Raw genomic sequence first — 72,089 nt, 5'->3', positions numbered from 1 at the left:
AGGAACGTGCGTATTTTGGAGATGTTGCGGGGGTGGAGTCTGCATAAGTGTGCATGAAGTTGCACAGACGTCTTCCGAGTCGCACCTGAAGTCCCACTGACATGCGACTTTGAAATCGTGCAACTTAAAGTGAAGTTGCACGATTTTAAAGTCAGATCCAGTGTGACCCAGGGCTAAAGCTGCGGTCGGTATTCACAAGTGTTCCGATCAGCCATGGCTGTACTTTTCTTCAGCGCACCGCAGCAGGAGGCATTGCATCGCATCACGTGGTGGCCAATTGATCTTTATGAAATGTCTGTGTGACATTTCAATAAAGTTTGTTTTAAAAAAGAAAAAAAAAGGATAAGTGCGGACCACCGGACCACATTGCACACCAGCTGTGTTACAACATGACTGCCGGTGTGAATAGCCACTTTCTTTCTAGAATTAGACAGATTTGGGAAGGGTTAAACCTCCACCAGGTTATTTTTTTGCTATGTCCTACTGGCAGGATTTCTCTTTACTTCATGTCTAGAAAACTCAGCAGGAAGTGACAGGGAATCATCTTTCTATAGAGAGGGGGATTCCCACTTAGATAGTTGTCACCAGGTCATTTGTCCCTGTCGGAAGATCACCACATTTATTGCTCTCACAAGCAGGAAAATGTAGAATTTCTACTTACTTTATTTCTAGAATTTCTGTTACGTTTTCTGATGGCTGACAGTGGCCAGAACAAAAAAGGAACAAATCCCCCCAGCGGGGACACAATATCAATATGAACCTCCCAGAGGCTCTAACCCTTCCCCAATTTATTCCAAACGAAAAAACACGGTTGTACATTTATGCATAGTTTAAAAAGATTGCTATTATTTAAAATGCACATTTTAATGCAGATTTATATTGAGGAATTCTTTTTTGGCCTTCTGAAAAATAATATGATTGTTCCTTGGACATGTGGATTGACGTGTTATAAAGGTCCAAATCACATGGCCAAGATAAGTGATATTGGTCACATGGTCTTAGCTGAATGAGAAGCACTATTTAGACAGAGCTGTAAATTAGCAAACACCATGTGATCAGTGTTCTGTTATAGGGAGTTCCCCTTTTGGGTTTTTAGAGCAATCTTTTTATAAAGTAAAACTAAATGTTCCTGTGTGACAGTCTAAAAAGGAACTAAATCCAGTTACTATCTGATGCACAAGCCTCATAAAGTGAAAAAACCCTCAATAACCAGAAAAATGTACGGTTTTCAGCCTTCAGTTGAATTCCTGATTTGCTTTGTAACAATAATTCCACCTACGTAAACTATACACAAGCCAAATGATAAAAATACCAGGGTTGCTGCAGGTGCTTATTTTATCAGGTTTTATGTACCAACCAAAACAACAAAAAAGTTACTGTTTTCAGACTTCATTTGAATTCCTGATTTGCTTATAATTAACAATAATTCCACCTACATAAAATATACATGAGCCAAATTATAAAAATACCAGAGCTGCAAAAGCTTCATATTTTATGGGTTTTATGTACCAAAGTATTTTTTAATATTTTTTTGTTTAATAAAATGTCTTTTAAAGAGACATGCCTTGTGTATAGTTTATTGTTTATAGGGGAGGAATCATTGTTACCTGTATGCAAATTAAGAATTCTTTTGAAGTCTGATAACAGTATTCTTTTTTTGGTTGTTAAGTTGGATTATATTGCTGCAGTCTCGGGAAGGAACAGGGATGGTATGTAATCAGGGTTTAGTGTAAATCTCTGCCCATTTTCTAGGCCAAATAATGTAAGAGAGAATAAAAAACCTGTACAAATCAATGATTGGCTGAGGCTGTACATGTCACCACACATTTGAGCATTTGCATGCGTAAAAGGATAGATGAGCGGCCTTGCATGCAGAATTCCCCCCTCCCTCATAGCTATAATAGCCTCCACTCTTCTGGGAAGGCTTTTTACAAGATTTTTTGGAGTATGTCTGTGGGAACTTGTTCCTGTTCATTTAAAAGAGCATTTATGCAGTCAGGTATCAATGTTGGACAAAAAAGACCTAGCTCGCAATCAACGTTCTCACTCATCCCAATAGTGTACAGTAATATTGAGGTCAAGACTTGAGTTTCTAAATTAAACATGTCCAATCATGTCTTAATTATTATTATTATTATTATTATTATACAGTATTTATAAAGCGCCAATAGTTCGCTCAGCGCTGTACATTACAAAGGGGGACAGAACAATACCAATACAATGCAAAACATGAGGGAATTGAGGGCCCTGCTCTTTCGAGCTTACAATCTAGGAGGGAGGGGATGGTGGCACAGGAGGAGAAAGCTTTGGGGGATGGAGTGGTAGGAAGAGTGGAGGAGGTCGGCAAGTTAGCAGGGGGTGGGGTAGGCTTCCCTGAAGAGGTGAGTTTTCAGGGTGCGCCTAAAGGAGAGGAGAGTAGGTAATAATCTGATGGGTTGGGGCAGGGAGTTCCAGAGGATGGGTGACACCCTGGAGAAGTCCTGTAGGCGGGCGTGGGAGGAGGAGACCAAGGAACTAGAGAGAAGGAGGTCTTGTGAGGAGCGGAGTGTGCGTGCTGGGTGGTACTTGGATATTAGGTCAGTGATGTAGTTCAGGGCAGTATGGTGGACAGCTTTGTACGTCAGAGTTAGGATTTTGCATTTGATCCGTTGCGCAATTGGAAGCCAGTGGAGGGATTGGCAGAGGGGGGTGGCGGAAACGGAGCAGTTGGAAAGGTGAATGAGTCTGGCAGCCGTATTCAGGATCGACTGAAGCGGGGATAGCCAGCGGCGAGGCAGGCCAGTGAGGAGGGAGTTGCAGTAGTCGAGTCGTGATATGATGAGGGAGTGGATGAGCTGTTTAGTGGTTTCTGGGGTTAGGAACGTGCAGATTTTGGCGATGTTGCGGAGGTGGAGTCTGCACGAGTTAGTTAAAGATTGGACTTGGGGCTGGAAGGACAGGTTGAAGTCCAGAATGACACCAAGTACTCTGGCCTGCGGGGTTTGATGGTGGCGTTGTTGGACATGACGGAGATGTCAGTGGGGGGTGGTGTCCGGGCTGGGGGGAAGACAAGACCTGGATTTGTGCTACAATGTCATGCCAGAATAGAAAATGAGCAGGCTACTTCCCTAGATTTTTTTAAAGCCCTGGTGAACACTTCTAAACCCCATACCAATCTACCTATATCTCTTGGGATTGTCCCGCTAAATTTAACAAAGGTATAGAATATCTGGATGAAGTCACCAAATACTAATGCATCCCAATAATCCTGGGCACTTTCTTTGGGTATCCCAATGTAGCTACTTCTAGGTGATGAGGGCCTTGGCCTACAGCCTGGCCTTTTTTTACTCAACCTTGACATGTGAGAGCCTGTAAGCTCCAATTTTTTAGTCTCTGTTCCATCAAGTCCATTTAGTCCAGCTTCCATCGAGGAGGGATGGAGGGTTGGCGAATGGTACATCATATTTTGTGGTTCTTTCATTTTGTGGAACCGAGCAGAAGTTATTGGTTGTAATTAAGTAATTGTTTACTATAGTTGTCTTATTTTTTTTTTTCATGTTTTCTTACTTTCAAGCTAAGGAATTCCCAGAGGCTCTGTTTTGTATGCTCTAAATTTCTCTAAACCAAATCATTAAAAAAAAAAAAGAATAGAAAAGGGCCTTCCCCAACCTGTATCCACAAGGATGGAAGCACACAGTTTCCTGTTTGCAATGAAGCAAGCAGAAAAAGCTGTGCACTGTCTGATCTATAGGGTAATATACAGAATTTCTAACAGTTTAAAATATGTGTTCTTCATTGGAAACACCTGAACTCATCATTTTGAAGGGCTTGTCAGGAATGGCCATATAGGTAGGTGTGATGGTCGGGTGTCCCCAAAGGTTTGGCCTTAAAGTGATTGTGTGTAAGATTTCAGGGGAAGGGAGGAGAAGAATGTCACCAGCACACTGTGGTAGTGCCCGATGAAGGGTTCCTGTGAGGCTCGGAAACGTTGCTCTTGCTGTAACAATGTGATCGCTGAATAAAGCATCCTTGGTTGCAGCTGATGGTCACATACAGCCATTTCTAACCACAGGAACACGTGCATTGGGATTGTGCATTTAGGCTTCAGGGAAAGGCTACCATTTCCTGATAGGTTTGCATGCTAATTTGGCAGCAATGATGTAACTTGCAATTAAACGTAATAGATCTTGGAACTAGTGTGAAACATGAAATAATGGCAGCTTCAGCTTGAGGCTTCCCACACAGATATTCTGTTTTTTTTACAAACATAACCACCAACACACCCACGAATAGCTCACACAATCCATCCAAAGTTGTGAACACGAAAGCCTCCTCTGAATAATAAATCTAATGAAGCTTCTGTTGGTACAGGGTAAGACAAGCATTCTTGGACAAGTAATTAGTAATTGCCACCTTTGCTGTTATTGTTATTCCAGTCCATTGCTTAGTTCCTAATTGTAATGTTTAGCCAATACCATAAACTTTGCACAAGCTTTGTTGAAGATATAGAAAGTAAAATGGTCGGGCCTTTCTTAAATCATGCTCAAGATCCCTTATTTCAATAGATTCCACTAATGTATGTGCTTATAAATATTATTTAAAAAAATACAAAAAAATAATAAATACATTTCTAATTATAAATTATATATAATGTAAAGCACTAAAAGCCTCAAGTAAGGAAAATACCTCCATGGTGTTTTAGACTCAATAATGAAGTAAAGTGTTAAGGAATATTTCTGTAGGCATCAGTTTGGAGAGCACCCTATAGCAGGCATCACTAAATGGTGGACCGCGGTCCGGATCCGGACCCAGAAACATTCCTTTCCGAATCGCAGCTTCACCAAATAGTTGCCTGAATGTCCTCCCCCTCGCCTGCCCACCGCTGCCACTAGTGTCCTCAAGGAAGGGCACAACATTTGAGGCACAGCAGGACTGTCCTTTTCATAACATTGCAGCACTCCCCCCCTCCCCTCCCCACACTGCCCTACCTTATTCACACAAGACTGGAAGCACAGCAGGTCTGGACATAGGGCAGGACTTTTCATGTTAGAAAGCAATTGATTGGTTGCAGAAGATTGATTGCTAGGCAGTGGGGGCGGTCCACGCAATCATTCACCCGCCTATAACATGAAAAATCCCTCCCTATGTCCAGACCTGCTGTGCTTCCCATCTTGTGTGAATAAGGTAGGACAGTGTGGGGGGGGGGGGGCGGGAAGGGAGGAGTGCTGCAATGTTATGAAATGGACAGGAATCTGTAATATGCAGGAAGGACTGTGATAGGGTGATCTGGGATGAGGAGAGGTCTGTTATGAAGGGGGGTTGTGATTGGGGGGAGGGGTTCTGTGCTAAGGGGTCTGTGATGGAGGGAATGTATGATGAAGGGGGGTCTATGATGGAGGGAAATCTGTGATAGGACGGTCTGTGATGGAGTATTTATTTATTTCAGGTACTTATATAGCACCATCAATTTACGCAGTGCTTTACATACAGTCATGGCCGAAATTGTTGGCACCCTTGATATTTTTCCTGAAAATCAAGTATTTCACACAAAAAAGGTATTGCATTAACACATGTTTTGCTATACACATGTTTATTCCCTTTGTATGTATTGGAACAAATATAAAACAGAGGCAGAAAAGCAAATATGACATAATGTCACACAAAACCCCAAAAATGGGCTGGACAAAAGTATTGGCACCCTTAACTTAATATTTGGTTGCACACCCTTTGGAAAACATAACTGAAATCAGTCGCTTCCTATAACCATCAATAAGCTTCTGACACCTCTCACCCGGAATTTTGGACCACTCTTCCTTTGCAAACAGCTCCAGGTCTCTCTTATTGGAAGGACACCTTTTCCCAACAGCAATTTTAAGATCTCTCCACAGGTGTTCAATGGGATTTAGATCTGGGCTCATTGCTGGCCACTTCAGAACTCTCCAGCGCTTCTTTGCCATCCATTTCTGAGTGCTTTTTGACGTATGTTTGGGGTCATTGTCCTGCTGGAAGACCCAGGATCTTGGACGCAAACCCAGCTTTCTGACACTGGGCCCTACAGTGCGACCCAAAATCCTTTGGTAATCCTCAGATTTCATGATGCCTTGCACACAGTCAAGGCACCCAGTGCCAGAGGCAGCAAAACAACCCCAAAACATCATTGAACCTCCACCATATTTTACCGTAGGTACTGTGTTTTGTTCTTTGTAGGCCTCATTCCGTTTTCGGTAAACAGTAGAATGATGTGCTTTACCGAAAAGCTCTATCTTGGTCTCATCTGTCCACAAGACGTTTTCCCAGAAGGCTTTTGGCTTACTCAAGTACATTTTGGCAAACTGTAGTCTTGCTTTTTTATGTCTCTGTGTCAGCAGTGGGGTCCTCCTGGGTCTCCTGCCATAGCGTTTCATTTCATTTAAATGTCGACGGATAGTTCGCGCTGACACTGATGCTCCCTGAGCCTGCAGGACAGCTTGAATGTCTTTGGAACATGTTTGGGGCTGCTTATCCACCATCCGGACTATTCTGCGTTGCAATCTTTCATCAATTTTCCTCATCCGTCCACGACCAGGGAGATTAGCTACAGTGCCATGGGTTGCAAACTTCTTGATAATGTTGCGCACTGTGGACAAAGGCAAATCTAGTTCTCTGGAGATGGACTTGTAACCTTGAGATTGTTGATATTTTGCCACAATTTTGGTTCTCAGGTCCTCAGACAGTTCTCGTCTCCTCTTTCTGTTGTCCATGCTTAGTGTGGCACAGACAGACACACAATGCAAAGGTTAAGTGAACGTCTCTCCTTTTTATCTGCTTTCAGGTGTGATTTCTATATTGCCCACACCTGTTACTTGCCCCAGGTGAGTTTACAGGAGCATCACATGCTTGTAACATTCTTATTTATCCGCAGTTGTGAAAGGGTGCCAATACTTTTGTCCAGCCCATTTTTGGAGGTTTGTGTGACATTATGTCGAATTTGCTTTCTTTCCTCCCTTTTTTTGTTTTGTCCCAATACACACAAAGGGAATAAACATGTGTATAGCAAAACATGTGTTAATGCAATACGTTTCGTGAGAAATACATGATTTCCTGGAGAAATATCAAGGGTGCCAACAATTTCGGCCATGACTGTATATATTATACATTTACATCAGTCCCTAACCCTCAAGCGGTGTATAATCTAAAGTCCCTAACTCACATTCATACATACACCTACTATGGACAATTTAGACAGGATCCAATTCACCTACCTGCATGTTTTTGGAGTGTGGGAGGAAACCGTAGTACCCAGAGGAAACCCACGCAGGCACAGGGAGAACATGCAAACTCCAAGCAGGTGGTGCCGTGGTTGGGATTCGAACTAACGACCCTAGTACTGCCTGGCAGAAGTGCTAACCATTTAGCCACTGTGCCGCCCAATGAGTAGTCGGTGATGGGGGGGTCTGTGATGGGATGTCAGTTATGGGGGGGTCTGTGATGTGTCATTCTGTGATGGGATGGTCTGTGATGGGGTGGACTGTGATGGGGCGGACTGTGATGGGGCGATCTGTGATGTAAAAGGGGGTATGGGGGGTGAAGGGAGGAACTGTGATGTGCACTGCAGGTTGTGATGTGAAGGATCTGAGTCATAGTAACAACATGACACTCCTACCTCCGCTGGAAGAAAATTTTACTGACCAGACCCCCGTAAATTTTAATTCAGAACCCCTGCCCTAGAGCTAAATTGCTGTTCTGATATATTTGTATTAATGCACACTTTAGAATGTATAGCTGGCAGCACATACATTATATTGCCAAAAGTATTAGGACACCTGCCTCTACACGCACATGAACTTTAATGGCATCCCAGTCTTAGTCTGTAGGGTTCAATATTAAGTTGGCCCACCTATTGCAGCTATAACAACTTCAACTCTTCTGGGAAGGCTGTACACAAGGTTTAGGAGGGTGTCTATGGCAATGTTTGACCATTCTTCCAGAAGTGCATTTGTGAGGTCAGGCACTGATGTCGGACGAGAAAGCCTGACTGGCAGTCTCCGCTCTAATTCATAACAAAGCAGGGGCGGAGTGACCATTTGGAAACTCGGGCACTGCCCGAGGGCCCGGGGTCAGTAGGGGGCCCCATGAGATGCCCCTGGTACCTTTTTCATAGGCTTTTTTGAGTTTGGGCAAGGACACAGGAGCCCCATGATCCCCTATTGCCCGGGGGCCCTATGAGTTGTCAGTCCGCCCCTGTCCCAAAGGTGTTCTATCGAGTTGAGGTCAGGACTGTTCTCCTGGAAACCGCCAAACCCAGACACGTCCATCGGATTGCCAGACAGAGAAGCGTGATTCGTCACTCCTGAGAACACGTCTCCTCTGCTCTAGATTTCAGTGGCAGCGTGCTTTACACCACTGCATCTGATGCTTTGCATTGCACTTGGTGATCTAAGGCTTGGATGCAACTGCTCAGCCATGGAAACCCATTCCATGAAGCTCTCTACGCACTGTTGTGCTAATCTGAAGGCCACACAATGTTTGGCGGTCTTTAGCTATTGACTCTGCAGACAGTTGGCGACTTGTGCGTATGCGCTGACCCAGCCCAGGAGTGGACTGACAAGTCATGAGGCCCCCGGGCAATAGTGGATCACAGGGCCCCTGTGTCCTTGCCCACACTCAAACCACACCCAACAAAGCCTATGAAAGGTACCAGAGACATCTCATGGGGCCCCCTACTGAACCCGGGCCCTCGGGCAGTGCCCGAGTTCCCCAATGGTCAGTCCGCCCCTGCCCCAGCCTGTCATTTTACGTGGCCTACCACTTTGTGGCTTGGTTGCTGTTGTTTCCAGTAGCTTCCACTTTTATAATACCACTAACAATATTTAGTAGCAAGAAAATTTCACGGATGGACTTATTGCACAGATGGTAACCTATCACGGTACCACGCTTGAATTCACTGAGCTCCTGAGAGCGACTTATTCTTTCACAAATGTTTGTAGAAGCAGCCTGCATGCCTAGGTGCTTGATTTTATACACATGTGGCCATGGAGGTGAATGGAACACCTGAATACAATGATTTGGAGGGGTGTCCCAATACTTCTGGCAATATAGTGTAGTTAGTCCTAGAAGTATTTATAAGCCAAATCACTAAGATGTCACTTAAAGTGTATTTCCACTTTTGTAGCCGAATTAGGATAATACCTACTATATATTTGTAACATGTTCCTATTTATATAGCATAACTTTCAGCTTTTTTAAGATGCTCTTTTCTGGAAGCCCGAGTACTGTGCAATGCTACTTGGTTTTTTTTTTTTTTATGTGGGGGTTGGGGAGCTGCGTTTTAAATAACCAACCCTATCACTACTGTGCTGGAGGATCTTATTATCAGCTGTAAACTAGCCTGGCCGCTGCACCGCTGTCCTACAGAGCTGCCCACACACTGCTACACTGCTGTCATTGCAGCTCCTCCCTCTGTCCCCTGCTGAGATCAGGCTATGTGGCCATGCAGGGAGAGAGTAGAGGTGTACAGAGAGGTAGTTGACACAGGCTGCATGCCTGCAGGCACAGCTTCAGGAGAAAGAAGTCTAAGTTTTAACATATTAAAGCAATTTCAAAAGTAATTTTCAATATTTTTAAATCTGCAGCTTTTTTTTTAAAGAATACCTGTTTATTCTGCACTTCCTCTTTTATGGTGACAATGCTCTCTTTTTGTCTGCAAATCATACTCCTGCATTGTTACCTTGTCGCATGGGCTTCCAAAGAAGACTAAAAGTGTGAAAAATGTAGGGCCCTTATGCTCATCTCTTGTTTTAATCACCTTGATGTGCACACTACTGACTGGGAATGTCACTCACCAGCTGCCCAGAAACAGGATGACTGCTCTGTCCACCAGTTGTAGATTGGCAACATTTCTCAGCTCCTCCTTCCAGCTCAGCATGATAAATGTGCAAAAGATAGTGGGGCTTGTAGTGCCTACATCACAAAGTCAGGTGTTCCTGACCGGAAGTTCAGGGAAGCGCAGCTCAGCTAGAGAGACACAGGGATGGTCACATTTCAGGGAAGTAATGAAAACATTTAGAAGCAATTATTTGAAAACTATGAGCATATGCAGTACAAAAGTAAAGTGAAATTTTTTTATGACAATGGTTTATTATTAGGTAAAATCCAACATTTTAAGTAATCACCAAATCAGGAATGGAGGGGAAATCTTTCAGTGGTGATACCTGTTCTGTTGACAACCATATAAGTGGGATTTCTTGCTCTTGCTGTGAGATGCAGGGCTCATGAACATTGATGGTGTGACCCTTACAGCATAAAATCCCAGCATTTCTGGGTGCCCAGGAGGCACAGGTGCAGCATACAGGCCGCTGTCAGCAGTGGCAGCAAAATCTATGACAGGTTGAAGCATGCAGCCACTGTATTCAGCTGTAGACTGTTTTGAGCAATATTTCCAGGGATGTATGCCCCAAACATGTAATTTCTGCATTCAGAACATACAGTATCTCCCAGAAGTGAGTCCACCCCTCACATTTTTGTAAATATTTTATTATATCTTTTCATGTGACAACACAGAAGAAATGACACTTTGCTACAATGTAAAGTAGTGAGTGTACAATTTGTATAACAGTGTAAATTTGCTGTCCCCTCAAAATAACTCAACACACAGCCATTAATGTCTAAACTGCTGGCAACAAAAGTGAGTACACCCCTAAGTGAAAATGTCCAAATTGGGCCCAAAATGTCAATATTTTGTGTGGCCACCATTATTTTCCAGCACTGCCTTAACCCTCTTAGGCATGGTGTTCACCAGAGCTTCACAGGTTGCCACTGGAGTCCTCTTCCACTCCTCCATGACGACATCACGAAGCTGGTGGATGTTAAGAGACCTTGCGCTCCTCCACCTTTCCGTTTGAAGATGCCCTACAGATGCTCAATAGGTCTGGAGACATGCTTGGCCAGTCCATCACCTTTACCCTCAGCTTCTTTAGCAAGGCAGTGGTCATCTTGGAGGTGTGTTTGGGGTCTTTATGTTAGAATACTACCCTGTGGCCCAGTCTTCGAAGGGAGGGGATCATGCTCTGCTTCAGTATGTCACAATACATGTTGGCATTCATGGTTCCCTCAATGAACTGTAGTTCCCCAGTGCCAGTAACACTCTAGCAGCCCCAGACCATGACACTCCCACCACCATGCTTGACTGTAGGCAAGACACACTTGTCTTGGTACTCCTCACCTGGTTGCCGCCACACACACTTGACACCATCTGAACAAAATAAGTTTATCTTGGTCTCATCAGACCACAGGACATGGCTCCAGTAATCCATGTCCTTAGTCTGCTTGTCTTCAGCAAACTGTTTGCAAGCTTTCTTGTGCATCATCTTTAGAAGAGGCTTCCTTCTGGGATGACAGCCATGCAGACCAATTTGATGCAGTGTGTGATTATGAATGTAAAGTAATTAAGCGAGCGCTCTATGAGCAGATAGCAGCTAGAACACTAAAGGAAATCACAATAACCTCAGAAATAGCAATAGGTAAGTAAAGTGCAGCGCTAAAAAATTAAATATATAAATAATGAAAACTAAAACAAAACTAAAATAAAATAAAAGTTAGTTAAAAAAAAAAACATTTGTCCACTTGACTGAATCTCATAAGTGACACCAATGATAATCTCCACAACAGCAGATATCTCTGAAAGCTTGTGACAGGAAACAAATGGCAGAAATGCGCACTCACCGACTGCCCATAGGAAATGCGCATATAAATAACCGCCAGATGGAGTTAAAACAGCAGGCAGATGGTGGACTTCCCTCAGGAGAAAAGGTCATCAAGCTTGGGTGAAGTAAAATCTGCTGGGTCCAGAGGTCTCCTTTAAGGATATATTGGTATTCAGCCTGGGTACTGGGCTCCTTCCTCTGGATACTGGATGTTACTGGGAATTGTTCTGTGGGTTTAATAGCTCCTCCAATAAGGAGCCAAAGAAAAAGGGGGGTGCCAATAGTGTAGTAACTTCTGGAACTTTATTGGATAAATATGATAAAAAGTAACAGTTAAGCTTTCAGAGATATCTGCTGTTGTGGAGATTATCATTGGTGTCACTTATGAGATTCAGTGTGTGGTTTATGGTCTGAGCACTGACAGGCTGACCCCCCACCCCTTCAACCTCTGCAGCAATGCTGGCAGCACTCATACATCTATTTCCCAAAGACAACCTCTGGATATGACACTGAACACGTGCACTCAACTTCTTTGGCCTGTTCTAAGTGGAGTCTGTCCTGTTAAACCACTGTATGGTCTTGGCCACCGTGCTGCAGCTCAATTTCAGGGTCTTGGCAATCTTCTTGTAGCCTAGACCATCTTTATGTAGAGCAACAATTCTTTTTTTCAGATCCTCAGAGAGTTCTTTGCCATGAGGTGCCATGTTGAACTTCCAGTGACCAGTATAAGAGAGTGAGATGGATAACACCAAATTTAACACACCTGCTCCCCATTCACACCTGAGACCTTTTGTATGCATCACAGAAACAGCATCATAGAAATCAATGGGGTAATACACACAGCTGCTTGAAAAAATGAAAATGCATGCTGCATCTAGCAGTGAACAAAAACAAGTAAGACACAGCTGCATGGGGCCATAGATGCAGATTTTACATGTGTATGCATGTTGGTATGCACAGTTTGTACCCCCCGCTGTAGGTGGCGCTGAGCTAAAACGGCAATACAGAAGAGGAAGGAGGTTGTGGGGAACTTAGTTCCTCTATGATTTCCATTGGTCACCTGGGAGCAGCTATCAGATTGGATTCCTTAAGCACCTGACCCCCCAAATTGGCGCACATTTTGCGAGTGGGTAGTGTAGAGACAGCACTTAGTGGCAGTAAAAAGGTTTCAGAGGAGTAGGGAAAAAGCAGGAACTATGCTGTCTCCACTAAGGAAGCCTTCAATTTGGGTTGGACCAGCCAGGCCACATTTCCAATCCTCATTGCAGAAGCTGTCAGCATCTTTGAAGCTAAAGAATCGCTGCTGTGCATCCCGTAAGTGGCTCCGGGCAGCTGCCGGCACCCCTTGGGCCTGGTTGCACGTTGTTGGCATGTTTGCAATATACAGTTCATAATGCTCGTCCTCTGTGTGATCACAGTCAAAGGCACACCCTGCTGCACCCTGCTCACATGCATGTAAACATGTAGTATTTTATTGTATTTTATGCAGGATTTTCTGCTAGCTCTGCCAACAAAAACTTGCATTCCACACACATAAATACACATACGCCTGTGTGAATGAGCCCTTAGGATTTTTTTTTATCAGTACAGCATTTTTTCACAGATCTGAATGCAGTGCATTGTTTTCTATGAGTCAATACACACAGTGCATAAAGATCAAAAAAATTGCGCTGCTGGGTTCCGGCTCGGTTGGCCCGGGCTAACCCTGCCTGTAGTGATCAATGTTTTCGGGGTTGTGGTCATCGTGGTGATGTATTACATATCTGGTGGTCATGCCCGAGACTGTTTCATTTTTGGTCTCGTGTATTTGGCCTCCTTTTCACCTTGTTCCATCTCTCCATACGCCGGGATGCTCGGTATGCCTTGCTTCATTGCCCCATACCGGGCCTCTTGGCTCACCAGCAGAAGTTGGCTTCCTATCTGTTTTTATCCGCCACTAGAACAATTGCTCAGGCCTGGAAGAGTCCGTTTGTCCCTCTTCAGGGGGTGCGGGATCGTATGACCACTATGATGCTCAACGAACAGATGTTGAGTATCCGCAACGACTCCCAACGTAAATTTTTGAAAATATGGGAGCCGTGGTTGCAATATGCCCTTCCCTCACTCCCCCCGGCTAGTCTGGGGATGTAATGGCGTTCGGTATTGGCGCTCTTGAATCCCTGCTCTTTGCCCCCCCCCCTTTTTTTTCTCTTTTCTTTTTTCTCTCTCTCTCTGTTTTTGGTGTGACTGGACAGCTGCATTTAGTTGTTATAATCAGTTACATTAATGTTTTGTAACTTATGTGCCATTGATAGCCCCTGCGTGGGCGTACCTTTTGCCCTGTTGGCATTAGAGCATTGTTTTTCCCTTTTTTTTTTATTTGCATTTTGTTTATCTGTGCAATTGATAGCCCCTGCGTGGGTGTGTTTTATTGCCTCTGTTTATACTGTTAAAAAAATTTAATAAAAACCATTGAAATAGAAAAAAATTGCGCTGCATTCAGATCTGTAAATCAAAAATAGAAAAATTTGTGTTCGTGGTCAGTAATTGAATTGTAAGATGAATTATTATGGATGTTTATGCATAAGACAGTTTATGCATCTGTACATTTGTATATGCATGTACTTTACAAAACTTACTCATATTGTTTATGCAGGATCTTTCTGCAATCCTCTGCCAGCAAGTTCCTATGTAAATACATCAGTAGTTTACTATGCCTGTGTGCAAGGAATCTAAGACTCTGGACCAGTGTTTCTCAACCTTTTTTTCACTCAAGGCACCCTTCAAAATTATGAACAGTCCTGAGGCACTGTTTAAAATTATGGACAGTCCTGAGGCACCCTTTACAATTATGGACAGTCCAGAGGCACCCTTTAAAATTGTGGACAGTCTTGAGGCACCTTTTAAAATTATGGGCAGTCCCGAGGAACCCTTAAAAATTATGGACAGTCCCGAGGAACCCTTAAAAATTATGGACAGTCCCGAGGCACCCTTAAAAATGATGGACAACCTTGTGGCACTTCATTATAAATGTGAAGTTTTATATAAGGCAGCAACATCCATACACGTAGGACACCTGACATTAAGGGTGATTTATTCTTCCAAAGCAAATACACTTTTTGGAGGGTCCAACTAGGATGCTGTGCAGGCAGCTGGCGTCCTCCTTATCAACTGATGATGTCATTGGTTGTCAAGAAGCTGGCAGCTAGAAGGTCGTAATTGTGCACAACGAAAGCCTGTGGTTTTGTGTAACTAAAAGGCAGGCTTGCATACAAGTTTTGGGGAATTTTTAGACATTTTGCCAAGGCACCCCTGAAGAAACCTCAAAGCACCCCAGGGTGCCTGGGCACCCTGGTTCAGAAAGGCTGCTCTGGACCTAAACATAGTCCTCATCAAATGGAGAGCAATTGGAACATGATGAATCTGCCTTGGAGTGGCCATCTTGCCAAAATCCCAAAAATAAATCTTGTGGCAAGACTTGAAGATACAGTCAGGTCCATAAATATTGGGACATCGACACAATTCTAACATTTTTGGCTCTATACACCACCACAATGGATTTGAAATGAAACAAACAAGATGTGCTTTAACTGCAGACTGTCAGCTTTAATTTGAGGGTATTTACATCCAAATCAGGTGAACGGTGTAGGAATTACAACAGTTTTCATATGTGACTCCCACTTGTTAAGGGACCAAAAGTAATGGGACAATTGGCTTCTCAGCTGTTCCATGGCCAGGTGTGTTATCCCAATTACAATGAGCAGATAAAAGGTCCAGAGTTCATTTCAAGTGTGCTATTTGCATTTGGAATCTGTTGCTGTCAACTCTCAAGATGAGATCCAAAGAGCTGTCACTATCAGTTAAACAAGCCATCATTAGGCTGAAAAAATAAAATAAACCCATCAGAGAGATAGCAAAAACATTAGGCGTGGCCAAAACAACTGTTTGGAACATTCTTAAAAAGAAGGAACGCACGGTGAGCTCAGCAACATCAAAAGACCCGGAAGACCACGGAAAACAACTGTGGTGGATAACCGAAGAATTCTTTCCCTGGTGAAGAAAACACCCTTCACAACAGTTGGCCAGATCAAGAACACTCTCCAGGAGGTAGGTGTATGTGTGTCAAAGTCAACATCCAAGAGAAGACTTCACCAGAGTGAATACAGAGGGTTCACCACAAGATGTAAACCATTGGTGAGCCTCAAAAACAGGAAGGCCAGATTAGAGTTTGCCAAACGACATCTAAAAAAGCCTTCACAGTTCTGGAACAACATCCTATGGACAGATGAGACCGAGATCAACTTGTACCAGAGTGATGGGAAGAGAAGAGTATGGAGAAGGAAAGGAACTGCTCATGATCCTAAGCATACCACCTCATCAGTGAAGCATGGTGGTGGTAGTGTCATGGCGTGGGCATGTATGGCTGCCAATGGAACTGGTTCTCTTGTATTTTTTGATGATGTGACTGCTGACAAAAGCAGCAGGATGAATTCTGAAGTGTTTCGGGCAATATTATCTGCTCATAGTCAGCCAAATGCTTCAGAACTCATTGGACGCTTCACAGTGCAGATGGACAATGACCCAAAGCATACTGCAAAAGCAACCAAAGAGTTTTTAAGGGAAAGAAGTGGAATGTTATGCAATGGCCAAGTCAATCACCTGACCTGAATCTGATTGAGCATGCATTTCACTTGCTGAAGACAAAACTGAAGGGAAAATGCCCCAAGAACAAGCATGAACTGAAGACAGTTGCAGTAGAGGCCTGGCAGAGCATCACCAGGGATGAAACCCAGCGTCTGGGGATTTCTATGCGTTCCATACTTCAGGCTGTAATTGACTGCAAAGGATTTGCAACCGAGTATTAAAAAGTGAAAGTTTGATTTATGATTATTATTGTGTCCCATTACTTTTAGTCCCTTAACAAGTGGGAGGCACATATGCAAACTGTTGTAATTCCTACACCGTTCACCTTATTTGGATGTAAATACTCTCAAATTAAAGCTGACAGTCTGCAGTTAAAGCACATTTCATTTCAAATCTATTGTGGTGGTGTATAGAGCCAAAAATGTTAGAATTGTGTCGATGTCCCAATATTTATGGACCTGACTGTACGTCTCACTCAACAATCTGCAAAGTTTGCTGAATCAGAGAACTTATGGTGGTCAAGCTGGTGGTCAAGGATTCCGTATGGTTAGGTGAGACTTTGGTCAGCAGCTTAAAAAGAAGTCAAATTCATTCGTATGCAAACTAATTAGAGAGGACAACGATTAGGTCACTAAGGAGAACATATTTAAAAAAGCATTCTCTATAACCTGTATATCTTCTGAAAATTGTATTGAAAAGTTACACACCATGAAAAGCTGACAAGTACCTATAACAAACATCTCGGAATAAGGAAATAAAATGGCAGTCCCTTGTTTTGGAACTATCATGATGAATCAGATCTATTTGAATGAGAAATTCCTTCCTTTCGGTTGCTTGGACTGACCGCAAACACATTTTGAAGGACATAGAAAAGACAAGACATATAAAAACGTACCATAAAAGAGGATGTGAAAACAAAGGACTGAGGAGTATGGGCTCTCTTCCGGAGGAAAGTTTATTTGTATAGTAAAACAGAGATTGTTGATAGGGAAGCCCAACATGTTTATAGAGATTTATCTATCTGTATAATGGTCTGTTTGCTTTTAGTTCTACATTAAAGAGACTCTGTCAGTAGGAAAGGAAGCATCTTCCAAAACCCCACCTTAAAGTGTTACTAAACCCAGGACCCTGCATTCACTCTGTCTGGTCTCCCACAGTACATTATTTTAATAAATATTTTATTTATTTCAGGTACTTGTATAGCGCCATCAATTTACACAGCGCTTTACATATATATTGTACATTCACATCAGTCCCTAACCCTCAAAGGGCGTACAATCTAAGGTCCCTAACTTACATTCATACATACACATACTAGGGCCAATTTAGACAGGATCCAATTAACCTACCAGCATGTCTTTGGAGTGTGGGAGGAAACCGGAGTACCCGGAGGAAACCCACACAGGCACAGGGAGAACATGCAAACTCCAGGCAACACATAATCTGCTAAATACCTTTTCTCATCAGCAGTTAGAGCAGTCTTGTGACTTCTACCAGTGTCCAGCCGACCACTGGTTAAAGCTGTAGAAGGAGTTTTAATTTTGCTCTAGGAAGATGCAGAACCCCTGACCTCTGTCTGGGCAGTGCTGATTGGCTCTGTGCTGATCACATGCACTCTCCCAAGCAACATAAAAAATCCCCTCTCTATCAATACACACCAAACTGAGCATGTGCAGAGTGACTCCACACAATATGTCTTAAGAGGGGGACACTGGAAGAAGGGGAGGATCAGAGAAGTCAGGATCAAACAGCGTTTTTACACAATGCAGAGGATTAACACCTTAGGTTCCACAGTGAGTATAACAAGCATGCTTTACTGCATATACAGACTGATTTTACTGTTGTGGGTCTAGTAACACTTTAAGGCGTCATGCACACAGTTGCTCCTAAACGTGAGTTTAGGAGATTTTGTCGTTTGTTTGCCAAGCCCCTTAATTCAACTCAATAAAAGCCTGTGTGTCCATGTACACATAGGATATTACCAGAGGTTAGGAGCAGCAGAGTTTAGCTATTTATTATTGTATTTGTTATTACTGTATATCTACAACTCACTGATCGTATTAGCATGTACCATGAGCTGTAGATCAGAAAATGATTTCCAAGGGTTCCCTGAGACCTCTCAATTTTTTTTCAAGGAATAAGGGTTAAGGAAATTAAAGACAAACATTTTAGGGCCAGATGGTGTAGGTTTAAAGCAGGGAAAGCTTCAGTGTTTGTTGACATTGTTGTATGTATCAGTGATTTTCCACTCTGCAAACATAGAGAATGTTTTAGTAACTTTTACTTTTAGAAAAGTTTGAACAATATTGTGCTTTCACTCTAAGGTGTGTGTTATCCTGTGCATACTGGAGCGCTCAGGTTTCTGCAATGGATCACTTTACTGTAAAGCCATGCAGAATTGACTAAATGAATTTTATTGTTTCCTTGAAGCAGTCATCCGATGAGTTACCATGCAGTTTTGAGAGCTGGGCTCATTCCATGCACTTAAACCTCCAACTCCATGGCAAACATGTAGTCAAAAAGGTTTTTGTTTTGTAATTTAATAATTACATTATTATTGTTATCCCATTTTGTATACTATGTTAAAATAGATTTCACAGAGAATAAACATTGTTCAGTGTATGACTTTTAATTATTACGCAGGCCATAGATGGGTCGTTTATCGGCCGAATTGTCAGCCGAAAAGCGAAAAATCGGTCGTTCTATTGCCACCAATGCTTACGAAAATCGGCCGTTTTTCGTAGATTTTCCAGCATGACCGATAAAAGAAATGAGAAGGAACCGCGAAAATTGGCTTACGACATTGCCCACTAATGGTGCGAATATCGGCCGATTATTCTTTCGGACGAAAATTCGGCTGATAAACGACCCGTCTATGGCCTGCATAAAGCATGGATTTTGCTTCCTGCTTTGCGGTGCTGTAGTTTTGCTTTACTGCTTTTTCTCACACCACAAGTCAATAAGTCGGCCATCTGATACATTGAAAACAGTGAACCCCTTGCATGTCACAACAATTGTTAAAGTTTATGTCCAGCTCCAAATTTTTTTTTACTTTTTTTTTTATAGTGAAGGGAAAAAATTAGAACTCCTTTGCTTGACAACCAGAAAAGAAAATATTAAAAATCTGCAAAAGATATACAGATAGCAATAAGAAGCTGACAGGTGTTCTAGCCTGTCCATACTCTGCCAAAAAAACTTTTTTTGTCTGTGTTAGTTTTCATCTGAAAAGGCTAATCACCTGGCTATTTCTGGCTTAAATACTTTGGGAAAGATTCACTAAAAAACACAGGATCTGGTGCAGATGTGCACAGTAACCAATCAGCTTCCAGGTTTTAGGGCTCTTTCACACGGAACGGACCCGTTTAGCAGATCCGCTTGCTCAGCGGGGGATCTCTCCGCTGATCCCTGCTGAGCAAGCGGATGGCAGCTCTGTGTCTGCTCCGCTGCTGCAGAGCAGACACAGAGCAGCTTGCTCTCCTTAATCAGCAGTCGGATGAAAATGGACTGCCTGTTTATTTTCATCCGATCCAATGGATGGAAGGGTAATTGGAACCCCATCAGTCCCTTTTTGGCGGATCGGATGTCGGTGGGTGTAAACGGACACATGTCCTTTTATACCCACCTTTCCACAGAGGAGAATGGAAAAAAGAGCAGGCGGACCCAGGGACGGACTGACCATTCGAGCACTCGGGCACTGCCCGAGGGCCCAGGGTCAGTAGGGGCCCCATGAAATGCCCCTGGTACCTTTTTTATAGGCTTTTTTGAGTGTGGGCAAAGACATAGGGGCCCCATGATCCCCTATTGCCCGGGGGCCCCATGAGTTGTCAGTCCTCCCCTGGGCGGACCTGATCGGAACGTTCGTGTGGAAGAGCCCTTATTGTCAAAGCTTAATTGAACAACTGAAGTTAGAAGCTGATTGGTTACTATGCACAGCTGCACCAGATTCTGCGAGCACTAGTTTTAGTAAATCCCCTCCTTTGAGTCACTGACTTAGAACAAACATGCAGCAAATGATTGCAAAAATGTTGAAGTATTTTTAGAAGACTTAAAGCAGAGCTCCACCCAAAAGGGGAAGTACCGCTTTAAGGACTGCTCCCCCACTCCCCATTAAGGATTGGCACCTTTTGGGGGCTGGGGGGGGGGAAGCGGTTACCTGAATTTGACAGGTACCCACTCCCACTTCCAGCCTGATCCCCTAGGCGACTGGAAGCAGAAGGTGCCCTCCCTGTAGCCTTTTCGGACAAGTGACAGGTCCCAGAAGACTACAGGGCCATTCAGGAAGCGCAGCGCTACTCACGCATGCGCAGTGGGTACACGGCTGTGAAGCCACAAGCTGTCACAGCCGGGTGCCCACACTGAAGATGCCAGCCTCCTGGAAAACAGGATGGCCAGTGAAACGGTCTGCGGGGGACACACCGCGGGAACAAGGGACAGGTAAGTGGCTGTTTTTTAAAAGTCAGCAGCTACAGTTTTTGTAGCTGCTGACTTTTATTTTTTGACAGGTGAGTGAAACTCCGCTTTAAAGAAGTTAGTAATGATAGCCTACAAATTCCTGCATTTTTGGGTTTCCTTTCATTAATATAAACCTGATGATATACAGAACTGTTTAATAAATATAAACCCGATGGTATAAAATACTGTGCTGGCCTCGGGTCCATTCTGAAAGTGTTACATAATATAAAAGTCCTGTGGGGGCCTCTAAGTTGAATGTTTCCCCATTTTCACTCTGTGTTTTATGCAAGTTACAAATCTGTTGTCTGTAGCAATATTCCTGATGACTAGCCAATGCTGTAGACTTTATTAAATTGCCTCAAAAGGTCAAATAACATTGGACAACAAAGTTTTTGAAAACTTTGCTGCATGAAAAACGTTTGGTGATTATGAAAGACCCCTTCAAACAGATACCAAATATAATTTCAGAATGTATGAGGTAGGAATCTTGAGAACCATGAAACTAACTTTGTAATAGTGAATGCTATGTTTTTCGCTTTATAATAATTAGAAACGCTTGAACAAGAAATAACTTTTAATGATTATAATGTATTTTATTGCATAATGCTTAGTTTCCAACATGCTGCATGCATGACTTCAACAGGGCTAAAAGAAGTTTGCTGCTGATTTTCACTTGTACTTATGTCCGCTGTATCTTGCTTCAGTGTCCAAAAATAGTCACTCCAACGTTGGATTCCAGTTTCCCCGATATCATTTATCCATTGTGGTAATGTCCTGGTGAAACCTTTCACCATGTTCATCACTGTATGCACCTAGTTTTTCAGAAAAGAAGTGTGAATGCAGAAGGTGAATCTTCCATGACAAATTGTAATTCATGTTCTGCTATGCTATAAGACATTTGTCAATTAGCTGAATCTTTAGTTTGCTGATCTGTAGTTGCCAAGAAAATTCTCAATGACATCCTTGAATGCCAGGTGATTTTCTCTGGTCCCACTAACGCACAGGTGTAAAACTGGCTGCACTCCAGCTGTTGCCAAACTACAAGTCCCATGAGGCATTGCAAGATTGACAGTTACAAGCATGGCTCCCAAAGGCAGAGGCATGATGGGACTTGTAGTTTTGCAACAGCTGGAGGGCCACCAGTTTGACACCCCTGCACGGATCTATGAATGGCTTGTTATTGATGATGTATCTGAACTGTGGACCACCAACAAAAATCCCTTCCTTAATCTTGGCATTAGTTATTCTTGGAAACATCTGTCTCAAATAATGAAAACCTTCACCTTCTTTGTTCATTGCTATCACAAATTTCTCATTAGTGTGAGTTTTATGTGAACTGGTGACAAACAATACCTTTGTCAGGTCAACAAGTGGTTCATCTTCCATGTTTTTCTGCTTGGGAACCAAATTGGCCACCTCTTGATTCTCACTTGGCTGTCTCATTTGCATACGTAACACAGTACTTGGCAGGGGCGGACTGACCATTTGGAAACTCGGGCACTGCCCGAGGTCCCAGGGTCAGTAGGGGGCCCCATGAGATGCCCCTGGTACCTTTTTCATAGGCTTTTTTGAGTTTGGGTAAGGACACAGGGGCCCCATGAACCCCTATTGCCCGGGGGCCCCATGAGTTGTCAGTCCACCCCTGGTACTTGGTATATCTGAGCTGCATCTTAGCAGCACTGTCACTACTTTTACATCTCCACAGAGATGCCAGTTGTACTTAGTGAACTGGATGTATGTCAACAACAGTTTGATGTTTTAGTATGCTGTTTTCATGTGTGTAGCATATCCAACAGGTTTTGCAAATTGCAAACGGCAGAAACAGAATATTTCTACATAAGGCTCATGTACACAGGGCATTTGGAAAACTCTTCTGAATGATGGAAACTGACTGCTGGAAAACGCAGGTTAAAAAACATCAGTTTAGCCGCGATTGCATACCGCGTTTATGCGTGTTTGCGTTTAGAAGCATTTTTAAAAGATAACCTCAGGAGATCTTCCCAAATGCCCAGAATGCACTGAAAAATAGTAAATAATTAACTATTTCAGAGATTTTGAGAGAAATAGAGAGAGCAGAAGCAGAGAGAGCAGTATGTGTTGAGATGACCTGTCTTTTCTGGTTGTATTCACTATGGATCTCATCATGAGCATAATGCAGCACGTTCTACCATTTTTTCCTTCACGCGAAACCTGGAACTGACTGCGCTGGTGTACTAGGCTCATTTGAATACATGGAAATTGCTTTGCATGCATTTCTGATGATGAAAAAAGGCTCTGGACAGCATCTGGACATGGAACAGTTAAAAAAAAGCTTCCAAACGCAAACTTTTATAAACGCGGTTAACCACATTTACAAGCATCTACACACATTTACAAGCGTTTGGTGTTTGAAACGCCAGTAAAATCTACTCCTGAACGCAAGTTTGGTGCGTTCAAAAAAACAAGTGTAAACTCAAGCGCCTGTAAACAATTGTGTGTACATGGACACATAGGAAAACATTAGGGAGAGTTCAGGGGCTGCTGAAAAAAAATGCTGAGCAGTTCCTGAACGTCAGTTTAGCAGCTGCAGTGTACATGAACCCTGATGGTACATGCTAGGTTAGCTTACAGGTTATTTTTGTGATTAGCAGCAAAAACTCTACAAGTCAAAAGGTTTTGATCAAATATGTCCATGCTCAATGTTTCAGCAATGCAGACGAACAGGACGAAAATCTGTGAAAACCGTAAATCCAAATCTGAACACTATTGAAGTCAATGGTGACGGAACTCAGATAGGTTGTACTCATATTCATATTCGGCACTAAGGCTACGTTCACACTAGCGTTGTGTGCAGGCGTTTTTACCGCTTCCCAAACGCCTCGGACAATTCTGCACATTGCAGCACATAGTGCTGTTCTATGGGGAGCGTTAGCATCGCGGCGCAGTGCGGCAAAACGGATGCCTCTGGTCAAGTCAGGAGGTGTTGAAGCCTCCTATTCTAGTCTATGGTGACACCCCGCAAATGCCCGGCCGGCGGTTTCGGTGCGGTTGTGACGCGGTTGCGAGGCGTTTGCCGAGCAGTAACACCATTCAAACTTCATTATAGGCGTTTATGGGACATTTTTAATGCTTGGCAAAAGCCTAGCAACCACCGCTGAACCGCGAATGCAGCGTTTGCGGAGCGTTAAAAAATGCTCCGCAAATGCCGGACCAACGCTTACCGAACGCTATAGGGGCCTTTGACAAGAGTTGGTAAAACAGTCAAGTGTGAACGAGCCCTAAAGGATAGACTCCAGGCTGAAGTAATACTGTCAAGAAGCCTAGGCAATCACATCACCTGGGGTTGCCTGGCAGTAAATTTAAATTACCAAAGCTGGGAATGGGTCACTTAGTGGCAGGAGCACAGACTGGCAGGCAATAGGTCATGTTACAAAGCTGTCCACCATACTGCCCCGAACTACATCACTGACCTAATATCCAAGTACCGCCCAGCACGCACACTCCGCTCCTCACAAGACCTCCTTCTCTCTAGTTCCCTGGTCTCCTCCTCCCATGCCCGCCTCCAGGACTTTTCCAGGGTGTCACCCATCCTCTGGAACTCCCTGCCCCAACCCATCAGATTATCACCTACTCTCCTCTCTAGGCGCACCCTGAAAACCCATCTCTTCAGGGAAGCCTACCCCACCCCCTGCTAACTTGCCGACCTCCTCCACTCCTCCTACCACTCCATCCCCCACAGCTATCTCCTCCTGTACCACTATCCCCTCCCTCCTAAATTGTAAGCTCCAAAGAGCAGGGCCCTCAATCCCCTCATGTTTTGCATTGTATTGGTATTGTTCTGTCACATGTTCTGTCCCCCTCTGTAATGTACAGCGCTGAGCGAACCATTAGCGCTTTATAAATACTGTATAATAATAATAATATTGTTTCATGTGGAATATCTCACTGGGTGACTTGAATAATGTATACGTTCCCAGACACCTTGATTGATGCTGGAAAAACGTCTGTGGACATGAATAAGTTTATTTTAAAAGCTAGTAACTGTGTGTTTGTGCTTTTTTAAATGAAGAAATTTTTATTTTAGTATTGGTGTTTTTTAAACTTTAACTTTGTGGGAATAGGTAAGTGGTACTAATGTACCCCTTTGCTCAGTCCCCTGAGAGGGGGTGGATATCTGATGACTATTTTTACCACCATAGTTTCCCTCCCAATTTACAATTTGTCCCTCAACATTCAGCCAAAAGTTCTTTAAAAGGGGGGTCCGGTGCTAGTTTATAATGTAATTAGTAAATAGACCCCTGGTAACTATAAAGAGCTGTGCTCCCATTTCATTATATGTGTATAATTGCTGCTGTGTGCCTGTAATTATGTGCACTCTGCAGCTTTTAGCTCATTTTTGTACCAAATTCAATGCACTTGAACATTATTTGGTTCTATCATTTCAAGATCAAATTTTGTGATGTTCAGGATGACTTTAGCTTTTTTCCTGAACATGAACAGCAGACCTTGGAGACAGTACACATTCTTTATTTAATAAGAAAGTAGATGGAGACCTTGACAAAACCAGCATTTTTACAAACATGTACCAGGAATGCTGGCTATGTAGCCCTCTGTCTCGATAGACAGGTGAAATCTGTTTGTTAATGTTATGGCAAAAGCAGAATTTCTTGTACGAGGAGTCTTACACACTCGTCTAGTAATTTTCCACCAGGCTGAAATACACCGCAGCACACAAAAGTGAGGCTGGGGCTTGGGCGAGATTTTAATGCTTCATTTTTTAAAGTCATGATACAGCGAAATCACAATACCTATAAACTGTGTTATGTGCATATACTTTATGTCATCATAAGCGAATGTATTTTTTATGTATTTTAGTGGGAGGGATAAGTCAAACATTAAATTCATAACCAAAGGGAATAGGCATAAAATAATAAAACATATGTAAAACACAATTACTAAAATCTCATTTAAGCTTCAACACATTGATGTAATGTCAAACGTATTTTTCAGAATTTTTAAATATGCAGCTTACATTAAAATGATACATGGTGATCCTGCCATGCAGGTTCTTGTTCAGGTAAGCTGTGTTATGGCATGACAAGCTCTATCCAGGGGTGGACTGATAACTCATGGGGCCCCCAGGCAATAGGGGATCATAGGGTCCCTGTGTCCTTGCCCAAACTCAAAAAAGCCTATGAAAAAGGTACCAGGGGCATCTCATGGGGCCCCCTACTGACCCCGAGCCCTCGGGCAGTGCCCTAGTTTCCAAATGGTCAGTCCCTGGTTCTACCCCTGTACTCCTGTGTTGTCATCCTGGCACACAAGCTTTAGATGGAGGTTACAAGTGGCCATTTGTACATAAATTAAGCAGGCATTGTCCACAGTTGTTACAGTTAGGAGACCTGCCTTGGGAAATGCCATGAAGCTATTGCAGGAATGCATGTAGATAGAAGTGGCTTCATAAAGGCTGCATGAGATTCTTAGTACTGAGATTTAGCAAAAGATAACAAATAAAAAAAGACTATATTATTTTTAAAAAATGCAGTTTGTGATAAATACTACTTCTTTAACATGATATGATGGAAAAATGGAGGCTGCCATTATTGACCTCCTTCTAGTTGATTTGCTGCTATTCCTAAAACCACAACAACCTCCAAAAAAGTACTTTGCAGGCAGCTTGCAAGAATGATATACAAACTAAATTTCAAGTTCAATATTGTTATCAGCAGCCCATTGTGCTAGATTGAATGAAGAGTGAGACCTTCACCAAATGATTGCAATGTACTCACCAAATCTATTGACTGCAGACTTACCAAGAGGTTATGAAGTGCTTTTAAAGCCAGTCCTTTAGTTTTTCTAGCATGCCATCAAGGGTTAGCTGAGTCAGGTGATATCTACAGTTCCTTAACAGCATCCATATTAACAGTAAGATTAAAAAAAAAGAATGGTAAGTGCAAATAATGTATTTTTATGCAAAGCAAAAGCATGACAATCCAATAATAAAATTGCTTACACCTAGCACTAGGTATATTGTCTGACATCACAAACTCTAAGTTTCTCCCAGTTTGACTCTGCAGCGTCAGATGGTGACATCACCTACCTGGTGGTAGGTGTGAACTGAGGATCTCACTAGGATTGTCTCACCTGTTGATGATATTCCTGGGGAAGCATTGGGAAGCACTTTTTGACCCCTTGATAACACTGAGGTCAATGGATCTGCTGAATGCAATGTAATCCTTTGGTGGTATTCCTACTTCTAGTCAAATATGGTACTTCAAGTTGATGACAAGATTGGAAGAGCACTGCTGATTATAACATTCAATTTTAAACTGATACCCACTGGCTTGATCTCTACCTACATCTCATCTAAGAAATGATAAGCTATAATATAATAAATGTTTGCTTTTGGGTTTAATACCGTTTTAAATTTTGGTGAACAGGCTTTGAGAGAATGGAGACTTTATGGAAAGAGAGGCATGGTCATTTGCTGCTTAAGATTTTTTTTTCAGCATGGTGAATTATGGGTTCTTTTATATAAGATTTTGGGTGTCTTATATATAAATGCATGTGCACATCAAGTGGGGCATACAGCTGTAACCCTACCCTCTTGAAGATCGCTGTGTTTCTAGGTCCCCCTTACCTTTGCACAGCCAGGCAACACACATTTTTCCACACTTGCACCCACAGACAGTGAATAGTCCAGGAGCTTGGTTTTTGTTATTTTATCAGGGGAAATAACTTGGATAGGGTAATAGGGATTATGGGATGCCCAACTTGACTGAAGCAATGCACAGGGACAACTTCCCTCCTATGTACAAAGAAACATCCTGGACTGTTCTTCTGCTTGAATGCGGTCAGTCTTTATGGATCAGTAGCAAAAGCCCCTCATGGGCTAAGGATTCTCAGGCCCCTTTAAATGTCAGCACAGATTGTTGCAAACTACATGCAGAAGTATCTCCTTTCCCCTGTAGAACTGCTCTCAGCTCCACAGCCTGCAGGCACTACCAGCCCTCCTGGATGCTCTGAAGATCTCCCAGGACAGGGATAAAGTGTTAAGCACAGTGCCAAACTTTGAAAGCTTGCTTCATGTAGCAGTCTCTCCCTTTGTGAATCCCTGGGTGTCCTGATGTACTCGCTCTGTCCTCCTTGCTCCCAGTGCTCCCAGGCTAGGATTCTGTTCATACTGTGATGCTGAATGGATATTCCTGAGCCAGCCTGAGCCCAGCCTGGAGGCAAAAGCACCCCTAGACCTAGCACCAGCCTCCTCAGCACTCCATCTTCCACCTGACTCTCCTGCTAGCATGGCTCTCTCATATTTACTGGCTAGCCTTACCACACTACCTTACCACACTACCAGTGCCTCTTAACCTGGGATTGGTGGACTCCCACAAACATGCAGATTTAGTTCTCCACCTCTTCCGCCCACTAACTTGTGGAAGCTTCCATGGGCCTCCAGAACCAGGTGAAGGCGATAGTCACCCAACCTGACCTGCAGTAACCCAACCTAATTAGAGAATCAGACAGTTACCACGGGTCATACCATAATAAATTTACCTACACTAACCTTAGTAGCACACTAGAGGGTGCTACACAGCTTTAAGGGCTCATAGCGATACAGTTATGAAGGAAAAGGGCCACAGCACATCCACGCAAAGGACTTGTTCCTGTACAATAGAACCTCCTGGGTTTTGGGGGTCCTGGGGAGCTCCAAAAATAAACAAACCATACATGAAGATCCCTAGAGGTGCCTACAATGTAATCTCACAGCAAGCTTACAAGTACCCACAAGTTTGCTTTAAGAACTAAAATCGCACTGTTGTCTAGACATAGAAAATAGCCTTATATGTAGTTATTGTTCTTAGAATGTAATAAGGCAATGTACTTATAATCAACCAATCTATATTCCAATCTGAACAGTCATTAGAGACATGGCTTTTCTATAGCACTGTTAATTATTTGAGAATTGCAGTGACGGCTGACTTTATTCCCATCATCACGATTTACTGTATTCCCTTCTTGATAAAGCTTAATATTGCAAGCTGCACTCTTTCTGAATATCTAATTAGGGTGACCTGGGCCTGTCTATGAAAATCAATACTAAAGTCATTTACATTCCAATACAGTGAACAATAATAACGCAGTTCTTCATTCATTGACTTTATTAAAACATGCTGTAGTGTTAGATAAGGAAGGGGGAAAACTGTACTCTGATATTTCATGAAATTGATGACACCATTGATTGCATGCAGTAATGATAAACATGTAGATGATGGAAGAGGGCAATCACTATTCACCATGTCAGCTCTATTACTTTTATATGCACGGTAGGAATCTCATTTGAGATCATTTTATCTGGCACATAAATCTAATTTTCTGATTGTTAAACTTTGCAGCCTGGTTGGAACAGCAATATACTTTGAAAGTGCATGGCCTTTTATAGATGCTGTTCCCTTTAAAGTGGACCTGAACTCAAAAAGTGAAGATTTGCTATGTTATAGGAAAAATATGAAATTGTTAATTGTGCCTAGGCAGTACCCCCAAAAATAACTCTTTGTCTTGAGTTTCTTCTGGAATATAGCATTACACTTTCTGGTATGTAAACGTACCTAGGCACTTCTGTGCCTAAAGCCTCATGGCTGTAAATCTTCAGTATGAGAGCTAAGGCAGTGCTGCCCGTGACTACTATTCTCACAAGAACTGGAGTGAGATTTGGTGATGTTTCTACTGTGCTCACTGTTTTCCTTGCTGGAGCATAAGCTGCATCTGAGAACCTGCAATGCAAAGACCTCCGTGCTTCTGCTGCAATCATTCTGTGTATTCTTGTGTGTGTTCATGTGTACTTTCTCTCCCATTCCTTTTTCTGTTTGATTACAGTTGCAAGAAAATGAATTCCAGAGTTTATCAAGACATTTTGCAGGAAAACGTACGACCATCTGTCCGCCACCTGAAGCTCCGCAACAGGACAATGACCCAAAGCATACAAGTAATTCAACAAAACAATGGCTGCAACAGCACAGAATACGCCTTCTGGAGTGGCCCAGTCAAAGTCCTGACCTCAACCCGATTGAAATGCTGTGGCATAACCTTAAGAGAGCGATTCACACCAGACATCCCAAGAATATTGCTACACTGAAACAGTTTTGTGAAGAGGAGTGGTCCAAAATGGCTCCAGATCGTTGTGCAGGTCTGATCTGCAACTACAGGAAACGTTTGGTTGAGGTTATTGCTGCCAAAAGGAGGGTCAACCAGTTATTAAGTCCAAAGGTTCACATACTTTTTCCTCCCTGCACTGTGAATGTTTACATGTTAAATGCAATTAAACCATGGCAACATCTAATGTTTGTGTAGTATTATGTTCAGCAGACTGTGTTCTTCTATTGTCTTAGATGACGTTCAGAGCACATTTTATGCCCAATTCATGCAAAACTCCACGTAATCCCAAGGGGTTCACATACTTTTTCTTGCAACTGTATACCTTCTTCTGTCATTAGATCACCAGCCAACAGTGGTGCAGCACTGACAAATGGGAAGCAAAGTTGTTTTCCTGTACAAAGATGGCCGCCATCATCCAGAAACACGGTGCAGAAAAAGACACGTTAAGTCAGTAAAGATCAGCTGCAGAGAATACTGGTGACTAGTTCTTTAGTCTTCTGCTTACCTGTTTTAAACCATACCTTGCACTAAAATACGATGTCTGTTTAGTTGGATAAAAAAATACTCTTCTTACTCCTCATATTCCAACCTCTTCCTGCTTCTTGTTGTTGCCATCAGCAGGATTTTGGGAAAGCTGAGGATCGCAAATTTAATGGAAATGTGATAAAGTGCTGTGTAGGAATGCATTATTATAGGTTTTGGTGTTCTTAGCTTTCCCAGGATCCTGCAAGTAGACCCCTAGGTAAGTCTACTAGAAGCTGGGGTGTAAGGATTGCAATGCCCTGTGTTATAAACACAGCAGGCATCATGACTGATTACAGCTTCCTCCCCATAACAATTGGTGGCAAAATGTTAAGTGTATGGGCGAAGGGTGGAGGAGAAGGAACAGCCTGAATTAGGTGTCAAGGTTATTGGTAGAGAGCGTAAGAAGGAGGAGTCTGCCTAGCCACACAGCAACTCGCAATCTACTGGTCACTTCAGTCTGCACATCTTCAGGGGAGTCCCTCCCTCCCGCCCTTGTTGCTTGGCTTTGTAATCTTTACTATATTGTCAATAAAAAAAATTAAAACCATAATAAAAATAAGATGGACTTAAAAAAAAATGTAATACTAATATTTGAAAATGACATGTGTTTTATACTTTGTTACTTACAGAGCATGTTCTCATGTGTGGGGTTCCCATAATTGTGTTCTTTCTGTTATACCTTCTTGTGTCACAGCTGCTGGTTATCCTTTTTGTGGACTGAGGTGGCAGGTGGCGGATAGAGTTGGGTGAATTGGTGGCATGATGCCCAAGTAAGCCCCTGAGCCTAACATGGAGGGCTGGGGGCTGAATTGGCTTCTGAGAAGGAAGGAGAGTTTGAGACATCCGCTCAACCCATGCAAAAGGGATTCTGGAGCTGGTTATATGTTTATATGTTAGTGGTTTGATCATTCTTTATTTACATATATCAAGCTGTGGCAATACATAATAAAATATCAACCCAGTCAAAAAGGATTTATGATGTCGGAGTGGTTATTTTAAGTTGTTTTTGTTAAGAGATAAGTGAACAATGGATTTTTTACTTTTTTGTTTCAATGTTTTCTATAGGTTTAATCTAGCATTTGTGATCAGGGGCTGCCACATAAGCAGACGTATTTTAATGCAAGGTCCACTTTAGGGGACATTCGCATTATATGGTAATGTATGTTTTTCTAGAAATCATAGAATTCACACCACAATGCTGTTTTTAGTTAGTGCACCCTTTTGAGACATCATTCAGATATGTTTCAATGAAAGTCATCCTTATGTGACTTTCACAATTTTACATATTTTCTGTTCCATATCTTTTTTGATCATACAGAGATTTGTAGAATTAAAATAAAAATCCAGCTAAAATGTGTTTCTCTTTGGATAGAGTATTGAAAGGCCAAATCTTGTGCCAGGCTTAGTTTCAGTCTGTGTTGGTAAGAGTCAATAATTTCTATTCTGGTGACCAGTGTGAATGAAACAGTAATAAGAGACCTAACAGTGTACAGGTGTCCCCATAGGAGGAGGTGAGAGTATTTTTACATTGTAGATACTTTTTATGGTAACATGAATCAAAAGGGTGATTTTTTTTTCTCATCTTAGGGAGATTTTATTTCCCATCTGTCTTGTGTTCTTTGGACAGGTAATGAGAACAGATCTTCCCAACAGGCACACGGTCAGCTATAAAATTCTGAAAGAGCTTTTAAGCTTTCTCTACTTGATCCAAAACTCACATTTTTTTTAGATCAGTGCAGTCAACACTGCTGAACAACTGCTCAGGTTAAAAAATTAAAGAGACCTGGGACTTGTATGCATTAGAACACAGACTTTCCTTGTGGTAGAAAAATAGTAAAGAACAGACACTGCTGCAGTACTAAAAAAAATTGCTTTTATATGTGACATTTGAAACATGTAAGAAAGTTGTAATGTGTTTTTCCTCGTCATGTATGGAGTTTTCCTCTCAGGTCCTCCCCAAGACCCACAGCCCTAATGACAGGCAGAGGAAGTAAGGAAAAAGTCTATTCAACTTTAGGGCTGGCTTCACACCGATACATTGTGTTAAAGCATTTTAACACACATTAATGCAACCTGCAGTGCCCCGATTATCAGTGTAAGCAAAGTGCTGTCAGGATTGCCAGTTATCGGCTTTCCTTTCCTGACAAAGTGACAGCGCTGAGGAGGGGCGGACTGACAACTCATGGGGCCCCTGGGCAATAGGGGATCATGGGGCCCTTGTGTCCTTGGCCAAACTCAAAAAAGCCTATGAAAAAGGTACTAGGGGCATCTTATGGGGCCCCCTACTGACCCCGGGCCCTCGGGCAGTGCCCGAGTTTCCAAATGGTCAGTCCGCCCCTGGCGCGGAGGAAAGGAAAAGCCGATAACTGGCAATCTGTTTACTTGTGGTCAGCTGTGATTGGAGACAGCTGATCTCATAGTAAAGGGCCGCTGTGATTGGTCCTTTACCACAGTATGTGATTGTCTGTGTCCAAAGGACACAGCTGTCACAGATCACGCCTGCTGCATGCCTCAGGCACATTCTGGGGGGACGTCTATAGACGATCTCCCAAAACCATAGAACCATGCTGTAGCCATCTTCTGGCTATAACGTGGTAATGAGGTGGTTAAAGGATAAGTTCACCCTGTAGACAAAAATAATAAATGCATATTTTTTGCAGGTAAAAAAATATGCATTTATTATATTTGTCTACAGGAGCCTGGAAAGCATTGCACCAGCAATCAGTAGATCGCTGATACCATGCAGGTCTTCTGCAGACCTGTCAGAATATCTGCTTGCCGTACGGGATGTGCGACCAAGCAGATATTCTAACAGGAAGCTTCAGTGAACTACCATGGTGCTCCACAGTGCTGTGGTAGTTCATTAAAAAGTACAAGCACACAGCCGCTAAGGCTGTCAGGACTTGCAGTTCATTCAGTCATGGAAATCTGTGAATGAATGATGTGATTGTGCAGACGGAGCCCCGCACGGCCATGCTGTTTTCAAATTTGACAGATAGTACGGGGAGACTTCTTCCCATACTATCTGTCAAATGGAGGGGGGCAGCAGGCGGTGGCTATGGCTATGGAAACATGTTACATGTTCCCCCCTAAAAACAGGTTGGACATGTAACATGTTTCCAAAGGTAAACTTATCTTTTAAAGTAACATCTAAAGTCAAAACTTTTTTGGTTTGGAAAGAGCAGGGAATAATTAAAAGCCCTGTCAGATTTTCTGGCCATCACTATCCCATTTTATCCTATAAACATGAGGAAATCACTCCAAAGTGAAAGAAAGGTATAAAAGACAGTTGTCACCAAAATAAAGCTGGACATATAATAGCAGAATTTTGTTTTGAAAAATTAAAATTTTGCTCTAAGAATGTTTGCTTGATTAATTAATTATTATTAATTATTAATGGAGTTAAATCAACATTTGTTTTTGACTGCAATGAAAAAAGAAAATTTAAATTTTTCTAGAATGCATGGATTTCATTTGAGTAAGTCCATTCACTCCAAAATTGAGTGTTAAAAGCAAACATTTTTAAGTACTTTTAAAAAACATTAATTGTGCAATTGAATGTACTAACAAAAATGTTCGTATAGATGTTCATATGAACATTTGTTCATAAACTACTGGTGTATAGCCAGCTTAAGTGTCACCATTTGAAGATTTTCCCTCTATTCCTATTCGAGTGGCAACTTAAAATGATGGATTATCCTTAATTTTCAGTCCCAGTAATACATGACACAATATTCTAGGAACAATAAAGCAAGAAATAGTTCTATATAGAAGAGGTGATCCTAGCAGAGGGGGTTTCTTTGGGTGCCATAGCTTGTGAAGCTACAGGTCCATTGATAGGAATAACATATTGTGAACACTTTAGTTTTTTTGTGCTGCTAAATGATGTTCCAAGGCCCAGCCAGCAACTTGAGTGCTAAATCCTGACTACTGTTAATTTACCCTCCAAGAAAAAGTGTTCTCTTGTCAGGTTCACAACTGTATTTTATTTTTAAAGTCTAAACTACCTCATGTCCTTTCTGAAACATCAGTTGAATGCTGTCTGTGTCTGTACACTTGTATTTTATAACCCTTGCCACACCGTTAAACTCTGATTCCCCTCATATTTTGTGTTTGATGGCTATTTTGTGCTTCACTTTTGGATATTTATTTAATACAGCTGATGCAATTTTCCTAGTTTTTCCATAGCAATCTTCCTTAAACTGTAATATAAGTTCCATTTCTGCACCTGAGGGATTGATTTTTTTCTAAATTGAAAACTAAAATCTTGATGTCTTGTATCAACAAATGTAATTTACTTGAACAAACAGGCCAGCTATTTGATTTAGCCCAAAGCACTAGAGAAAATACATTAACAAATCAAAGGAAAGTCAAGATTAAATATAGACTGGGATAGATTAAGAAGGCTTTAATATGGCTGAGCTAGATAACAAACTAACAATTCAAATGTAGAGGAAAAGAAAAAAAGAAGAAGAAAGCAATATATATATATATATATCCAAACGTATTGGGCCAGCCCTCTAAGTTATTGGATTCAGGTGCTCCAATCGCCTCCATAGCCACAGGTGTATAAAATCAAGCACCTAGGCATGCAGACTGCTTCTACAAACATTTGTGAAAGAATGGGTCGCTTTCAGGAGCTCAGTGAATTCAGGTGTGGTACCGTGATAGGTTGCCACATGTGCAATAAGTCCATCTGTGAGATTTCCTTGCTACTAAGTATTCCACGGTCAACTGTTAGTGGTATTATAACAAAGTGGAAGCAACTGGGAATAACAGCGAAAATGACAGAGTGGGGTCAGCGCATGCTGAAGTGCACAGTGAGCAGAAGTCGCCAACTGTCTGCAGAGTCAATAGCTAAATACCTCCAAATGTTTTGTGGCCTTCAGATTAGCACAACAACAGTGCATAGAGAGCTTCATGGAATGGGTTTCCATGGCCGAGCAGCTGCATCCAAGCCTTACATCACCAAGTGCAATGCAAAGCGTCAGATGCAGTGGCGTAAAGCCCGCCACTACTGGACTCTAGAGCAGTGGAGACGTGTTCTCTGGAGTGACCAATCACACTTCTCTGTCTGGCAATCAGATGGATGTGTCTGGGTTTGGCGGTTGCCAGGAGAACAGTACTTGTCTGACTGCATTGTGCCAAGTGTAAAGTTTGGTGGAGGGGGGATTATGGTGTGGGGTTTGTTTTTCAGGGGTTGGGCTTGGCCCCTTAGTTCCAGTGAAGGGAACTCTTAAGGCGTCAGCATACCAAGACATTTTGGACAATTTCATGCTCCCAACTTGTGGGGACAGTTTGGGGATAGCCCCTTGGTGTTCCAACATGACTGCGCACCAGTTCACAAAGCAAGATCCATAAAGACATGGATGAGCGAGTTTGCGGTGGAGGAACTTGGCTGACCTGCACAGAGTCCTGACCTCAACTCGATAAAATACCTTTGGAATGAGTTACAGCGGAGCCAGGCCTTCTCATCTGACATCAATGACTGACCTTACAAATGCACTTCTGGAAGAATAATCAAACATTCCCATAGACACACTCCTAAACTTTGTGTACAGCTCTCCTAGAAGAGTTGAAGCTGTTATTGCTGCAAAGGTTGGGCCAACTCAATATTGAACCCTATGGACTAAGACTGGAATGCCATTAAAGTTCATGTGTGTGTGTAAAGGTAGGTGTCCGAATACTTTTGGCAATATAGTGTGTGTATATTGTAACAGCGCAGGGCCCTGTCACAGGATAAAAGCAGGTAGAAATGGTTTGGTAATAAACACAGGGTCTGCACATGTGCGAAGTACAGAACTGCAGAGTGTAGATTTTGAGTGCAGAAAACTGCTGTTGTAGGTTTCTCCAGATTTTGATATTTCTGGATGGGGCTCTGTAGTTTGGAGAGTTCAAAGTGCCTTGGGAGGGAAGAAATCTCCACTCCAGTGTCTAGAGTTGGAAGTCAACCAGCAGGGTGTGGGTCCAGGTGCTCACAGCCCATATAATGATAGTTTGCTGAGAGTTGCAGGGGAGTGGAGTGCAGTTGGAGCAGTGGCTGCCACTGAGTGTCTCTGTGTGACAGATGCTGTGATTGAGCTAGAGAGGAGGAAAGGGCTGGGAGGAGGTTTGCACTGTTCTGTCTCTCCCCTCCAGGTTCTCTCTCCTGTCACTGCCACATGGAAGCGTCGCTACTACAGGGGGGCAATTGCCCCTGCTATGTTATTCCTTGCCCACTACCCCCCCCCCCTATAAATTAGGCTCGCAGACTGTAGCAGGTGAAATTGACAGTCTGGTGTGATCAGTGTAGTGGGGGCAGTTACAAGCACCGATATCTGCAAGCTGTGGGAGGGAGAGGAGGAGAATCAGCTTCCAGCTGCTTCACTGAAAGCCATACAGGGAGACTGGTGCGTGTTACTGCCCCCACTGCACCGATCACTCCCCACTTCCATCAGATTTCCCTTTCTTTCTGGGCCCCCCAGTGTGCTCCTCAGTGCCCAGCCCCTCCCCCCATCCTCTGCACTAATAGGAGAGGAGAGAGGTTGAATCTGCTCTGCCTCCCTCTGTGCCACAATCCAGTCCATGCAGCTTCTGAGAAGGGGATGTGTGGGTGGGAAATTGAATATAGAGCAACCAGCAGCCCTGTGATGCTTCTGACTGAGCCAGTGAGACGGGAACCATCCATATGAGTCTGACCTTCCTTCCTTCCCTCTCTCCTTTCCTTCCTCCCTCCCTTCCTCCCTCCCTTCCTTCCTTCCTTCCTTCCTGTCCTTCCTTCCTTCCTTCTTTCCTCTCCTTCCTTCCTTCTTTCCTCTCCTTCCTTCCTTCTCTTCCTTCTCTTCCTTCCCTTCCTTCTTTCCTTCCTTCCTTCCTACAGCCATACACTCCGCACTCCTCTCCCTGCACTATGCGTCACACCTCTGACCTCCACACTGTGCATCATTTTGTTTCCCTATTGATGTAAAGCACTTATTTTCCTTTTATATTTACATTGCTTATTGTTGTTGTTGTTAATATTTATTTTTGTAACTTTATTCTGCATAAAACATTTAAAAGTGTAATTTCATGAGATAATTTATAACGGCGTGTTTAGGGGTTTAGATAATCCTTGAAAACTCATTAATTAAGGGAAGCCTCCCCCACCTCCACCTAAAAACTGTACTTGAGTCACCTCTATCAACTTTTACCTTTTGTACCACCTCCCCCTCCCTTTAGATTGTAACCTCCATGAGCAGGACCCTCCAATTCCTTCTGTATCAAACTGTTTTGTAATTGTACTGTCCCCCTCAAATTGTAGTACTGCATAAACTGTTGGCGCTATATAAATCTTGAATAATAATAATAATAATATTAAATGCCTAGTTGTCATGCTGATACTTTGGCTGTAGTGTTTTCTGAATCACTGATCTGGAATAAGAATAAAGGATAGGAATTTGGACATTTTGTTGACTTATTTACAACATGTTGTTTCCGGTCTGAGACTTCAAACTATTAAATGCAGATATGGCCAGGTACTGTAACTAGCATTTTCAAAGAGAGGCCAGTAATGGCACTCTTCATAACCCTCTCATGACAACCTTGTGTATGTGTATTTTTACATACATGTAAGCTTACAATAAAGCTTACCTGTAGGTAAAATGAATATCTGCTATACGTTCACCATTCAGGAGATATTCTACAGAGCAGCAGCTAGAGACAATACCAGCGCATGCACTCTGAAAGAATGGCATACCCATGCCGTTCCATCAGAACTCTTGCACACATGTGCAGGAGTCAGGGGTGTATTTACCACAAGGCAAGCAAGGCATTTGCCTACGGTGGCATTTTTCAGGGGGGCAGCTGCATTTTTTCAGGGGGGCAGCACCACCCCCCGGAAGAAGGAATGGAAGAGGGGACACACGCAGCATGGGGACCAGTTGGGATACGATAAGGGCTGCTTGATAGTGTATGAAGAGCCTGACTCTTGTTCCTAGGTATGTCTGGGGCAGTGAAAGTGAGTGTCTTCTCTCTCTCGCCGAGGGGAGGGGGGTGTCCAGTGTATGGGGTGCAGTAGTAGTGGAAGGCTCTCTTGGGTGGGGGCTGGGGTATTGGTCAATGTCAGGCTCTCTTCATGGGGGACGGGGGTATTGGTTGGTGTCAGGGTCTCTCCTTGGGGGGGGGGAGCCAATTTTTGCATTGCCTAGGGCAGCATGAAACCTAAATACACCACTGGCAGGAGTGACACTATTGGTAACTCGGCTATGGTAGGACATGGAATGGTCCTTTGTAGGATGGCCAGTGGGCTGATTCAGTGGGATGGACACTGAGCTAAAAAGATCAATGTTGTCAGAGGGAGCTTATCTGAGAGGCAGAACTTGCTCATTACTCAGTGAACCTCTTTCAACCTCTGGAGGAGCCCTAAAAACCCTGATGTACAACAACAGAAGGGATTATGAAGCCAGCCTAAATGATATAAATCTCAGAGAACAGGCCAAGAAGGAAGTAAAAACTGTGTTTTGATTTTTGTAAAAAGTTTCCAATGTATTTTCATGTGATGTTCTGTGTTTAGGAAGCAAGAGAAGACACGACAATCATACAAATGACCTAAGTAGTATTTGTGCATTTTGTGTGCTTTTCCACTGAAGTCCAGAGATCTGTTTTCACACAACAGCACACCTCCAGAGAAGTAGAATTCAGCTGGATCACATGACAGAGTGTAAATAAATGGATCATGTGACCCCTGCCTTACCTTGGGCTATGTTACAGGTAACCTGAACTCAGGATTTTCTTTTATGTGTTGGGTTTATTTATGCTGGTTATTTTGTACACATTTCTCTTTGGTTTTAGAGAATGCCTACAGCTACACTCTGCTTTGCCATAAATGCATATTGTCAGAAATTCACATGACACAAATGTGTTTCACGGGGTAAATATTATTTTCAGTCAGCCAATGTCATTCATCGTAAAGATATATTTATTTACTTACGTTAGACTAGTTTCCGGTGTGACGTTAGTAGCGTTGATAGGTCAAAATATCCCATAAAGTAGTTTCAGTGTTATCAGTGAGCAGTTATATTGCAGGGCTATAAGGAAATATTTAAAATCTGCACATAATTGTGGAAAAAATGATAGTACAGATGGAGTTACTGAAAAAGAAACCTCTTTTGTGAGTCAATATCAGCCTTAAAGGGTAACTCCACTTTTATGGGAAAAAAATGAGCAAATAAAAAAATAATATAGCGTATACAACTGCTACTCAAGTCAAATTGTAATTGAATGTTATTAAAAATTACCTTTCCTTTTCAATCTGCAGTGCTGTAATTTTCTGTAAAATGCAATGCAATATGTCTACCTGGAGGTGTTCTGTATACAGATGTTGTACAGAATGCCCCCTAAAAATGTCATTTCCTGCTTGTGTGATTGGCTTAGTGATTTTCCCAGAAATTTGCACTAAGATACAAGTTAGATTTCTGTCACCCCTAGCAACAAAAATGTCAATTTTGGTGAAATACAGCAGCAGCACCACCCCCCTGGAAGAAGGAATGGAAGAGGGGACACACGCAGCATGGGGACCAGTTGGGATACGAGAAGGGCTGCTTGATGGTGCATGAAGAGCCTGACTCTTGTTCCCGGGGATGTTCGGAGCTGTGAAAGTGAGTGTCTTCTCTCTCTTGCTGAGGAGAGTGGGGTGTCCAGGGTATGGGGTGCAGTAGTAGTGGAAGGCTCTCTTGGGTGAGGAGGGGGCTGGGGTATTGGTCAATGTCAGGCTCTCTTCATGGGGGACAGGGGTATTGGTTGGTGTCAGGGTCTCTCCTTGGGGGGGGGGGGCTGATTTTTGTATTGCCTAGGGCAGCATGAAACCTAAATACACCACTGGCAGGAGTGACTGGCAACTCGGCTATGGAAGGACATGGAATGGTCCTTTGTAGGATGGCCAGTGGGCTGATTCAGTGGGATGGCCACTGAGCTAAAAAGATCAATGTTGTCAGAGGGAGCTTATCTGATAGGTAGAACTTGCTCGTTACTCAGGGAACCTCTGTCAACCTCTGGAGGAGCCCTAAAAACCCTGATGTACAACAACAGAAGGGATTATGAAGCCAGCCTAAATTATATAAATCTCAGAGAACAGGCCAAGAAGGAAGTAAAAACTGTGGTTTGATTTTTGTAAAAAGTTTCCAATGTATTTTCATGTGATGTTCTGTGTTTAGGAAGCGAGAGCTACTGTATCAGGGGAGAGACAATGCATGTCAGGAGATTTAATGCATGTCAGGAGATTTAATGCATGTCAGGAGATTTGCCCCAGAGAAAGAGCTCACTCTTGTGATGGTGAACATTAATAGCTGGACCCCTCTTAGCAATGCCTTAGCATTGGAGTTTTCAGATCAGGATTCCTGAGGTATGTCAATGGACTACACCTATAACAAGGGCATTATTCAGTTTTGGTCAAAGCTACACAGCTGGTTTTCATCAACAGACACCCCCTATCTGCGTATACAGTTTTTTTTGTAATGGTGAACATCTATGCCTTTACACTGGCCAGATGAGGGAATTTGATTGTTCAGCAGTGAATAACGACAACAACAGATATCTGTTCTGCTGTAAACATATGCGGTTTAGTGAAAGTTGGATGATACCCTCTTTAACCACTTCCCGTCCGGCCCATGTACATAAACTGCCAGACGGGAGCAGTACAGGAGCGGGTTGTCATTTATAAACGTCCTCCCACATCCATTACCTGTGCGCGCTCCCTGGGAGTGCACGGCACCGCGATCCGGTGCCCACTGTATCCGCTAAACACTGATCGCTGTACGGGACCTCTGTGTGAGGTCCCGATCATGTGATCAATGATTGGCCAATCAGTGATCACATGAATAGTAGTAAACATGATGTCACTTCCTGACATCATTGCTCACTAATAGTGAATGATCACAGAGGTCACATGGTACAAGGCTATTCACAAAGGCCTTGTACCATGTGACAAGCTGTGACCAATCACAACTCTCTCAGTATTTCTCAATGGCTGCAAGAATGCAGCCAGAGAAAAAGAGAAATGATTGCTTTTACAGCCTTTATGGGTGTAAAAGCAATCAGTGTAAAAAAAAAAATCTTCATCACCCCCCACAAGTAGTAGTGTCACTATGGTGACACTGTACTGCTAGGGTGACAGTATGTTAAAAAAAAAAAAAACTAATAATAATATAAAAAAATATAATAAATATGTAAAAAAAGTTTTTAAAAAGCGAGCAGGAGAAATGATTGCTTTTGGGTGTAAAAGCAATCAGTGTAAAAAAAAACAAAAAACTCTTCATCACCCCCCACAAGTAGTACAGTGTCACTATGGTTACACTGTACTGCTAGGGTGACAGTATGTTAAAAAAGAAACCATAAATAATAATATAAAAAAATAAAAAAAATGTAAAAAAATTTTTTTGAAAAATTATAATTTTTGGTTATAAACTAATTTGGGTTATTTTTTTTTTACTAAAAAGATAACTGAATACATTTTGGCCAAGAATTATGAAGAAAGATTATTTATTTGAAAATTTTATAAGAAAAACACTTTTTTTTCAAAATGTTTGGACTTTTTCATTTATATAGCAAAAAAACAGGAAGGGGGTGAAAGTGTCTGGACTTGAAGTGGTTAATGAGGCTGGAATATGACACCACAGGTTATCTCGATTAGGTGAGGTTTCCGAAAAATATGTTTGGTCATATTAGAGATATTAGGTAAAATATTTTATATATGGGCAGGGGAGTGTTGCATGGCACCCTGTGTAGGGTATCAGCATGATGCCCCTTCCCCCTTGTAATAAATACAAATCTTACTCTTAAACTCTCTGACCACACAGACAGCAATGAAGCCAGCCTAGTGCATGGAATTCCTTAGTGACCTCTGTTATTCTTAGAATGTTTAAAATCTGAGTTTTTACATCACCATCTTCATAAACATATAGTCAATAGAGATATTGACAATGCAAAAAAATCATTTTTGATCAATTCACTTTTATTTCATCATATTATGTTAGAATGATTCGCTTTCAGATTTTTTTTTCATATATTTATATTTCTTTTGTATATTCGTTGTTCCAAATCGATTTATATTTTTGGACTTTATTTTGGAAGATTGGCTATATTTGTTTCAATGTGTAAATTCATTATTTCGGGGGATTACTTAGGTACTCTGATTCATCCCTGCTAGTCCATCTCACAAAGATTGGATGATATCGACTGGAGTCACATGATTCCAAAAGTATTGAATAGAACAAAATGAATTTAGGATTCATTCATTATTAGACATGTACAGAACTGAAAAATTAGTTTTGTTTCGTAGATTCGTTTCAGAATTCGTTTAGTTTTGTTTCGTAGATTCGTTTCAGAATTTGATTCTTATTGCTCGAAAATGTATCAACCAATCCGAATTCTTTGTGAAGAATAGCTGGTTGTTAAGGAGAAGGCCAACGCGTCCTTAACAACTGGTGACTCATCAGCTGTCAGTGGTTTCCCCACTGACAGCTGAATGTTAGAACATCAATTGCTGGCAATGAAAAATTAAAGTGTTACTAAACCCAGGACCCTGCATTCACTATATCTGGTCTCCGACGGTACACACAACATGGAAATGCAATTATTTTAGTAAATATAAACTGCAAATGCCTTTTCTCATCAGCAGTTAGAGCAGTCTTGTGACTTCTATCATGTCCAGCAGAGCGCTGGTTAAAGCTTGTAGGATGAGTTTTCATTTTGCTCTAGGAGGATGCAGAAACCCTGACCTCTGTCTGGACAGTGCTGATTGGCCCTGTGCTGATCACATGCCCTCTCCCAAGAAAAAAAAACCCCTCTTTAGCAATACACACCAAAATGAGCATGTGCAGAGTGTCTCCACATAATATGTCTTATCAGGAGATAAGAGGGGGGGCACTGGAAGAAGGGGAGGATCAGAGAAGTCAGGATCAAACAGGCTTTGTATGTAATGCAGAGGATTAACTCTATAGGTTCCACAGTGAGTATAACAAGCATGCTTTACTGCATATACAGACTAATTTTACTGTTTTGGGTTTAGTAACACTTTGAGAAAAAAAATGGCACCTCCCCCATCCATACCAGACCCTTCCGGTCTTATATGGATTTTAAGGGGAACCCCATGCCACCCACCCCCCCCAAAAAAAAACGGCGTAGGGCCTCCCCCAAGATCCATATCAGACCTTTTTCTGAGCATGCGGGCCAGCAAATCAGGAAAAGGGGGAACGAGTGAGTGGCCCCCCCAACCTTACCAGGCCACATGCTCTCAACATGGGGGAGTGCTTTGGGATAGGGGGCCTCCCCACAAAGCACCCTGTCCCCATGTTGATAGGGACAAGGTTCTGTTCGCCACAACCCTGGGCTGTGGTTGTGGGGGGTCTGCGAGCGGGGTGGCTTATTGTATTGGAAGCCTCCTTTAACAGGGGGGACCCCAGGTCCTAGCTCCCCCTATGTGAATGATTATGGGGTACATAGTACATCTAATCAGTCACCAAAGAAGTGGAAGAAGTAAAAAAAAAAATGCCAGTTGTTGACAAGTCCATTATTAAAAAATAAATGTCCCCTGAATTAGATCCATATCAATAATTTCCGGTCGGAACCCGGTGATAGACAGCCCGGCCGCGAATGGCAACGCGGGTAGGGCACGCATGCGAACAGCAGGGAAAAATCTTTTTAATGCCATGACCTCAAGCAATTTATACTTCCTATACATATGTTGAACATTTTAAAGAATAACAGCTTTAAAAGAATTCTAAATTTGTCTGTATAAAGTGATATATTTAAAAAAATCCAAACAGGCATTGATTTCACCTAGTGCAAACATCTCAGTAGTGACATGACTGAGCATGCCCAGACTAGAAGTCCTTGGAAGTGCCTTCACTTTGTTGTTTTTTGGAAACTGCTACAGTAAATTCCTTTGTTGGCAAGTATGAAAATGCCGTTGGACAGAGTGAACCTGTTTTTCCAAAAGTGTGGTTAATAAACAGGCTAACATTTCTATATATATTTACTAGTATACATCAATGCTTGTAACTATAGAACTGTTACTATGCACAGAAACACCAGCATTGATATTCTAAGAACTTTTCCATTTCCTTTGTAATTTTATTTAACGTTTGTTTTTGTTTTTTTTTTTTGCTTCTTATACAATATTTATCATTTCTTGTTTTTTAAATAATGCTAGTTTTCATTTTTTTTGTACTTCCAAGTGCATTGAACATGCTCAGGGACTTAGACTTTTGAGATATATTAACTAAACGGTAGGAAAACTGCACTTGGTGCTCAGCATCTAACCAAACACCAGTGCTGTAGCAAAATTAAAAGGACTGCAAATGCTGCGCTGTGTTACTAAATTTGATGTGTTGGTCATATGTATCCCAATACAAAGAATCATAATATTATCCCAAAAATGTGATATGTGTCATAAAATATACATAAATATGATAAAACAAACAAATTCAGAGGGTGACACCACTATTCCACAGTGACACACCAATAAAGAAAAAATATCAATTCATAAACCAATAAACATAGGTGGAAGTCCACCACCTATATGTAAATGTCCAAATAAAGTAGATAGTTATGTGTAGGGGAGTTCCACCATCATTGCAAATCTTGCCATATGTTTTCACTCATGAATGACAATAAGCAGCCTTGTGAATTCCACACCAACACCAATTGCAGCCTCTTACCAAGTGATAAGACCCAAAAGTATAGGCGGTCTTATAGCAGCATGTTGTCAGCAATTATCCATCACCAGCCTTGGAACCACATGGCAGATCACAACAGGTTGTTCAATGGCACCTAGGAACTCCAGGGTACATCAGCAGGGATTCACTGTTTGCACCTCTCCTCCCCCATGTACATTAAGCCATGTAAGCGATGAGCAAGTGTTCCATACATTCCATAGTGCGGCCCGCAGATTTTGTGTAATAAATATCATGCATTGTCCAAGGATAAGCTGTATGGCTTAATGTACATGGCAGAGCGGAGGTGAGAACAGTGAATCCCTGCTTTATGTTTCTTATGTGTCATTTTGGAATAGTGGTGTCACCCTCTTTGGATAATATGATTCTTTGTATTGGGATACATATAGCAAAATCACATCTGATTTAGTAGCACAGCACCACATTTGTATTCCATTTGAGATGTATTGCTTGTTACACTGAGCATGCCCAGGGACTTAGGGCCGGTTCACACCACACTGATGCACCCTACATGTTTGTGGCAGCACAGTGGCTAAGTGGTTAGCACTTCTACCTACCAGCACTAAGGTCATCGGTTTGAATCCCAACCAGGCCCTACCTGCTTTGATGTTTGCATGTTCACCCTGTGCTTGTGTGGGCTTCCTCCCACACTCCAAAGACTTGCTGGTAGTTGTTTTGGCTCCTGCCTACATTGTCCCTAGTATATGAATGTGAGTCAGGGACCATAGATTGTACGCTGCTTGAAGGCAGGGCCTGATGGGAATGTACAATACATATGTAAAGCGTTGTGTAAATGGATGGTGCTATGTAAGTACCTGTAATAATAATAATGCATGTTTTTATATGTGTTTTTTGCAATCTGGTACATTTTACAAGGTTTCACATAATGTAGACAAAAGAGCTGACATTTCAAAATAAAAAGTGTGTGTGTATGTGTGTGTGGGGGTGGGACTCACTCATCTCCCCCCCCCCCTTTCCTGGCCTGTAGTACTGTATGCTCAGACAAGGGTGTGTTAGTGATTTGGCAGGAACAGTGGCGTTCCGAGGCAGGTGCGGGGGGTGCACGCCGCAATGGTGACACCTACACACGGGGTGACACTGGACCTGCTCCACGAAAAGGTAAGTTGTAAAGCAAGCCGACGATCCCCACAGGATGGATCAGATCCATTATGCTCCCCAATCCGTAGATCGGATCCATCCTGTGGGGATCGTCGGCTTTCTTTACAGCTTATCTTTTCGTAGAGCGGGTCCACTGTCACCCTGTATAGGTTGCATGCCGACGATCCCCGCAGGATGGATCAGATCCATTATGCTCCCCAATCCGTAGATCGGATCCATCCTGTGGGGATCGTCGGCTTTCTTTACAGCTTATCTTTTCGTGGAGCGGGTCTGGTGTCACCAAGTATAGGTTACATGCCGACGATCCCCGCAGGATGGATCGGATCTGCGGATTGGGGAGCATAATGGATCGGACTTCAATCCATTATGCTCAATCCGCAGATCCAATCCATTCTGCGGGAATCATCGGAGGGGGTGTCACCAAGTGTTATCGCACCGGGTGACACCAACCCTAGGGATGCCCCTGGGCAGGACGCCACACGTTTTTTGGGTATGGGGTTCTTCTTCAAATCCATGACAATCTGAAGGGTCCATGCTTTTTTGGAACATGCTGGCTTTGTTGTTTCCATTCTGCTGTCACTGGGGAATCAGGGCTGACAGCAGGGATGAGTCACTGGTTGCTATGATGCCAGCAGGTGCTAACAAACCACAGAATTTGCAGGCAAAAATGCGTTTAGGAAGTGCCTGGCCATGTCCCAGTGTAGGTCAATCCAGAACACATTCATTCTGTTCTAATTTGGTGGGCTGCACAAGAACACACTGCATTGGGGGGGAACTAGAGCCATTGGAATAGATGGGAATACTGGACATGTGTTTGGCTACTGATGACAATGTTGATGACTGTCAGCAAACTGGGTGAAGGAGCCGTCACAAATGTGAGATTTCCTATTCTGTGCCCTGCACATGCCCAAGGACTTACAACTTGTATTATGTTTTAATCATTGAGCATGCCCAGGGACATTTCACATTTTCTGCTGTACCCTGCACTGGTACATATGCTTTGATAACTGTTGCTTTCTTTCTGTTTATGCTAATGACTTAGATCTTTGGCCTGTAGTCCCTGAATTGATGCACATAGCCAAGGGCTAACACAGTTGGAAGGAGCATGTATGCTAATGAGGTGTGCTAATCAGGTGCAATCACTTGAGGCAGGCATGATGAGCTAACAACACAACCTGTGTTATATTAACCACTTGCCCTCCAGAAGATTTACCCCTCTTAATGACCAGGCCTCTTTTTGCTATTCGGCACAAAATTTACGTCCTTTTTTTCACAGAAATAGAGCTTTCTTTTGGTGGTATTTGATCACCTGTGTGCTGTTTATTTTTCGCGCTTTAAACAAAAAAAGACTGAAACGTTTGAAGAAAAACTATATTTTTTACTTTTGGCTATAAAAAATTTATAGTACCGTATTTTTCGTCGTATAAGACGCACTTTTTCTTCCTCAAAACTGGGGGGGAAATGTCAGTGCGTCTTATAAGGCGAATATGGAGCGGCCGGTCCAGTATTTCCACCGCGGCCGTGTCAGAATACCTGGCCGGCCGCTCAGCTCTGCAGCGGGACCTTACCTGTTCCTCTATTCAGCGGCGCGCTGTCTTCCCGGCTTCTGTAGTGTGGGCACTGGGCATGACAGCCGGGTGCCAAGTGCGCATGCGCAAGAAGCGATGCTTTTTGTGAATGGTAAGGCGGTACCTGGGACACATGGCAGATCCCAGAAGCCGCCGGACCAATCACAAAGCGCAAGTGCTTCTCGCTCATGCGCACTGGGCACCTGGCTGTCATGCCGAGCGCCATTACAGAAGCCGGGAAGACAGCACACAGCTGGATCGAGGAACAGGTAAGATCAAACAAAAACTCTGTGGAAGTAAGAACGGGTACCTGTCAAATTCAGGTACCCGCTCCCCACCTCCCCAAAGGTCAGCAGTCATCTGTACTGTCCGCAGTCTCTGGTCATCCCTGTGCTGTCCGCAGTCTCTGGTCATCCCTGTGCTGTCCGCAGTCTCTGGTCATCCCTGTGCTGTCCGCAATCTCTGGTCATCCCTGTGCTGTCCGCAATCTCTGGTCATCCCTGTGCTGTCCGCAGTCTCTGGTCATCCCTGTGCTGTCCGCAGTCTCTGGTCATCCCTGTGCTGTCCGCAGTCTCTGGTCATCCCTGTGCTGTCCGCAGTCTCTGGTCATCCCTGTGCTGTCCGCAGTCTCTGGTCATCCCTGTGCTGTCCGCAGTCTCTGGTCATCCCTGTGCTGTCCGCAGTCTCTGGTCATCCCTGTGCTGTCCGCAGTCTCTGGTCATCTCCTGTACTGTGTCTGCAGTCCATTAGTTCAGAATTTTTTTTTTCCTGTTTTCTGCCTCTAAAACCTAGGTGCATCTTATGGTCCGGTGCGTCTTATACGGCGAAAAATACAGTAACTCAAAGTTAGTTATAAATTTAGGCCAAAATGTATTCTGGTACATGTTTTTGGTTAAAAAAATCTTAAGAAGTGTATATTGATTGCTTTTTGTGAAAGTTAGTGTGTCTACAAACTATGGTATGCAATTTACCCCTCTTTTTTCTTGCTATACAGCTCTGCACTAGTTTAATTGACAATTGCGCGGTCATGCAATACGTTACATAAATTAAATATATGTCCTTTTTTTCACACAAATAGAACTTTTTTTTGGTTGTATGTGATCACCTGTGCGCTTTTTATTTTTGGCGCTATAAACAAAAACAATTTTTGAAGAAAATTTTTTTAAAAAAACCAAAAAACAATATTCTCTCATTTCGGTCATAAAAAATATCCAAAAAACTAACATTTTGTCATGAATTTAGGCCAAAATGTATTTGGCTACATGTTTTTGATTAAAAAATCCCAATAAGTGTATATTGATTGCTTTGTGTGAAAGTTATAGTGTCTACAAACTATGGTATAGATAATGAAATTTACATAGCTTTTATTTTCTGACTGCCCATCACATTTCTTGAGGTGCTAAAATACCAGGATAGTACAAACATCTCCAGATGACCCCTTTTCAGAAAGTAGACACCCTAAGCTATCTGCTGAAAGGCATATTGAGATCATGGAAGATTTTTTTTTTCCCACAAGTTTCTGGAAAATGACAAAAACATATATTTTTTTTTTTACACAAAGTTGTCATTTAAATGATATATTTCTTGCACAAGCCATGGGTATATGTGGAATTACACCCCAAAATACATTCTGCTACTTCTACTGAGTATGGGGATACCACACGTGTGAGACTTTTTGGGAGCCTAGCCACATACAGGAGCCGGAAATCCAATGACCACTTTGAAAGCCTGAAGGTGCGTAACTTCCTCATTACACTTCCTCATTAACTATCACAGTTTCGGAGGCCCTGAAATGCCAGGATACCACCAACACCCCCCCCCCAAATGACCCCTTTTTGGAAAGTAGACACCCCAAGGAATTTAAAAAGAGGCATGGTGAGTATTTTGTAGATCACATTTTTTTCTCACAAGGTTTTGAAATATAAAGAAAAGAAAAAATATGTTATTGCTTTTTTTCTTCATTTTCCAAAAACTTGTGGCATTTCAGGGCCACCGCAACTGTGATAGGTAGTCAGGAAGTGTAATGGGTAAATAAAGCCCTTTAAAAGCCTGAAGGTGCTTTTTGGATTTTGGGGTCCTGTACTTGGCTAGACCGCCAAAACGTCTCTCACATGTGGTACCCCCATACTCAGGAGAAGTAGCAGAATGTATTTTGGGGAGTAATTCCACATATACCCATGGCATGTGTGAGCAGTAAATCATTTAATTGACAATTTTGTGTACAAAAAAAAAACAATTTTTGTGTCATTTTCCAAATACTTGTGGTAAATAAATAAATTCTTCTATTGATTCACCATGCCTCTCAGAAAATAGTTTGGGGTGTCTACTTTCCAAAAAGGGGTCATTTTGGGGGGTGGGGACATTGTATGCCCAGCATTAGAAGTTTATGCTACACATCATTCACTCTTCTAACCACCTGAAGACCAAGCCTTTTTTGATACTTTTTTTTCACATGAAAAAAATCTGTATTTATTACTAGGAAATTAATGTAATCCCCCAAATATTATATTTTTTTAAAGGAGATACCCTAGTGAATAAAATGGTGGGTGCTACATTTTTTATGTCACATAGTACTCACGCAGCTATTTTTCAAAAGCAAATTTAAAAAAAAAAAATTTTTTTTTACTTTTAATGCACAAAAACACAATATATTGGCCAATTATTTGTTAAAATATAAAAGATAATGGTATGCCAAGTAAATAGATACCAAACATGGCATTATTTAAAACTGTGCATGCCCCGTGCAATGGTGACAAACTGCATATGTTTTTAATATTCATAGACAACATTTCAAAAGCCTTTACAAGCTACCATTTTAGATTTACAGAGAAGGTCTAGTGTTAGAATTACTGCCCTTGATCTGACGTTCACGGCGATACCTCACATGCATGGTGCAACTGCTGTTTACATACAGGCACAGGGTCAACGCTTGCGCACACAGGTGTGCGCACATGGGGGACAATGGGCATTGTCATATATTTTTTTTTTAGAAATCTGGGGTCTATCAGATTCTAGATGTCTCCTCTGCCCTTACATTATCTAAGCAAACCAAGATCAGTGGTGGTTGTGGGACAATACTTGTGCTCGCCACAGCACCAGCTTGTACTGCACTTGTGGGACTTGCCACGTCACCAAGTGATACTACAGTGCTGGTATGTGAAAGACCAGGATGTACTAGGCCGCTGGTGCTTGCCAGTTCACCAAAAGGTAGAGCGGCTCTAGTACTGGCACTCTGGTGCATATGAGAGTCATCAAAATTTACCGGCAAGAGCTAACAGAGATCAGGCCTGATTCTGAGAACACTGCGGTTTTGTGTGGAATGTATCACGTGATAGTGACCTACTGACACTGCACTTGCTGGGGGAGAAGGGGGGGGGGTAAGAGTAGGGGCTAAACGGAGGTGCTGACAGAGGGGCTGATCCCACTAACGCTTCATTTTTGGGGACACTATACTAATGTAAACGCTGGTATAGTGTTGATCTGATCAAAGATATTGATCTGTTCAGACACTATACTAGCAAAGGAGGTTTATTGTGCATGAGCGTGTTCCTGGCAATCAAGGGGTTAAATGTGATTACTGGTGTACTGATGGCAATCTGATGCTATCTGGGAGGGGTGTGAAAACCACTGGAGTGCGAATCACTTATATATATGTGATTTTGCGCACCCATGCCGCCCTGTAGCAGTATTTCTGCTTAAGGGGGGCCAGGAAGTGGTTACAGAAGCGTTTTTTGTTACGGCTCTGCGTTACTTAAACTGACAATTGCACGGCCATGCAACGCTGCGCCGAAATTAAATTTACATCCTTTTTTTCCCACAAATTGAGCTTTCTTTTGATGGTATTTGATCACCTGTGCATTTTTATTTTTTTGCGCTATAAAAAAAAACACCAACAATTGTGAGAAAAAAACAATATTTTGGACTTTTTGCTATAAAACATGTCCAGCAAAAAAATTTAAAAATCAAAATGTATTCTGCTACATGTCTTTGCTAAAACAAAATCCAAATACATGTAAATTAATTGGTTTAAGTGAAAGTTATAGTGTCTACAAATGGCGGTATATATACTGGAATTTTTTTTTATACTAATAATGGCATCGATCAGCGACTTATGACGGTGATCAGGCACTTATGGCGGGACTGCGGCGGACATTCTGACACGGGGGGGGGGACTGACTTGGGGTCACTGACATCCCTAGTGACACCAATACAGTGATCAGTGCAAAAAAAAATCACTGACACTGTACTAATGGCACTGGGGAGGAAGGGGTTAACATTTGGAGGCAATCAAAGGGTTAACTGTGTGAAGGGAGTGTTTCACTAGGGGGCGAAGGGTGTGTACTTCACAGTAACACACTGATTCGGAAAGCTGAGCTCAGTGATACGGAACAGAGTGCTCAAACTGACAGGGAGGAGAGCTGCAGTGTAAACACTGCAGCCGTTCTCCCTGTCAGTGATTGCCGGTAATTGCCGGGCTCCGGTGATTGATACCCGCGGCCGCGAGGGGCAGCGCGAGTAGGGTGGTCACGCCACGAGCGCGCCCCCTACCCGAAATGCTAAATCACATATATATACGTGATTTTGTGCAGTGGTGCCGCCCTGCCGCACTAAATGTACTGTGGCTGGTTGGCAACTGGTTAAGGACTGCAGAAGTCAGGTTTGCTTGGCCTGAGAAGAGGCCAGATTATGTGCTCAGTCCTTGGCAGGGGGGTTTCCCTTTTTGGGGGGGTGTATTGTGCATATTGACCAACCCCACTAAAGCTGTTTTGATGTTTATGTGTCTTTGCTGTAATTGTTGTGCATTTGGTCCTCAAAAGTGGGTTTTTGTAGACATGGCTTCAATCTTGTTTGTATTATTCCAGTCTGACCATGCGTTTATGGTTTGTGAGCATCTGCTGATCCTATTTGTTAGTAACAAGTGCCAACTCTTCTACTCTTACAACTCCTAACTTTGATATAGGTTGCTTAATCATGCAGAAATGTATGTGTGTGGGAACTGGGGGGTGGTGGGTGATGGTGCTATGATGTTGGGGTTTTTTAGGTACTGTTTTGCTTTTGAGAATATTGCACCTAACAAATTGGGGGTGAGTGGGGTGGTGAGATTTGTTGTACAATTAAAATGTGTTGCCTGGTTAATATTAGCCTTATATTGTTCCCAGCTTACATTGTGACAGTTAAATTGTGATCCATTTTAGACTGTAAGCTCTTATGGGCAGGTCCTTCTACCCCTCTTGTAAAGTGCTGTGCAAAATGTAGCACCATAAATACTGCTGATTTTTACACAAGTAAATGACTGTACCTGATTTGTGGTGCTGCTGTCAAAATAAATGTTGAATATTGAACGATTTCTGTGTTGGATCATCATTTCTTAAGTGGACTGTGTTAACATCTGTACAAATAGTCTACAAAAAAAAACCCTTTTTATTCTGCACACATGCAAGGTGTTAAATAACAATAATAAAAAAAATCCCCCAAAAACGTTTAACAGCTCCCAAACTGAGTTTCAGGGACCATACTTTTTTTTTAATTCAGCAGTTGCAATCTGAGGAACACAATAAATCTGTAAATAAAGTCAAATAGTTTTTGTAATAAATTTATTGCACACAAAAGAAAATCTATTTACATATGTGGGAGCCACAATTGCGCATTAAAATTAGTTATCACACACACACACAAAAGGTCTCAGGACTGGAACTTCGTCATCACATTTATGGAAGGATGTTTGTATGCACCCAGACACATAAGAACAAAGGTCAATTCTGTGGCCAAAAGTAATCACACAGCACCAGGGGGGAGGTGACACTTGCCAAACTCAAAACTGCAGAAACACCAAACAGAAGTGTCAGTTGTGTGTATTTATTCACACCAACAGCTACTTCTGCCTCACTTCTTGCAATCATGGCTGGGATGGAGGAGGCACTGCTGTTGGGGCTCTCAGTTTTGTTCAGTAGGTTACACAATCATGGGGAGGACTGCCTTGACAGTTGTCCAGAAAAACGTCATCACCACGCTCCATAAAAGTTCATTGCTAAAGAAGCTGGCTGTTCAGAGTGCTGTATCCAAGCATATTAATGGAAAGTTGAGTGGAAGGAAAAAGTGTGGTAGAAAAAGGTGCACAAACAACAGGGATAATCGCAGCTTTGAGAAGATTGTGAAGCAAAGGCCATTCAAGAATTTGGGGGAGATTCACAAGAAGTGGACTACAGCTGTTGTAAGTGCTTCAGGAGCCCCGAAACACAGACGTATCCAGGATATGGGCTACAACTGTCGCATTCCTTGTGTCAAGCCAACTCTGAACCAGAGACAACATCAGAAGCATCTTACCTGGGCTAAGGAGAAAAAGGACTGGACTGTAGCTCAGTGATCCAAAGTCCTCTTTTCGGATGAAAGTAATATTGCATTTTGTTTGGAAATCAAGATCTCAAAGTCTGGAGGAAGAGTGGAGAGGAACAGAATCCAAGTTGCATGAGGATCAGTGTGAAGTGGCAGCACAGTGGCTATGGGCAGCACAGTTGCTAAATGGTTAGCACTTCCGCCTGGCAATACTAGGGTCATTGGTTCGAATCCCAGCCACGGCCCCTCTTGCCTGGAGTTTGCATGTTCTCCCTGTGCCTGCGTGGGTTTCCTCCGGGTACTCCGGTTTCCTCCCACACTACAAAGACATGCTGGTAGGTTAATTGGATTGTGTCTAAATTGGCCCTTGTATATGAATGTGAGTTAGGGACCTTAGATTGTACACCCCTTGAGGGTTAGGGACTGATGTGAATGTACAATATATATGTAAAGCGCTGCGTAAATTGACGGCGCTATTTAAGTACCTGAAATAAATAAAGTTTCCACAGTCAATGATGATTTAGGGAGCCATGTCATCTGCTGGTGTTTGGTGTTGACTTTATCAAGTCCAAAGTCAGCGCAGCCCTCTACCAGGAAATTCTGCCCACACTGCCAAAAATGCCAATACCTGGTTTAATGATCATGGTATCACTGTGCTTGATTGGCCAGGAAACTCACCTGTCCTAAACCCCATAGAGAATCTGTGGGGTATTGTCAAGAGGAAGATGAGAGACACCAGGCCCAACAATGCAGAAGAGCTGAAGGCCTCTATCAAAGCAACTTGGGCTTCCATAATACCTCAGCAGTGCCACAGGCTAATCCCCTCCATGCCACGCCGCATTGATACAGTAATTAATGCAAAAAGAGCCCCGACCAAGTACTGAGTGCATATTATACTGTACGTGGATATAAATTTCAGTACATTTTATACAAAAAAACGTATTCCTGCGCCAAAACTTTCAAAATAACACTCTAAAACTGCTGCTGTGCAAATCGTGAAAACACAAACAATATAAATATAAATAAACAGCGCAAAATTAGATTATTAATCACTCATATAGTAAATAAAATAAAATAGGTGCATAGATTAATAGTGCTTATTAGAGATGAGCGAATCGAACATGACGAAGTGGAATTCGTTCCGAAGATTTGGAAAAATTCTATTCGCGACGAATCCGAAGATTAGCAAACTTCGGATGCACGAATCGAATTCTCCCAAAAATGGCGGCGACATGTGTGGCGACGGAGAAAATGGACAGAGAAGATGGGGCGGGGATCTCTGGGAAGGCGCGCAGACAAGGCGCGCTGACCCATAATGCATTCATGACATGTGATCGCATTAGCCAATCAGCAGCCAGCCAGCACTGTGTAATGGTGGAGCTATAAATCGCGGCCATCTTAGAATTCTCCATTAGCCTCCGGTCATTCAAGAAAGACAGACCTGTGTGTATTAAGGGACAAAGTTAGGGCCACAGAGACTTTAGGGCCACAGAATCGTTACTCAGGGACACAGAATCGTTACTCAGGGAGACAGAATCGTTACTCAGGGACACAGAATCGTTACTTAGGGCCACAGCTATCAAAGAATCGAAAATTTAAAGTGACATACACCCTTTTTTTTTTGGTGGCTGTCGTGCACAGTTGGTGCTGCAGTTTGCCGATTGTGCAAAATAAACTGACTTTCTGCTTCACAACCACTATTGTACGTTCAAAGAGTTAAATCCATTTACACGCCGGCTGGCGGTAATATTTTTTGGGTGATTAGTGCATTCCAGTGACCTAAACGTACAGTTTCCAGCCAACGGCAAGCTGCAATTGACCGATTGTGTACAATAAACTGACTTTCTGCTTCACAACCACTATTGTACGTTCAAAGAGTTAAATCCATTTACACGCCGGCTGGCGGTAATATTTTTTGGGTGATTAGTGCATTCCAGTGACATAAACGTACAGTTTACAGCCAACGGCAAGCTGCAATTGACCGATTGTGTACAATAAACTGACTTTCTGCTTCACAACCACTATTGTACGTTCAAAGAGTTAAATCCATTTACACGCCGGCTGGCGGTAATATTTTTTGGGTGATTAGTGCATTCCAGTGACCTAAACGTACAGTTTCCAGCCAACGGCAAGCTGCAATTGACCGATTGTGTACAATAAACTGACTTTCTGCTTCACAACCACTATTGTACGTTCAAAGAGTTAAATCCATTTACACGCCGGCTGGCGGTAATATTTTTTGGGTGATTAGTGCATTCCAGTGACATAAACGTACAGTTTACAGCCAACGGCAAGCTGCAATTGACCGATTGTGTACAATAAACTGACTTTCTGCTTCACAACCACTATTGTACGTTCAAAGAGTTAAATCCATTTACACGCCGGCTGGCGGTAATATTTTTTGGGTGATTAGTGCATTCCAGTGACCTAAACGTACAGTTTCCAGCCAACGGCAAGCTGCAATTGACCGATTGTGTACAATAAACTGACTTTCTGCTTCACAACCACTATTGTACGTTCAAAGAGTTAAATCCATTTACACGCCGGCTGGCGGTAATATTTTTTGGGTGATTAGTGCATTCCAGTGACATAAACGTACAGTTTACAGCCAACGGCAAGCTGCAATTGACCGATTGTGTACAATAAACTGACTTTCTGCTTCACAACCACTATTGTACGTTCAAAGAGTTAAATCCATTTACACGCCGGCTGGCGGTAATATTTTTTGGGTGATTAGTGCATTCAGGTGACCTAAACGTACAGTTTCCAGCCAACGGCAAGCTGCAATTGACCGATTGTGTACAATAAACTGACTTTCTGCTTCACAACCACTATTGTACGTTCAAAGAGTTAAATCCATTTACACGCCGGCTGGCGGTAATATTTTTTGGGTGATTAGTACATTCCAGTGACATAAACGTACAGTTTACAGCCAACGGCAAGCTGCAATTGACCGATTGTGTACAATAAACTGACTTTCTGCTTCACAACCACTATTGTACGTTCAAAGAGTTAAATCCGGTTTTATTTTTGGGGTGCTTATTGAATTAAAGAGTATGTCAGACAACACGCAGAGGAGTGGCAGAGGAGGCAATGTTTCAGGAGCGAGCAGACGTGGCAGCAGAGGAAGGGGTCGAGGCAGCACTAGTCGCAGCCAGAGGCCAGTGCTCCCGGTGTCATCCAGCGGTTGTGTCTCCACCGACAACCCTGCCGTCATCGATTGGTTGACTCGGTCGTCTTCCTCTTCCCAGGTCACCTCTGACACCTACAGCCAACGGTCGGTGGGTACGTCAGACACAACCATTAGTTGGCATGGCGCGGGAGCAAGCCCACTGAAATCACGTGTCCTCGACCTGCCCCTGTCCTTTGGTGTTCCCTCACCAAGCGAAGTATCGCATGCTGTGGGCTCAGCCCCACTGTACAGTGAGGAAGAGCTAACAGAGGGTGGTCAGGAACGGGGGGAGACATCCGCCTCTTCAGCAGCCAGGCGAAGAAGTACTGGCGAGGAGAGTGGCTCGGTAGCCGGTCTAGAGACAGGTCTGTCTCCTGACCCACACGCAGCCGAGGGGGCTAGTAGTGACGCGGAGACCCTAATTGATGATGATGAGGCTGATCGCACTTGGCAGCCTCGTCGTCATCAGGCTATTGCTTCCGCATCATCAGGAGAAGAGGGTGCCAGCTTGCCAGCGAGCAAAACAGTCGGTGGGTTGCCCAGGAGGCAGCAGGGTCGCAGCAGTGTCAGTGGAGCCAAACGGCCACGGAGTAGAGCACCAGCTCCACTGCAGCCTACCACCACGGCCAGTAGTGGTGCCGGTGTGCACGGAGGAAGTAGCAGTCAGCCAGTGAGGAGTAGCGGGGGCAAAGTTTCCTACTCGGCGGTGTGGCAATTTTTCGTCAAGCCGCCCGAGGAAGTAAACGTAGCCGTATGTCGACTATGTGGCCAGAAAGTCAAGCGTGGCCAGGGGGCGAATGTTGGGACTACAGCGTTGCGTCAGCATATGCAGCGTCGCCATTCGGTGGCCTGGGAAAACCGTGATATAGATACGGCGGTTCTGCCTGCCCCAGCCCCCGCTCCATCACCCGCTCCGTTACTTGCTCCGTCACCCGACGTCAATCGCCCTCTATCAGCCAGTCAAGGCTCCAACACCTCTGCTGAGGGGAGTTGTCGCTCGTTGGCATCTTCCGCTCGTTCAGATGCTCCTTCTCCTGCTACTCCTCTTCACGGATTCCGTCAGCAGTCTTTCTTGGAATCCGTTTCCAAGAGACAACAGTTTGCGAGCACGCACCCGACGGTGCAGAAGCTGAACGTCCTCCTGTCCAAGTTGCTGGTGCTGCAGTCCCTCCCTTTCCAAGTGGTGGACTCAGCACCTTTCCGAGAAATGATGGCTTGTGCCGAGCCGCGGTGGAGAGTGCCAAGCCGGCATTTCTTTGCCAAAAAGGCAGTGCCAGCCCTGCATTCACATGTAGAAGAGATGGTGGGCCAGTCTCTGAGCATGTCGGTCTCTGCCAAAGTGCACGGCAGCGCCGACGTGTGGAGCTGTAACTACGGTCAGGGACAGTACATGTCATTTACGGCCCACTGGGTGAACGTGGTGCCGGCACAGCCGCACCAGCAACTTGGACAGGTCACGCCGCTTTTGCCTCCACGTTTGCACGTCCTTGGTCCAGCAAAGATGTCCGCCTCTACCACCTCTTCTTCCGCCGTGTCCTCAGCCGCCACCCCCGTGCCAAGTCCCATTACCCGACTGGCATATCACATGTGCAGGGCGCAACGGTGTCACGCTGTGCTGCACCTGGTATGCCTTGGCGAACGTAGTCACACAGGGGAGGAACTTCTGAGTGTAATGAACAGAGAAATCGACAGATGGCTGTCTCCGCGCAAACTGAAAATCGGAACCATGTTGACCGACAACGGAAAGAACATGGTGTCTGCTCTGCGTCAAGGAAGGTTGTGCCATGCGCCATGCATGGCTCACGTGTTCAATCTGGTTGTCAAGCGGTTCCTAAAATCCACCATCCCACTGCAAGACATCCTTAAAATGTCACGTAAACTTTGCATGCATTTCAGCCATTCCTACACAGCAAAGCACACCCTCCTTGAGCTGCAGCGGCAGAACGGAATTCCACAGCATCGCCTGATCTGCGACGTTGCAACAAGGTGGAATTCAACCCTACATATGTTAGACCGCCTTTATGAACAGCGAAAGGCCATCACCGATTTCCTGATGTTACAAGCGGATAAAGGTACTCCCCTGTGTAACTTAGATGTCAGCCATTGGCAGCTCATGCGTGACACCTGCCGCTTGCTCAGGCCCTTTGAGGAGGCCACGCTATTCGTGAGTCGGCAGGACTATGGGATGAACAACGTCATTCCTCTGTTGCACGTCCTGGAACAAATGCTGTTAACAATGGCTGGTCAGGGTGCGGTAGACGTGGCGCACAGATCTCAACGCCACATGACCCCTGTGGGGGCAGGACAGGAAGAAGAGGAGGAGGTAGAGGAGGACATTGGTGCTCAGGAATTATTGAGTGAAATGGGTGGTTTTTCCACTCAGCGGACAGGAGTGGAGGAGCAGGAGCATCTGGTAGAGGAGGAGGAGGAGACAGAGGACCCAGACGCACCGTGGCAGTATGCTGTGGAGATGGAGGCAGGGAGTCCCTCGCATTCCTTGGAACAAATGGCCCATAGCATGCTCGGTTGCTTGCGTAGCGACAGCCGAATAATAACCATCAGACAGAGGGATGACTTTTGGCTGTCCACCTTGTTGGACCCTCGCTACCGTTCAAAAATGGTGGCCTTTTTCACACCTGCTGAGAGGGAGGCCTTGATAGTCGTCTCCCCACACTGCTGCTGGGGGGACTTTTTAACCTAGGCCTGTGTATGGCCTTCAATTGAAGCTGCTTCCGCTCCGCCACTCTGCCATTGGACTCTTGATAGTCGTCTCCCCACGCTGCTGCTGGGGGGACTTTTTAACATAGGCCTCTGTATGGCCTTTAATTGAAGCTGCTTACGCTCCGCCACTCTGCCATGGGCCTCTTGGGTATCCCAGAAGCTGCTCAGCGGGTCAGGGCAATAAAGCTCCCGGTTCGCAGGTTGTTCCGTCTTATGGATGGAAGTACGACGGTATATGATCTTCTTCGCACCCACGGCATCACCTCATAGAATCTCTGCATTGCATCTGCAATCACAACGCTGACTTCCCGGATCGCCACTCAGCCATTGGACTCTTGATAGTCGTCTCCCCACACTGCTGCTGGGGGGACTTTTTAACCTAGGCCTCTGTATGGCCTTCAATTGAAGCTGCTTCCGCTCCGCCACTCTGCCATTGGACTCTTGATAGTCGTCTCCCCACGCTGCTGCTGGGGGGACTTTTTAACATAGGCCTCTGTATGGCCTTTAATTGAAGCTGCTTACGCTCCGCCACTCTGCCATGGGCCTCTTGGGTATCCCAGAAGCTGCTCAGCGGGTCAGGGCAATAAAGCTCCCGGTTCGCAGGTTGTTCCGTCTTATGGATGGAAGTACGACGGTATATGATCTTCTTTGCACCCACGGCATCACCTCATAGAATCTCTGCATTGCATCTGCAATCACAACGCTGACTTCCCGGACCGCCACTCAGCCATTGGACTCTTGATAGTCGTCTCCCCACACTGCTGCTGGGGGGACTTTTTAACCTAGGCCTGTGTATGGCCTTCAATTGAAGCTGCTTCCGCTCCGCCACTCTGCCATTGGACTCTTGATAGTCATCTCCCCACGCTGCTGCTGGGGGGACTTTTTAACCTAGGCCTGTGTATGGCCTTCAATTGAAGCTGCTTCTGCTCCGCCACTCTGCCATTGGACTCTTGATAGTCGTCTCCCCACACTGCTGCTGGGGGGACTTTTTAACATAGGCCTCTGTATGGCCTTCAATTTAAGCTGCTTACGCTTCGCCACTCTGCCATGGGCCCCTGTACCGCCTCCTCTTGCTGCTGCCAGGTCCAGAGTGTGTCATGGGTCCCTGTACGGCCTCCCATTGCTGCTGACTTCATCGCCAGACTCTGCCATGTGCCACTTTCAGGTCTCCTTACACTGTTGGTGGGTTCCATTTTGTGATAGGGTGCTGTATGGCCTTCCATTGCTGCTGCCTCCACCGCCACCCTGCGCCATGTGCCTCTGTCGTCTGCTCACGCTGCTGACGGCTTCCGCTTTTTAACCGAGGCCTGTGTTTGGCTTCCGAATACTGCTGCATCCACCGCCACCCTGCGCCATGTGTCTCTGTCGTCTGCTCACGCTGCTGACGGCTTCCGCTTTTTAACCTAGGCCTGTGTATGGCTTCAGAATAATGCTGCCTACACCGCCACCCTGCGCCATGTGCCTGTCGTCTGCTCACGCTGCTGCCAGGTCCATACTGATTCATGGCCCCCTGTACCGGCTCCTCATGAACATGGTTCAGCGGGTTTGCATCACTTAACGGCAAATCGTTGACAAACACTGGGACGTTCAGTGTTGTGCGCATTAAGCCAGACACCAAAGGGCAGCACATACCTGTTATTACTCGCTCAAGCATGGCTGAACAAAACCAGTCTCTACCACAAATTGGACCCAGACCTGCCCAGGGTCTCGTAAGTAGATTGCACGGAGGAGTAGAGTTCGTTATTGGAATTAACTGTGAGGGACTTTTAAACCTAGGCCTGTGTATGGCCTTCAATTGAAGCTGCTTCTGCTCCGCCACTCTGCCATTGGACTCTTGATAGTCGTCTCCCCACGCTGCTGCTGGGGGGACTTTTTAACATAGGCCTCTGTATGGCCTTCAATTTTAGCTGCTTATGCTCCGCCACTCTGCCATGGGCCCCTGTACCGCCTCCTCATGCTGCTGCCAGGCCCGTAATCTGCCATGGGCCCCCGTACCGACTCCTCATGCTGCTGCCAGGCCCGTAATCTGTCATGGGCCCCTGTACCGCCTCCTCATGCTGCTGCCAGGTCCAGAGTGTGTCATGGGTCCCTGTACGGCCTCCCATTGCTGCTGTCTCCATCGCCACACTCTGCCATGTGCCACTTTCAGGTCTCCTCACACTGCTGGTGGGTTCCATTTTGTCATAGGGTGCTGTATGGCCTCCCATTGCTGCTGCCTCCACCGCCACACTGTGGCTCCACACTCTGGTTTTGGCCCCGTGACTGCCCAAATGAGTGAAGTGTGCGGTGATTCTAAGATCGACGGCACTCATCTGCATGTCATACTGACTGACAGTATTATTTCTCTTCCCCAGCAGACTCCAAGGGCATTTAAATTAAAGGTACAGTGTTCTGCACTAATATAAAGGCTCTCTGAAGCCTAGAAACACCCTTTTTATAAGTTAAATTCGCAGCGAATATATTCGGCTCGAAGCGAATTTATTCGGCGAATTCAGCAAATCAGCCGAACCGAATTTTTTAATAATTCGCTCATCTCTAGTGCTTATCCTTACTCTTAAACAAAACACCCAAAAGTCCATGTGCTGAAAACATAATTAAATTGTTGAAATAAAAGTGCGAACTTCTTTTCTTCAATCTTTCTTTAAAAATACTTTCACCTTCCACCCGTGCACAAACCAACATCAAATACACTCACCAGAACTTGGTGAGTAAAAGACCTTTAAGGAATTTTAGGGATCCTAAACCCTCTTTGGTGCCACGCTAGGGAAAATCTTCACCCTCCGAATAGACTCCACCATTCAACCAAAAGGAAAAAAAACTCACATAGCATAATATTGTCACACAATAGTAACTTTTTTCAAACGGAGATTAAGGCCACTCACATGTTAAACACTTGCTAAAGGCATGTTTATTATATATAATAGGCTTCAGTTCCAGCAAGTATACAAACTTTTCCTTCTAGGGCTCTCACATCCACAGTAGAACAAAGACAGGACTCCTCTTAGACCAAACAGTGAACCAAGATGGCCGCTGGAACGCACCGCTCAGCGTGCGTTCCACTCACCGGAAATGACGTCAGGCGCATGGAGTGTGGACCGGAAATGCGTCAACGCGTTTCGCCCCTCCCATAGGGCGTTATCAAGACCTATTTTCCCTAGCGTGGCACCAAAGAGGGTTTAGGATCCCTAAAATTCCTTAAAGGTCTCTGTAGGGGATCGAGGAGGTTGTTGTCGTTGAGGTGAGAGCATAGGCGGGTGTAGACTAGGCGCTCGAGGAGTTTAGATGTAAATGGGAGCAGGGAGATGGGTCTGAGGTTGTTCGGGTCATTGGGGTCCAGGGAGGGCTTTTTAAGTATGGGGGTGATGTGTGCATGTTTCAGAGGGGAGGGGAAAGTGCCTGAGGAGAGGGAGAGATTGAAGATGTGGGTGAGGGAGCGTAGGATGGAGGAGGAGGAAGGTCGTAGGAGTTGTGAGGGGATAGGGTCGAGGGGGCAGGTGGTGAGCCGGGCATCAGAGAGGATCTTGGAGACTTCCTCGATGGTAGTAAGGTCAAAGGTGCGGAGTGTGGGGGGAGCTTCAGTATGAGGAATGTAGGGTGGGGTGGAAGAGGAGGTCAGAGCAGTGGTGGGGCCGTAGGAGAGGGGTGATGAGGGGGTAGCTGAGTGAGGGTGAAGCTTATGCCATATATCATCCACTCTTCTAAACACTTGAGGACCAAGTCTTTTCTGACACATTTTGTTTACATGAAAAATCTTTTTTTTGCCAGAAAATTACTTTGAATCCCCAAACATGATATATTTTTTTTAAAGCAGAGGCCCTAGAGAATAAAACAGTGGGTGTTAAAAATGTTTCTGTCACACAGTGTTTGAATTTTAATGCACAAAAACACAATACATTGCCCAATTGTTTGATAAAATATAAAAGATGATGTTACGCTGAGTAAATAGATTCCAAACATGACATGCTTTAAAATTGCGCACGCCTGCGCAATGGTACAAACGAAGTAAGTTTATAATATCCATCGGCAATGCTTCAAAAGCCTTTGCAGGTTACCACTTAAGATTTACACAGGAGGTCTAGTGCTAGAATTACTACCCTCAATCTGACATTTACAGTGATACCTCACATGTATGGTGCAATCTCTGTTTACATACTGACACAGCCTGATGCTTGCTTTTGCATGCGAGCATGGGGGATTTTTTTTTATTATTTATTTTGCTTTTTTTTCTTTACACTGTTCCTTTAATTTTTTTTTTTCATCACTTTTATTGTTATAACAGGCAATGTAAATATCACCTGTGATAGCAATAGGCAGTGATAGGTACTCTTTTCTGAGAAATCCGAGGTCTATTAGACTCTAGATCTCTCCTCTGCCCTTAAAGCATCTGATTACACCAATTTTAAAATGACCCTGTTTATAGCCCGTGAAACCGAAATGATGAAATGCTCATTGCTTCCAGTTTCTTAGACCATAGAGATGATTGGAGCCATTCTGGTCTCTGATAAGCTCTATGGTCAGTATTCTCAGGTTCCCCAGTGGGACGGGAGAGCCAGAGAAAACCATGGAAGGTGGCGGGAGATGTCCCTTCCCGCTGCTTGTGAAAGCATAAATAGAATAAATGTTGGTCTTTCACAGCTGTCTACACTAATGTTCTCCCCAATATACAGTCAGGTCCATAAATATTGAGACATCAACACAATTCTAAATTTTGTTGGCTCTATACACCACCACAATGGATTTAAAATGAAATGAACAAGATGTGCTTTAACTGCAGACTGCCAGCTTTAATTTGAGGGTATTTACATCCAAATCAGGCGAACGGTGTAGGAATTACAACAGTTTGCATATGTGCCTCCCACTTGTTAAGGGACCAAAAGTAATGGGACAATTGGCTTCTCAGCTGTTCCATGGCCAGGTGTGTGTTATTCCCTCATTATTCCAATTACAATGAGCAGATAAAAGGTCCAGAGTTCATTTCAAGAGTGCTATTAGCATTTGGAATCTGTTGCTGTCAACTCTCAAGATGAGATCCAAAGAGCTGTCACTATCAGTGAAGCAAGCCATCATTAGGCTGAAAAAACAAAACAAACCCATCAGAGAGATAGCAAAAACATTAGGCGTGGCCAAAACAACTGTTTGGAACATTCTTAAAAAGTAGGAATGCACTGGTGAGCTCAGCAACACCAAAAGACCCAGAAGACCATGGAAAACAACTGTGGTGGATGACCGAAGAATTCTTTCCCTGGTGAAGAAAACACCCTTTACAACAGTTGGCCAGATCAAGAACACTCTCCAGGAGGTAGGTGTATGTGTGTCAAAGTCAACAATCAAGAGAAGACTTCACCAGAGTGAATACAGAGGGTTCACCACAAGATGTAAACCATTGGTGAGCCTCAAAAACAGGAAGGCCAGATTAGAGTTTGCCAAACGACATCTAAAAAAGCCTTCCGAGTTCTGGAACAACATCCTATGGACAGATGAGACCAAGATCAACTTGTACCAGAGTGATGGGAAGAGAAGAGTATGGAGAAGGAAAGGAACTGCTCATGATCCTAAGCATACCACCTCATCAGTGAAGCGTGGTGGTAGTGTCATGGCGTGGGCATGTATGGCTGCCAATGGAACTGGTTCTCTTGTATTTATTGATGATGTGACTGCTGACAAAAGCAGCAGGATGAATTCTGAAGTGTTTCGGGCAATATTATCTGCTCATATTCAGCCAAATGCTTCAGAACTCATTGGATGCCGCTTCACAGTGCAGATGGACAATGACCCAAAGCATACTGCAAAAGCAACCAAAGAGTTTTTAAGGGAAAGAAGTGGAATGTTATGCAATGGCCAAGTCAGTCACCTGACCTGAATCCGATTGAGCATGCATTTCACTTGCTGAAGACAAAACTGAAGGGAAAATTCCCCAAGAACAAGCAGGAACTGAAGACAGTCTATGTGTTCCAGACTTCAGGCTGTAATTGACTGCAAAGGATTTGCAACCAAGTATTAAAAAGTAAAAGTTTGATTTATGATTATTATTCTGTCCCATTACTTTTGGTCCCTTAACAAGTGGGAGGCACATATGCAAACTGTTGTAATTCCTACACCGTTCACCTGATTTGGATGTAAATACCCTCAAATTAAAGTTGACAATCTGCAGTTAAAGCACATCTTGTTCATTTCATTTCAAATCCATTGTGGTGGTGTATAGAGCCAAAAATGTTAGAATTGTGTTGATGTCCCAATATTTATGGACCCGACTGTACTTTGACTTACATTTGGCTGAAGCTGGGCTTTAACCACCTGCAGACCAATCACAGTAAATATATTGCAAGTGGGCGGCAAGTGCAGGCATAATCAAGTATCTGTACGTCGGCTAATTCTTACGGCCTGCGAACCTGTGATATATATATATATATATATATACATATACCATAGTTTATAGATGCTATAATTTTATATAATATTTTAATATACACTTATTGGGATTTTTTTTTACCAAAGACGTGTAGCAGAATATATTTTTACCTCAATTTAGAAATTATTTGATTATTGGTCTTTTTGCGCTTATATAATAAAAATAAAAAAACCCAGTGGCGATCAAATATGAAAAAATGTGATAAAAGATAAATTTTCACTTGCGTACAGTGTTACATGACTGTTCAATTGCCAGTTAAAGTGGCACAGTGCTGAATAGCAAAAAAATGCTTTGGTGATGAAGGGGGTAAACCTTGTGGAGGTCAAGTGGTTAAATAACAGTGTTACATTATGGTGGTTTGGAAAATCTAACTTGAATAAAACTTCTACCCTGTTCAATGGCATAAACCTAATGAAAAAGCCCCTTGCATGTTCTGGGTTGGTCTGTATGAAGTATGCAGATGGATAAAGACCCTCCCCTTGTCCCTTACAGGCCAGTACTTGGGCCTGGCAGTTGGCTGCTCAGGTAATGAACATTCCATTGTGGGAATAATGGGGAAGAGTCACATGCTTCCCCATCCCAGAAAGCAGGGTTGGGCCAAAGGGTGGGCTGGAGGGGCAGCTGCTCAGGGTGCAATAGTTTATTGCAGGGGTGGAGGGATAGGGGCACCTTCTGTTACATGGCTGACAGCAGTAGTAAAAATGGTATCACTACTCATGCTGGGAGGAGGTGCTAGTTGCACACTTCCTAAACGGATCCCCTAAGGTCACACATTATGAATGGGGAGGGCACAGTTTAGCATCTTTGCCCTCGGCCCTGAATGACCTAGTCCTGGCACTGCCTGGAAGTTCCAGGTATTTCACATGGCTCTGATTGGGAAGGGTGTGGTGGGGGTAGCATGAGGAAGGTCAGTATTAGCAGTGGAGGGGTTGGGCTATCAAGAAGACCTGTTACTTTATTCTGAAGAGGAAAATGATTGGTTAATTTTAAAGCTGGTATTCTAAGCAGCCTATTCCCTGAATCACCTTGCAGTAGATATATTTCAGAATAATTTTCTCTCAACCACATGAAAACCCTCTTTTGGGATACAGAGAGTTGCCTCTGGCTGGATTTCTTTACAAATGTACAGCATAATGTTCAAAGCAGACATCATCAACAGATTCTGCAAAAAGAAAAACTGAACTGTTAAAATATTGATGTGCTTTGCTTCGCTCCTCGGTACATGCTCTGTAAATCTCTAAAGCAAGACAGGAACAAAAGTATTTTAAAAGAATTATAACTTTACTGGTTTCCTTCTGAAGAAATTCTTTTACTTTATCTTAAAGTATAAAGTTGTATTAGTGCGGCTTAAATGGATTCCACTGTTGAAATTAGCAAAATGTATACATATATATATAAAATATACTCAAAGTATCAAAGAAGTCACTCTATTAATCCTGTTTTGTTTTAATAATAATATACTTAATAGTATACAGTATCTATCATATAGATTAATGCATGTAATAGTACATTGTATTCCCACTTATACAGCAACCAATCAAAGCCCAATATTTGTGACAAGCTCAAGTATTGAAAACCAGGAGGAATAATGAGGACAGCCAGTGTTGCTCGTTATTATGAGCATGAATTTTTTACAATGTTGGAATAAAAAAGATCTTGTAAAATGTAAGGAACCTTTCACCATATATACCCAGTGCACAAGTTTTGCAATAAGAAGCAGGGGTCTCATCACCTTCTGTCCTAGATGAGCCATCTGCCCATGTAGGATCTGTCCTATGTTTTATGTACGGATAGATTATTAGAAATATGCTATTTTATACTTCTTTTAAAAGTCTGCCATTATTTGCTAAAAAAAACAACCTCCCTTCTCTTATTTGCTTGTTAGCTCTTGTTAGCTTAACATTGTTACTAAGGACCAAATGTTCCCGAAGAGATCCAGACTTCCTGTTTAACCCTTGGTATGGTTATGGCACTTACAATTTATTCCCACCAAATAAAGCAAGATTTTAAAGCTGAAGTTTTTTATAACAGGTAAGTTAAAGCTGAAGTTTAGCCAAAAATAAATTTTTCTAAACCTTTAGTGACCTAATTTACCTGTAATGAACAATGTCCAAAGTTGTGCAGGCAGCTGTATCCTGTAGAAGGACAGCTTCGTCGCTGAGGCAGCTGTATCCTGTAGAAGGACAGCTTCGTCGCTGAGGCAGCTGTATCCTGTAGAAGGACAGCTTCGTCGCTGAGACAGCTAATAGCTCCAAGTCTTCTGTGAAGCTTCAGTGAACGACCTCTCAAAGGGGGACCCACCCCCTTGTCCTTCCTCCTCCCTCCCAGCCTCTAGAAATTCCAGCCATCCACTGGACCCACTTCCCATCCCACTGTACCAGATTGCCGATCCCCTGCTGTCATACAACGAAAAGATACTTCACCGATCTGGGGATTTGAAATCCCTATAGCTTCTCTCCTTTTCTTGCAGTGCTGACAGTACAGACTATAGGGATTCCAATTGGTCAGCACTGTCACACTGACAGCACTGACCAATCACAAGCCATCTAGTCAGTACTGTCAGCACTGCAAGGAGAGGAAAGAAAGCTGAGAGAGCCACTGGAGGCTGGGGGGGGGGGACCATAGGAGAGGCAGGAGGAGCCCAAGCCGCAGCCACTGATGTCCACAGTGGGATCAGGAGCTAGAGCTGGTGGAACCTGTCATGCAAGAAAGTCACAATGACAAGCCTGGGTTTACACAGGAGCTGTGTGGGAAATCGAACAGGAATCGCACTGAATTCCTGTTCATATTGCATGTAATTATTTTCAGTGCAATTTGAGCCCATTCATGTTGTATGGACTCAAACTGCACTGCAAAGGTATCAATACTTGGTATCGGGAGCACTTACACAAGTATCAGCACTTATCCAAGTACTCGGTATCGGTGCAACCCTAGTTTTTAATTTAGCTAAACTTCAGCTTTAAGTATACCCAAAATATGCTAGGTACTAGCTATAGGAATAAATGTATTTCATGTTAGTTCTAGTCTACCCTTTATACACTACAAATGAAAATCATTAGAAGACATGACATGGGGCCATGTGCTCAGTACAACTTGCACAGAATTGCTAAAATAGACAATGCATTGATCTCATCTTAATAAATTGAGAGAAAATTAATTCAATACCCAGCTGACCTCATATTCTTGGAATTATTCTGATTATCTTCACTAAGCAAAAAGAAAAATACATATGCAATTTCTTATTTTTCTTGTGTCATTTAAAGTGAACCTGTAAAAATATACATATAGGAGTTGTCACTGTTGTCTTGGTTTTCACAAATGCCAACACCAGAACCCAACATCAGATTGACAGCTCAACCCCCCCCCCCCAATCAGAAGAGCCCATGTGTGCCTGTGTGAATGGTCACGGTAAAAGGTCAACCCAGTCTGCACATATTGGGTCAAATTATACAGAAATTTCAACGTATGCTGTGTTACATCTGACATACAGCTGTAGAAGTGTCTATTAAGCAGTCATTATATCCATCAGATAGTAAAGGATTTTATTACTTGTATTCTAATTATGCAGTGCTGTATTATATTCCTCTTGGCAATCAGTGACACAGAAGAGTCAACATTTTTATATTTAGTTATGGGTAATATTACAATCAGATTGTACAATTTTAGTGCTTTAAATGTCTTACAATCTAAGCAGAAGACTGATTAGCTCATATGGCTCTCCCTCTGCTCCTATCAGAATGCTCCTCATTAACATTGCAGCACAACTCATAATATAGCAAATTTTAATTTTCAATATTAATCTTCCTGCAAGGAAAAAAATCTTATTTTTTTATGATGTCCCTGTGCCTATAAACTATCAAGTAATTGTGCATAAATTATCTTTTTAGCTCTTTCATGTGATTTGTCGTCCTTCTTAACATTTCATAGTTAAGTTTGCATCTTTAATTTTGTATGTGTTCTGGTATTTATTTGCTCAGTGTTGTAGAGGAAATGGGCACAGACAGGTATTCCAACCATTGGTTCAACAGTTATGCTCCCACTGGATGGAAAGTGTGTTGTATTTAGTGACTTTAGCATTAATAATTAGCATCAGCATCTGCTCGTCTTATATCTAGATACACTCTTAGCGAACATAATTAAAGGTCATCCAAAGTCCAGCTAATACTAAAAAACTAGAAGTTCGGGTCTGATGTTGGTATCTTAGAAAAACTTGTTAAGGACCAACACACCCCAATTTCCAAAGTCACCTTATATGAAAGCACATGAAGTCTTTAAAAGAAAACAAGCCGTCTGTTTGAAGTTTATCTATTGTGGTATCTTATCTGTGCACATTTTTGTAATTGTTAAAGTTTTAAACATATTTTTGTCATTTAAAAAAAAATGAAATGGTAAACTAATATAAATGGACATCACAAATCCTTTTAGTTTTCCCATTAATGCTGTGAATTAAGAATTCTGCTGTACCATCTACAATTATCCAAGGAATTCTTGAGAAGTATAGTATCGGGAAGACAGAGCAAAATGATGAAATCATTTTCCAGTATTAACAATAGATAAAATACATTAACTTGTTCCCTGCTAAAACAAAAATTAAACTGCAGATGCGGTGTATGGACTACTTAAGGTTAGAACATAAAATGCACATTCCACTAGATCATTTTTTCAGAATTAGCCTCTTTTTTTAAGGTGTTTAATGGGATCTAATTGCAATCTTTGTCAAAGTAAAAATTAGAGATTCTTATTTAGCAAACAACATATATATTACATAGGCTTACCTTTAAAGTGATACTAAAGGCAAAACTTTTTTACTTTAAAATAATGATGTTTTTCTTGCCTGCTCTATGCAAGTATATTGCACAGAATGGTCCCTTACCTCCCTGCACTTTTTTTTATTTTTAGCCGATGGAAAGCTAGTTACTAGGGAAAAAACATGGATTTTCATGTGTTTTTCAGGCACTCCCAAGTAGTGTATATTGAGTTCCAAAAACACTTGAAGCTTTTGGCTCAAAAGAAGCTCTTGTACTTTTTCATTCTGCAAGCTTCAAAAATCAAGTGACTCTACGCTCAGATGTGAACAAGCACAATTGGAAACCATGGGATTTTAGATGTTGGGCGTTTTGGAGCTTCAAGCTACAAACCTCTCTGGTTTCAATGGAGTCTAACTTGTAAATTTAGTTTCCTTGGACAAAACAGTTTCCTCTGTGTAATACAGGGGCGTAGATAAGGGGGGAGTTAGGGGGTCTGAATCCCTCCAGAGGAGAGTTGTCAACCATTCCTGAAGCCCTCAAAATTTCCACTTGCCCGCAAGTGGAAATAAGGTGGGGGCTGCGAGCAGTGCCGGGAATAGTGGTGGGTGGGAGGGGTGGTGGTGGGGGCGGTGACAAGCTGCGATCTTCTGTATGGCTTTCAATGAAACAGCTGGAAGCCACAGGAGGGATAGGAGGAGAATCAGTTTCCAGCTGCTTCACTGAAAGCCATACAGGAGATCACTGCTTGTCACTGCTCCCACTGCTGCACAAAACATACCTGAGCCTTCTGTTTTCTTTCTGCCCCTCCCCCATCGCCACTGTGTTCTTCTCAGCGCCCAGCCCCTCCCTCCATCCTCCGCACCAATAGGAAAAGAGGGGAGAGAGGCTGGATCTGCTCTGTCTCCCCCTGCTCCCTCTCTCCCTTCCACCCACCCCTCCC

At 43.2% G+C, this 72,089-nt stretch overlaps 1 long non-coding RNA gene across 1 annotated transcript; it reads right to left on the bottom strand.

The window, feature by feature from the left end:
* Positions 1 to 21,291: 21,291 nt before the first annotated feature.
* LOC149445741 (uncharacterized) lies at positions 21,292 to 68,640 on the bottom strand. Its single transcript, XR_016306354.1, has 3 exons — positions 68,496 to 68,640; positions 26,528 to 26,617; positions 21,292 to 21,547 (listed from the first exon to the last, which is right to left on the bottom strand). It is a non-coding gene; the product is annotated as an uncharacterized LOC149445741 (long non-coding RNA).
* Between the last annotated feature and the right edge of the window lie 3,449 nt (positions 68,641 to 72,089).

This window comes from Staurois parvus, unplaced genomic scaffold (assembly GCF_062004578.1).
Source record: "Staurois parvus isolate SC_StPar_1 unplaced genomic scaffold, SC_StPar_1.0 ptg000714l, whole genome shotgun sequence".
Lineage (NCBI taxonomy): Eukaryota > Metazoa > Chordata > Amphibia > Anura > Ranidae > Staurois > Staurois parvus.
Note: the sequence above shows the minus strand (reverse complement) of the source record. Positions and strands in the feature narration are given on the sequence as shown.